Here is a 60,948-nt window from a genome sequence, read left to right as displayed (position 1 = left end):
TTTGAAAGGATAAAAGTGTTATTCGTGGCATCTCATTCAATAGTTGCATGTGGTCAATGCAATGACCTGCGGTATTGCATATGACTTAACATGCAAACCTCACACAGTTGATTTTTAAGATGCAATGCATTAGCGACAGATCTTTTCTCCAGTAGTGACATACATCAGAGTAAAAAAGGGTTATCGAAAAAATAAACAAAGGACTGGATTATAGATTGTTGACTGGGAGAAAAGAAATTTAAGAGAACTAAATGATTGGAGAAGTCCATTTCATGTCAACTCAACCAGTTGGTTTGATTTTGCTTTTTGGTGAAAGAAATACATAAAGAAGAAAGCCAAAATATTAAACACCATGAATGAATATTTACTGTGAAATCCATTATTTTGTAGAGGGGGTCAAAATGACAAATTACAGGAGGGGGAAATAACTATAGAAAAGTGGCAGCATTTTTATTTTTGGTATATTAGTAAAATCTATTGACTTTAGCAATCTGTTACATTATGTGTCAATAATGACAGTTCAAAAATGGGAAAAAGCACTGTTTCCCCTTCAAGTTTGCATATCTGGGACTCAAGAAGTATTAAAGATATCCTTATATTATTTTAGATTTTGGTTCTTACCAAAAATGTTTTGGTATCTTCATTTTTAAGACCCTATATCCCACAATTTAAGGCCCACAATCCCAAATATATGGGATATATAAAATTTTAGCTGGGAAAGTTTCTGAAATTTGGTTGTTTTGACACAAAATGCCCATATTTTGAAGTGAATGACTCCATTTAGATTTTATTGGAATATGGTCCTTTATTCCAATTACATATGCATGTAAACAAGGAAGCCGATATTATGGTTTCTATGGAAAACTTATCTGGCACATGCTAGTATTAACTGGAATTCAGAGTTATGTAAAACACAACGTTATCCTGCACACACATCTGAACTTGAGACAAGATACAGATGGTTATGAAAATTCAAGAAACTGAAGAACTATTTTTGCTGGAATATTTACTATATTTTATTACAGTGGATATTCAAAATCTGAAAAATAAAACTAGCAATCTAATTTGTATACTGACTTAAACTGAATGTTGCATCAGTTTTCATAATCATTTATAATTGGAATATTCTTGTCACGTCCTTTGCAGAAACGTTTGATCAGAATATGAACCCTAATTAGAAAAGGAGCAAATGTGGTCAATCACAAAAGCAAACAAACAAACTTGGCAAATGTTCCTGAAATAATGACAGCAAAACACAAATGTAAAAATGCCTTACTTTATTTTGTATTTTTTTGTTTTTTTGTTTGAGAATAACAGGCACATACAATATGGGTAGCTAAAGCTGAATATCATTAGACAAAAACCGTTGAGAAGTCCCCGTGGATTTCAGAAGGCCTAATATTTCACAATATGGAGAAACAAACTGCAACCAGATGTACGGTTCAAAACTTTTCAAAATAAATTAAGATAATCTATATGAAAATGGCTGTTGACAGAAAACCAGGAAATTCAGGTCCATTCACTCCTGAGTGTGAAAAACAGGTCAAGACTGATCCAATGCTCACAAGGGAACGTAAAACGGTTATCCCTGGTTCAAGCATTAATGGCCAAACACAAAAGTATCAAAGCGGTAGGGGGACAACACGACAGATGGACATAGTTCATTTCTTTGCTTTCCGTTGTCCTTTAAAGCCTAAACAGATATAATTCAGAACAGGAAATAAAATATGCAGATTAAACAGACATTTAATAAGGCTCTATATATATATACACTGGTGCTCAGATGTACAAAAATCTGCTTGTTTCAGACACTCAACGCTTCACAAGGCGTTGTGAAATGTGGGAGCACTAATGTAGATCACCTCTGATCCAAAAACACTCCTGAAGGAAGGAGGGACTCGTTTTGTTTTATGAAAATATCAGTATTCTTCCAACATTTAAACCCTAATGTGAACAGCTTCTGATTAAAAAAAGAAAAGAAAAAAAAAATCATGTGAACTTATTTTATTTTTTAATAAAGAGCACTAAACTGAGACACCGGTTATAAATTGAACTTGCATTTAAAAAACAAAAACATGGCTCACATAAAAGAAAATTGGACAATTTTTTAGCAATAAGAAAACACTGTGCTGACCTTATGTAATGTTAGAGCTGAGAGCTAAACTGTGATAACACACTAGCCTGAATAACATCTGTGTTTTGTCCCACTACAGCCACCGTTACTGAGTGCGCTGGGTCGCTGAAGGCCTGCGTCGCCAGTTGAGACTAACCGTTACTTTGTCTTCTTCTCTGTGGCCAATGTGTCATGAAGCTTTGAGACATATTTTTCAAATTGGTCCATCACCAGCGTCCCGTTCTCGTCGAAGAACACCCCGACCGACTTTGTAAACTCCGTCTCCCTGAACAGCTTGGTTTTCCCGTCAGTGAAGGACACTCTTAACGTATACTGGTCATCAAACCTAATGGACACAAGCCATTTAGTAAACTTTTTTTCCTGAGGAATGGCATTGCTAATAGGGTGGAGCTTCAACACAAATTTCACGAATAGATTTCAAATTCACTTTTTAAAATCGGATAGCAGTCCGATCAGAGAAGTGGGCAGGTGTAAACAAGCCCTAAAACAGTGCTTCTCAAACCTGTCCTGGTTAACCAGACCACTGCACATTTTGTATGTCTGCCTCATCTAGCAAACCTGATTCTACTCTTAAGCAAGACTTGAATTTGGTGATAAACGCAAGACTGTCTTGAAAAAGTGCAGTGGAAGGGGGTTCCCAGGACATGTTTGAGAAGCACTGGACTAAAAGATTGCTTTTTGGAATTTAACAATCTATATTGGTTTATCAAAATGAAGAGAAAAATTCAGATAATCAAGAAATCTACCATTCAAGTTACCCAGCACTAGTTGCTGGGGTGTTCTGTATAGCACCGATGTTTAACAGTTGAGACCCCGCTATGCTTAAATGAAATCCAAGAATGAACTGGTGTGACATAATTGACCAAAATCAGGCCAAAACTAATTTGTTTGGATCAAACAAACTTAGTTTTGGCCTGATTTTGTTCGAAATTACGTCACACCAGTTCATTATTGGATTTCGCTCAAATCTTGGAAAAGTTCGCTCCGGCAGGCAAACGCCTTCAAACTATCATTGGTCCATGACGATGACATAATAGTTGGGCGTGTCTCTGAGGCTCCGCCTTCTTTGACATGGAAATCTTCTCCGGTTTATTTCTTCTGTTTAGTCCAAGGTCAGACGAGTAAAAACATGAGCTTGTAATTCTAAATGAAAATAATTATTAAAATATAAATATAATTAACTAATTATTTTTCATGTTTAATTCTGTAAATCTGTGCTATAAATAAACGCGACTTGACTGCTGAATTGCAGAAACATCTATATCGCTATGATCAGATGCTTTCTCACCTCTGTCATTTTTGTTGCGTGTATATTTTGGGAAAGAACACAGAACATCAGGGGTGTATATATCGTGTCACAATATATCGCAATACAAAAATGCAACATGCAATATGTATCGTGAATTGTTCACCCAAAATAAAAATTACTATGTGAGAAAAAAAATTAAGTTTTCAGAGTTTTAGTGTCAGTACTACATTAAAATATTATATATAATGTTGAATATAATGTATAATAATGCAGTAGGGGAATATCTGTGTCAAAAAGTGGCCTACATTATTTTAAATGTATCTAGTCAGTGACAGAGAAACATATTCGTCTAAAATAACATTTCAACTTCAGAATCATGAATATTGTTATTCTGGTGTCTCTATTGTCCTGTGCTTTGGGTTTCCAGCACCAAGTCCAAAAATATTCATTTATACACACAATGTAATATTAAATTGATCAGTTCAATAAACTGTACATTTTTTGTTAATCTTTAATCATATGTCTTGGAGTATCGCAATAATATCGTATCGTCAGTTCAGTATTGTGATATGTATCGAATCGTGACATGAGGGTATCGTTACACCCCTACAGAACATATTTAAATATTCATCTAAAAGCCTCTCTCAGCAGCGTGGGCCGCGTCTCTATATCGCTGGTCATGCATTTCAAACTTCTTTTAAAGAACGTATATCAGGGTCTTTATGGTAAGGGTTTGTTTGACCACCACAAATAAATATAAGAAAAAAAGTTCTCACCTTTTTAGGCTAGAGGACAGCTGCCAATTGTGATCTGGGTCCATTCCAGCTGGGTCCTTCTGCAAGGCCACAAGGAAGATGTTCCTCTCTTTGTAGGAAGTGTACAGGGTCAAAACCCCCATCATTATGAAGTATGTGTTGATCTGTTAAGGACAAGAACTGAAGCAGTGCCCAATTTACATTCATTTACATTGAGCAAACTCGAAACACAATAGAGACGCAACGATTTGTGCTGGAGGTTTGACAATGAAGGATATGAAACAACACAACACGCCAGCACGGGCTTGGACTCTGGGAACGGGTGGAGGTAATCCCAAATTAAAGCTACAATGGCGAAAAGGCAGGAGATCGTGCAAATGAACAGACGTCCATCCACTAAGTTGAAGTTCTCAATGTAGCCATATTTTTCAATCAGAACCTGTGGGGGGGGGGAGAAAGAAAAGTAGATGATTTAAAAACTCATCTAAATGGACATAACCAGTATAAAAACAAAGTAAATCACTCAAGAAACCACATAATCAGTCAAATGTTTGGAACAATTAAGATTTTTTTAATGAAAGAAGTCTATTCTGCTCACCAAGGCTGCATTTATTTGATTTGAAATACAGTAAAAATTATTAATATTGTGAAATATTACTATTTAAAATAATGTATAATTTATAACAAAGTTAATATTGTTAAATGCAATTTATTCAGTGTCATATGATCCTTCATAAATCATTCTGATATGATTTGCTGCTCAGTTATTATTGATACTATTATCAATTTAAAAAGTTTTGCTGCTTAACATATTTTTTTGTAGAAAACGTTATAGATATTTTCAGGATTTTTTGATGAATAGAAAGTTCTAAAGAACAACATTTATTTATTTTTTTGTAACATTAATGGTCACTTTCGATCAAATTAATGTGTCTTAGCTGAATAAAAGTATTAATTAGATAATAATAATAATAATAATAATAATAATTGTTTCTTGAGCACCAAATCAGCATATTAGAAAGATTTCACAATATTATTATTATTTTTTGATCAAATAAATACAGGCTTGATGAGCATAATAAACTTCTTTCAAAAACATAAAAAAAGTAATGTTCCCAAGCTTTTGACCAGTATATGTGCAATATGTAAAATGAAATGAATTATATATAACAGACCTTCTTAGCTGCATCATCTAGAGAGTTCTTCACAGCTGCACCATCCCATTTGTCGATCTTCACTGGCTTTTCATCAATCCTCCACTGAAACACATGCAATATGATTTTAGCAAGCCACATTGTCAAGCCAAATAGATTATTTAATATTTTCATATGTGCAAGATAGGTATGCAAACTTACTGTACACATTTTAAGCTAAATGAATATGTCTGTGCTGCTACTGAATTGACAGCTTAAAGAAATGTTTTTATAAGATTATATTGTATAAAGTTAGTAGTTTGAATTGAATGTGATGAAATGCAATTACAAAATGCATCTATTAGACTACATCGTTCAATTGCATTGCATTCACTGGCCGGACTCTGTAACATATGGTTGCTACTAGTGTAGCATGAATCTTTTAATAAATCCCTCAAAAAACCTCAAGTTATTGATCTAAATCAGCCCACAGCTACTGAACTATCATCTGGCATAACTGAACAGAAAGTCATCACTTTCAGCCACGTCAGAAACTTTGTGTATTTGTGAAAATTAAATCCGCATCACTACTTTCAGCAACAAATGACAGAGTAAATAATCAAAAACATCTTTAAATAATATATAAAAAAAAAAAAGGCCTACAGGTATTTGGGGGATTTCTGATTTTATTTAACTTGCATAATAGTGGATATACTATAGATTTCCTGAATAACCATAGTATGTTAGTATTTAGGCAGTTTTGCCTTTTATATTATATGGAGATTTTTATCGTAAAGCTTGTGCATTTGTAACGTTATCCAATTCGCTTTATTTAAAATATTGTAAACCAGCTTCTGACAAAGCGTCTGAAAAGCACCAATTTGAAATACTACGTTTCAGATCACAACTAACAAGAAAATCACAGTAAAACTGTTTCGTCCGTTTTGACCGAAATTGAAACCAAATGAAAGCATACTAACGTTAAAGTGACACGCTGAAGGCGAAGGAAATGATGAGCACAACACAATATTGTGTGCAACATAGTGCAATGCTGTGTCATCTTCTGTATCTAGACATTTAAATGGCATTCTACAGTTTTCAATACACATGATAAAAATAAAATAAAAAATTGCACTCGTCGTGTGCATTCATTTATACAAGTTTACGTTTTATACTCGTTACACGCAAACGAGCGCCATGGTCGCATCAACATCCACGTCCGAATAACGAATGCAAAAGATGAAATATGTAAAAAATACTAAACTACGTAGTGCCCTCAAGACTCATAAAATCTCATAAAAGGCGATATACAATAAAGGTTTCTTACTTTTTCCAGTAGACCATTCTTTCCGTTCCTCGCCGCCATCTTTTCTTCCTGTTCATTTGTTCTGACCTGGGTGAGTGTGATTGGCTAAAATCACTTAAAAATCGTCCAATCGAAATGGGTCTGAAACAGGGAAACAGCTGCTGTGACGTCTGACGTCAAAGGAGGCGGGGCCACAGTGGCTAGATGCGGTGACGTTCATCCCCATGCACCGAAAACCGTACAAATAAAAATGTGAATTCTCATGTTTGAAAATAAAAAACTGTGCCCTTTTTTGAAAGGGAGATCACAACACACAAGGTGATCAGGTAAACTAAACTAACTGATTTTCCCGCCCTAACATGACAGCCGCAAATCCTGACGTCAGTCACAGACTCTCTAAGCGCCGCCCACTTTGGAACTTCATGATGATCTATTTCTGTACGTGTACTTGCACACGTTTGCAGTCATGATAGGCAGGCAGCAACCTTTCAAATAAATATCTCAGTAAATAAGCCTCCTTTTTATTTCTGCTTTTCTTCTTGAACCCCAGAGCATGTGTCCCACACGATTCAGGGTTTCCACAAAGATGATGTATATCTGTATGATCTACCCCAGGGTTCCTCAAACTCGGTCCTGGAGGGCCGCTGTCCTGCACAGTTTAGCTCCAACACTGATCAAACACACCTGAGCAAGCTAATCAATGTCTTCAGGATCACTAGAAACTCACAGCTAGGTGTGTTTGATCAGGGTTGGAGCTAAACTGTGCAGGGCAGCGGCCCTCCAGGACCGAGTTTGAGGAACCCTGACACCCCATTCAGGACCTTTATTAGCAGATAGCTTTTTGCAGAGGTATGTTTACCATGTTATGAAATAAGGGCGAATACCTCTAGCTCATATTTAGCTTTTATCTCCTTTTATTAATTGGATAAGATAAAAATATATATATATATATATATATATATATATATATATATATATATGGGAGGACTGGCAAATGTATCAATTGATTTTTTTGTTGTTGATAAGAATAGACTACATTCTGTCATTAGGAAACAATGCATATATGCTTAAAGGTGCGGTAAGCGATTTCTCAAAATTGTTGTTGATATTTGAAATCACCAAAAACAAACACACCCCATCTTGATAGCTCCGCCCCCAAATTAACAAACAAGTCATGCAACACAGGCACTAAAGAGTGTATACTCCCCTTACTGATGATTGGCTACAAGTGTGTTTTGCCGCTCAGTCGATCCACTTTCAACAGCATTTCTCAGAAATCGCTTAATACACCTTTAAAAAGATTAAGATTAAATACTTTTAAAAAAAGGAAAAAACTTGCTTGCAAATTCTGAATGAATGCTACATTATTTAATTCCTGCTCCTAGTGTTTTGTTGACAGAAACCGGAAAATCATGTATAAAGGCAATGTTTAAAAAGATGACATTGTTACAAAGTACTGTTCAAATAAATATAATGTGTTCTTTAGATCTCCACAGAATTCATACATATGCCACATTCTCTTTCAAATCCAGCAACACCTTTCGACAATGGAAGACAATCCGAATCCTTCGGAAGCCAGTCAGAGACAATCCCTAATAACATCTTTGCATCAGTATCAATATCAATATAGGCAAGTCATATTTTCAAAATAGTACAGTAATGCATAAAAATCTAATTATCTTCTTCAATAGTACAGCTGGCAACCTACAGTATTGTATAGAACTTAAATAAAGGAAAACAAAAAGGAAAGACTGCGTGATTGCAGAAATCAGGCATGTTGGCACATTACAAAGAAGTGTACAGGATAGAAATAATCTGTAATAAAAATGAGTTCAGGGTAAAAAGTAGGCAACAGTAAATGTATGTGCATATAGATGTGGTCCAACTGAATGTGTCTTTTTACAGCAAAAGTAACATGATTAAAGCTTTCTTGGCAGACACAAGTCACAGAATAGATCTCTCTAAGTAAACAAAGCCTAATAGATAAAGTTGTGAAATGAAAGTAGCCCTTAAGAGTGGTGTCTCGCCGTTAAGTGACTAAGTGACATCAAGCTAAAAGTGAAACATGTAGAAACTCCCCAAAAAAATACAATGACAGAAACCATTGTCTTACATACAAACCACATATTTGTTTTGCCAGTTGCCGAATCAAGTAAGCATGCATGATTTTTCGTTGTGGCGTTATATGCACAGCTTTTGCAGAAGTATCCAAATGCAGTTTCTTTATATCCTCTTAATCAGATTTATTATATTTTATTTAGATTACAGTTTGGATAGTGTCAAAACACTAAAAACAAACTAAAAAAGAAAAGAAAAAGAAGCTAGGATTAGTTTAAATAATAAAAGTCAAAATAAACCGATCAGATTTCTTTAGAAATCTTAATTGTCAACATTGTCACACAATGCCTTTTAGCATTTTAACATCCCAAACTATTGTATAGCTATTTGACTTAATGGTAAAAAAAAAGAAAAATATTTGCACAGTTAGGCCCGAAACATGCTCTACACAAACATATGAACGCAAGCGCTTTCTAAAGTCTTTCTTTTTGATTTCAAATGATGAAATGTGTAACAAACAAGTGTTGCATTCTCAGCACTGCCACAAGGGGTGCTATAGCAGGCATTAGCATAAACCGTAATCTCTGATCAGTTTTCTCTGGTGAACCACTTACCACCTACTTTGAGGTTTATTTTCCTTTGAGGTTTATTTTCCTCATTTAGAAAATATAACAATGCAAACTCCTTAACTAGACATATTTTCATGTAAGGAGAGACCAACTTCCGCAGCTCTACCATTAGAGAGAGCATTAAGTTGTTGAATTGCTGTTGGAGTTTTAAGACAGTCAATCACTGTCTGTGGATACCATATAAATAAAATTGTCCATGACTTCTGTAAATAAGCTCTTTTTTATTTATTTTACTTTATTGTAAACTCCAAAAATAGTTTGTGTAATGGAGTGTTACGCTTTTTTTTAGTATCCTTAGATGTTTGTCTTAAAGTGGTTCATAGCTAGTTGGGCTGCACGATTATGACAAAAATCATAATTGTCGATTATTCGCTTGAAATTGTAATTGCGATTATAAATTACGATTGTCACAATTTATATTGAATGATGTTTTAAATAGCTTTATGCCATTGTTTGAAGCCACTGCATGCCATATTGTTATATCAAAATAAGCTGAAAACTATATATATATATATATATATATGTGTATATATTTCAAGAAACCAAACCAAAGTAAATATATGCATGGTATAATAATGTTATATAAAAACTAAAATTAAAACAATGGGGGGGACCTTAAGATAAGCTGTAGAAAGAAAAACAACACAGAATAATGTAAGTGAACTTTTTTTTTGTAATTGCGCCTTTAAACGATTACATAATCGTGGCATCCGTAATTGTAATCGCGATTACAAATTCGATTAATTGTGCAGCCCTATTAGCTAGCTAACTAAAAATAATGCATCCTGATTAATGGCACAAACATTTGAAGGCAACTCTATGGCTGCCTTGACTACTAAGGTTTGTTTCCTTCCCAGTACCGAAGAATGCAGTAAACAGGTTACGCACAAACAAGACTGTGCTCTTGCAAACCGTTGACCAAGCATTTGCGTCTATGCGTTTGTGTAGAGTAGTTTTCTGACCTAAGGCTACAATTTTACTCTTTCCCACCCAAATCATTCACAAAAAATATATATATATTCGTACGAGATGTTTGATAGATTGATACATCAAGAGAAAACTTCCCAGGCAACTGGAAACAAGAAATTCCAAAAGAAAAAGGGTTATGCTACACCTTTGTACAAAACACCTTCTGTTTTAACAAATGTCCTATGATAACTTTAAAACATGCAAACAAACTTCTTGAGGAGCTATTGTGATTGTGATGAGCACAACGAGATTGTAAGGAGTACTACTGTCTCTGGCTTGAAGTACTGAAAAGCTTTTTAAAAGAGTTCTTATACATAGTTCTGTATGCATTTTCCGTCCCCCAAACAACATATACCTAGTTTCCTCTTTTTGAGTAGTAGAAGCCAGTTAAACAGTAACAGAGCTGGAAACAAAACACTGCAGCTTTGAATCCCCATGAATGGGAAAGATGCCGAGAGCCCAATCTTGTCCTGCAACCATTGCCCTTGAGCAAAGGCACTTAACCCCGGGTTGCTCTAGGTGGACTCGGATGACACACTTTGGATGAAACACATCTGTTAAATGGCAAGTCGAAAAAGTAAATACTCATCCAGATGTTAGCAAGCCTCTATAGTGCCTAAGCAAAGAAAACGTTTGCGACTGTTATGAATAACTACGATAAAACACTACTATAACCGTAAGTCCCTTTAACAGCTATAGTTCAAGTGTTCATTTCTTTTGGAGATTCTTCCTGATCTGCGTGTATTGTGTCCTACCATCCCATCTTTCATAGCCCAGGACCTGAGTTCGTATTTGTTACGACTTGTTTTGTGCCTGTCCACTTTTTGGCATTCTCTGTCAAACTGTCTTTGTAGCTTCAGTGCCAGTTCTCGGTCCACCTTTTCCTGATTCATTCGCCGGACAATAGGATCATCAAGCCTGTCGCAGGCATTGCAGCTATCGGTCCGGGATATTTTTGCCTGGAGGTTCTCTTCCAAGTGTTTGGTTTTGTGGCTTCTCTTTTTGCCCCTTCTTGAGGTAGGTCTGTTAAGTGCACAGCTCCTGTTGCTAGGCTCGTTTATAAAGTTCTCAGGGTCTACAGTTCCCTGATTACAATGTCCAGCGTGTTTATCCAACATCGGTGCACACGTTTCTGTGGGTTCACAGAGTGCTTCACATCTGCTACGCCTTTTTGGGGATGAAGTATCTGCAATAGTTTGAGTTGTCGACCTGACACGAGTGCTAACTGGTTGTGTATCTTCCTCTTTGTTACACTGATCAAATATAAGCCGTCGTTTATTACAGACTACAAGTTTATCCTTCTGATCCTTAGACCCTTTGGCACTTGACTCACAAATGCACTGATGATCCTTCAAGCCGTCCGTGGCGACGGCACAGCTGCAGAGTCGGCTGTCCCGTTCTCCTACGGGACTCAGTTTATGGCTAAGATCCTCTGCGATCGGACTTGTGACTGTACCTTTTGAGGTCACCTTGATGCTCTGACGATCAACTTCAATCTGCTTCCACTTCTGCAAGATGGTGGGGCTGGCCTCGTAGCTTGTGGACTTCTGCAGAGTGCGTGTCAAGTTCCTAGGGGTCGACTTCACGATCGTAGGCTCCAAAAGTCGCCCGTCGGGCAACCTTTTGGGAGGTGTGCACGGCGAGCAGACGATAGGCTTGAAATGGTTGAGTTCTTCCGATATGCTATCATTGCTCTCGGGGCTAATGGACCTCTCTGGTTTCGTTTGAAGCACAACAGAAACGGAAGAGGTGTGGATGCCCCGCCAGTGGTGTCTCTTATCTAGGCTCAGTACCGGCGCTGAAAAAGACAGACTGTTCTCCGAGGAGAGAAGGATTCCAGCGTTGTAACTATGAGTGATGCTTGCCTAGAGCGGGGAAAGTGGGAGAGTAGTATCACTGACAATAAAAATGACTGATTCACTGGAAAATGTGCCTTTTGTCAAGACTACCACTGCTATTTCCTTCTCTAGGGGTGTCCAACTGTGCTTCTGAAGGGCCAAGGTCTGGCAGAGATTAGCTCCTACCTGCCCTAAAACACTCTTCTGGAAGCTTCTAGTCATTTAGAAGACATTGATTAGCTGGTTCAGGTGTGTTTAATTAGAATTGAAGCTAAACTTCAGGAGCAGAATTGGACACCCCTGTCCTACTATATAGGTGCTGTGGCCTAGTGGGCAGAGATTGGGTGATTATATGCTGCGTTCACGCCATGTTGTAAATACCGTAATTATGAGATGACAACCCGGGATGTTCTACTTGGAGATGTTCACATTAGAGGTCTTCTCGGACCCTAAAATCTGTACCCAACTCGAATCACTTTTTACATAAACACGACATGCATAAATGATTATTATTATTTTTTTAAGGCGAGACACTACAGGTGAATAGGGTAAAAATTTAAAATAATAGATATCACCATGAAACTTCCTCAGTTGATTACTTTCACAAGTATATAAAAAAATGTATTACACGTTTTAGAAATTTGTATGTTTAATTATGCAAATTAGGCATTATCTCATTAAATATGCACGATTTTGCATATATTTTCGGTAGATAGATCTGAACATATGATAAAGCCAGGTGAAAAATTATTTTTTCATTTTGTTTACACACAAGATGAAAATAAAAACTCAGAGGGATTTCAGGATATATACTTTCATTACCTATAAAATCAAAATATACTGTCCATAGCCATAAAACATAGATTTTCACCATATTTTTTTGATTAAAATGTCACATAAATCAGGCCAGGAATGATTTATTAACAAATCCCTCTGAAAATATCTTCAGAATACAGCTAAGTGTATAACTGGAAAGTTTGGTGTACATAGGTGCTACATAGGCTGAGATGTTTCTACTGGAGAATGACAAAAAACTCATTTTGAGAAAACGGCAGTTAAAGATTTAAATAGCTCTAAATGAGAAATCGTTGTAGCTTTAAATCCCCCTTTGGACATTCACGATTGGTTACTGATAGAAAGGAAATGCCCATATTTGGGTTACATAGTGTTGTGCAGGAGACTCAGAGCTTCACGGTGATACCGGTCATGACAGACTTCAGTAAACAGACGGAGCTCGGCGCGTCGCGTTGTAATGCTAACTTCCTGGTAAATTCGGGAGAAACTTACAGCCGCAAGTAAACAAAATGTAATAAAATAAACATCTTAATGTATATTTTCAACGTTTTCTTTATAGCAGCATGAAAGAACACATATTGAAGGAGTAAACTAGCCCAAAATCTCAAAATTGACCACTGCATGAAAATCGATGTTTTTGCCTGCCGTGTCTCGCCTTAAGCAAAAACCCGACCCGAGACAGACCCGAGTCCGACCCTACCCAAAGGCATTTATTTTTTAACCCAACTGGACCCGAACGCAAACAGTGTCCTGCTGACTGATTTGGCCACTGCTCCATTACTTACATTACTATTATTTCTTAAATTATTTAATATTATTGCCTGCCCGATGGATACAAGTTATCCCTTGAGTTCGGCTTTCAATTGTGACCAGTGAATTTGGATTTGCTAGTGTTGTCTGCAACGTTAATTACCTCATCTACGGTGCACACAAAAAAGAAAATCCCTGCATGAACACGCAGCATAATGAAGCGAATGGCTTTTCCTGATGGATCTCATAGCTATAGGATGGATTTCTGAGAGCGAGGTTACAAACATTTAACTTTTCTAGTGCGTTTCTCAAAAATGCACTTGACATGAATGCGATGAAGTGCTGAAATGTCAATCACTCATCACTGTAACCTCATTACGTCCTATTACTTATGAAGTAATGCTATTTATCTGACCATAAGATTATTAAAGTTTATTTTAATTCATGCTAATGACACTCGTTGAAAGAGTAGGCAAAAATGTGGAGCAATGATTCGCAGAAGCAACTGTGCGTATAGTCCATTGCACACAGAAGCGTGGATTCAGAGAGAAATTAGAAAGTGAGATAACGTTGTCATAGAATTGACAATTTGTTAAATGTTCAACATAGTTTAAAAGAATTTGAGTCTTCTCACGTCCATTGGGAAAAAGCACATTTATTTTAAATTACCCAAGACCACTAATACCGAACCCGACCCATGTCCAAGGCACTCTGTGAAGTTCTGGACCCGAACCACCTTGGATCTCGGGTCGGACCTCAGGTTTTCGGGTCCAAGTGGACCCACGAAGACATCTATTTCACGTCCTCGGAATCAGAATTATGCATTTCTACAGCAACACTATCAACGACGAAATGAATCTGGAGCGGTGACGTGGTACAAGTCAGAACAAGCTCTCAGAAAATTCTGAGTTTAACAAGATGTAATTACAAGTTCTACGAGGACGTGAACTCTTTTTACAAGTCGAAATCTTGTAATTCCAACATGGCGTGAACACACCAATACACTAAAAAAAAAGCTGTGGATTTGAGATATAGGAATGCACAAGATTCATTTGAAGGTGTGGAAAAAAAGTCAGTTGTTAAACCAAATGGCAATATATTGGATTTCTAAAAGCACAAATGGACCTACATGAAAATCTCAAGTAAGTGCATTGCAGAAGATGTTTTCTGGTTTCAGCCCAGTAAGACTGGTTCGATCCCCAAAGAAAAAAAGCACTTAAGCCAAAAGCATACTTCCTGTGTCCACGTTCCACTGTGGAAAATGAAGTATACCTGAGCCTTTAAACTTAGGTTTCTCTAGGACAGAGTTCTTCAAATCCACTGTGCTTTTTTTTTCCAAACATGCCTGCTTTTAATTTTCTAGTAACCCTGAAGACCTTGATTAACTTGTTCATGTGCGTTTAATTAGGGTTTATCTAAACTGCTTTGGATAAATGTGTCTTCTTACTAAAATAAAATATTTTTTCAGCACTCTGAAGTGAAGTTGAGAGCCAAATATATTTATTGGAACAGCACTGGTGTTGTATCTAGCAATAAATTAGACTGATGATTACACATTCAGGCAATAACTGAACTATTATACCTTGTCAGGAACAGCATGATGTGTGTGAACTCTGCTTTTTCCTCTGCCGTCCTCAGAATCCGTACAGCTCCTGCTCCTCTGAACGGCACTGCTATGAAGACAACTGTAATGCAGCACAATGATGGTATGGATGTTTAAATGTTAAGTTTAAACCACATAATTTGCTTGACACTTTTGGCCACTACATAATTTGTATAACTCTATGTTTTATTTTTATAATTTTGGTGACTTTTAAAAAAAATTGGAAAATGGTCATAATCAGGGCTTGACATTAACACCCGCCAACCCGCCAAATGCGGGTGGATTTTGCTCGTGGCGGGTAACACAGTCACTCCAACTAGCCACTTTGGCGGGTTGAATAATTGTAGTCTTTTCAAAAGGCATCTGAAATAAGTGTGACACTACGACACTACAACTCCCATAGGGCTGTCAACGAATATTCTAAATTCGAATATATATTCGAATAGTTTTAAAAAACAGAATTTCGAAGGTGAAAATTAATATTCGAATGTGGAAAAACGCCCGCGGTAGCAGAGGCGCGGCTGTCTGCTTTGCGAGTGGGTGCGCTGCCTGAGGGGTCAGGGACAGGTCATTTTATTAAACGTTAAACAGAAACATTACTAAAGTGTAGGCTACTGTACTGACTGAATAGATATTGCATGAATAAGGTAGGTTAGATACAGCAGTTTCATGCACTGCAGGCTTCCACTGGTTTGATTATTTACCGTTTCATGTCAAGGAAAAGTTCCATGTTTACCACTGCACAGCACGCTCGGAGCATTCAATGTCGGTTATATATACTGTAAAACTTCAATTAATGTTAATAATATTTGTTTCAATCAGTGAATGAAGCCTGCTATATAAGAGTCGCGACCTTAAATGGCTTGCATAAAACTCTTGATCAGCACTCAACATTCGCTTATTGTTGTTGTTCATTTAAACTGTTATGCACAGAGCGCGTGACGCCTCATTCGCGCCGCAAGACCTCCAGACGCGCGTAAACGCGTCTTTACACTCGCGCCAGATGCTCTATTCGCGTTTGGTGTTGAGGGTGAGGGCTAGAGAGAGAAAGAGTGCCTGCGAGTGAGCGAGCGAGAGTGAGTGAGGTCTGCGGTCTTGGCCATTAGTTGATTTCCTTGTTTTCGTGTAGGTAATACGTTGTCAAATATGTTTAAACTTAAATAAACTACCTATACAAGTAGTTATGTCTCTTTGTATTAATTTGTCCTGTTATTGACGTAATGCTCATTGACAAAATGCGCAACCAGATGTTCGAATAGTTCGAATATAAGCTATGAGTTTTTTTTTAGAAGGAATATTCGAAGGTCATTTTTGAGCAATTTTGACAGCCCCAATGAGTATTGTCGCTAGTGACCGACAACAAAGAACCTGCTGGAGTTATGTCGTATGCCGGTGGAGCAATGTGGCGACATAATACATAATACATGGTTTTATTTTAAAAAAGGAGCTTTAAACACAACCTTATCAGAGCTAATGATAATGACCTGTATTGTTATATATTTATGTAGTCTTGATTTGGGTGTATACAGTGGTTTTACATTTAAAAGGGTTGTAAATCTAGTTCAAGTACATTTTAGCACGCCATAGTCAACTTTTATCAGGTAATTTCACAACAACAAAAATGTGGCTAGTAAAAATGCTGTGTGGCTAGTAACTTTGGAAAACCACTAGCCACATTGGCTAGTGAGCAAAAAAGTTAATGTCAAGCCTTGGTCATAATAAGGAATAATTTTTGTATGTTAGTGTTTTGCATGTCCCCCGTTCTAGATACAATTACACAATTTATAATTCTACCACTAATAATACATACTAAGCACATTTCAAATATAAAGTAAATATGTAAAGTGCAATACCCTCTATTGAAAGCAGGGGAGCATCTTGTTTTTCGTACAAATGCTGAAACGTGTCTGGTCCTCTTTCCCACTGGCTCTTCATTCTCAGAGTCTGACACTCCACAGAACTGAAACACAGTAACTAAAGAGTGAGACGGATGATCAAATATAATTGAGCAGTAGCAAAATAGTTAATAATAGAAATATGCCAAATTGTGAAGTATATGAATTAACTGCATGTGTGCATGTTTGTTTTAAGTAGGAAACAACGAAGACGAGTTTTGAACATACAGGATATTGACAATGTTTGAGCATCCCACACTCTTCTTTTCTATGGATTTTTTTCTTTCTCTCTTCAGTTTCTTCACTGCATCCACCCTGAAAAATAACCCTGTGATTTATATACAGTGAGGAAAATAAGTATTTGAACACCCTGCTATTTTGCAAGTTCTCCCACTTGGAAATCATGGAGGGGTCTGAAATTGTCATCGTAGGTGCATGTCCACTGTGAGAGACAGAATCTAAAAAAAAAAATCCAGAAATCACAATATATGATTTTTTAACTATTTATTTGTATGATACAGCTGCAAATAAGTATTTGAACACCTGTCTATCAGCTAGAATTCTGACCCTCAAAGACCTGTTAGTCTGCCTTTAAAATGTCCACCTCCACTCCATTTATTATACTAAATTAGATGCACCTGTTTGAGGTCGTTAGCTGCATAAAAACACCTGTCCACCCCATACAATCAGTAAGAATCCAACTACTAACATGGCCAAGACCAAAGAGCTGTCCAAAGACACTAGAGACAAAATTGTACACCTCCACAAGGCTGGAAAGGGCTACAGGGAAATTGCCAAGCAGCTTGGTGAAAAAAGGTCCACTGTTGGAGCAATCATTAGAAAATGGAAGAAGCTAAACATGACTGTCAATCTCCCTCGGACTGGGGCTCCATGTAAGATCTCACCTCGTGGGGTCTCAATGATCCTAAGAAAGGTGAGAAATCAGCCCAAAACCTCACGGGAGGAGCTGGTCAATGACCTGAAAAGAGCTGGGACCACCGTTTCCAAGGTTACTGTTGGTAATACACTAAGACGTCATGGTTTGAAATCATGCATGGCACGGAAGGTTCCCCTGCTTAAACCAGCACATGTCAAGGCCCGTCTTAAAGGGTTAGTTCACCCAAAAATGAAAATTCTGTCAGTAATTACTCACCCTCATGTTGTTCCAACCATGTAAGTCTTTCGTTCATCTTCGGAACACAAATTAAGATATTTTTGATGAAATCTGACAGAATTCTGACTCTTCCATAGGCTTCCAGTGTGACCGAAACTCACCGGCCCAGAATAGTTATTAAAAACATCGTTAAAATATTCCAAGTGACTTCAGTGGCTCAATCTTAAGTATATCAAGCGACGAGAATACTTTTTGTGCGCAAAAACAAACAAAAATACCGACTTTATTCCACTATTCAATTCCTTCTCTCTGGGCCTCGTAGTGTTTTTGCGTAGCGCGTCTGTGTTGCACGTCATCACGCATCACTCACATGACCTTCTTCGGCCAATTGTGAGCCTACGTGGTGACGTTCAACACAGACACGCTGCGCAAAAACACTACGAGGCCCAGAGAGAAGGAATTGAATAGTGGAATAAAGTCGGTATTTTTGTTTGTTTTTGCGCACAAAAAGTATTCTCGTCGCTTGATATACTTAAGATTGAGCCACTGAAGTCACTTGGAATATTTTAACGATGTTTTTAATAACTATTCTGGGCCGGTGAGTTTCGGTCACACTGGAAGCCTATGGAAGAGTCAGAATTCTGTCAGATTTCATCAAAAATATCTTAATTTGTGTTCCGAAGATGAACGAAAGACTTACATGGTTGGAACAACATGAGGGTGAGTAATTACTGACAGAATTTTCATTTTTGGGTGAACTAACCCTTTAAGTTTGCCAATGACCATTTGGATGATCCAGGGGAGTCATGGGAGAAAGTCATGTGGTCAGATGAGACCAAAATAGAACTTTTTGGTCATAATTCCACTAAACGTGTTTGGAGGAAGAAGAATGATGAGTACCATCCCAAGAACACCATCCCTACTGTGAAGCATGGGGGTGGTAGCATCATGCTTTGGGGGTGTTTTTCTGCACATGGGACAGGGCGATTGCACTGTATTAAGGAGAGGATGACCGGGGCCATGTATTGCGAGATTTTGGGGAACAACCTCCTTCCCTCAGTTAGAGCATTGAAGATGGGTCGAGGCTGGGTCTTCCAACATGACAATGACCCGAAGCACACAGCCAGGATAACCAAGGAGTGGCTCTGTAAGAAGCATATCAAGGTTCTGGCGTGGCCTAGCCAGTCTCCAGACCTAAACCCAATAGAGAATCTTTGGAGGGAGCTCAAACTCTGTGTTTCTCAGCGACAGCCCAGAAACCTGACTGATCTAGAGAAGATCTGTGTGGAGGAGTGGGCCAAAATCCCTCCTGCAGTGTGTGCAAACCTGGTGAAAAACTACAGGAAACATTTGACCTCTGTAATTGCAAACAAAGGCTACTGTACCAAATATTAACATTGATTTTCTCAGGTGTTCAAATACTTATAATCTAAAAAACAAAATCCAGAAATCACAATGTATGATTTTTTAACTATTTATTTGTATGATACAGCTGCAAATGTCTCTCACAGTGGACATGCACCTACGATGACAATTTCAGACCCCTCCATAATTGTTTAAGTCGGAGAACTTGCAAAATAGCAGGGTGTTCAAATACTTATTTTCCTCACTGTATATATATATATATATATATATATATGCAACTTTATTTTATGCTATAAGGAGAACAAGCAAAACAGGCTTATAAGAAATCAGAAGTGCTTTGCACTTTACCAAATGCCAAATAAGTACAGGCCATCATTTAAATCCCTTATGAGAGATGTTTGTGAACTTTTAAACTTTGTTGGAACAATAGTAATTTAATCAAATGTTAATAATGGGGTATTTATAAGGAACTACAAGTTAATAAAAAAAAAATAGCATGGTATATGTCCAAGAACATTGTAATACTATAATTTTTGACAATAATGTCAATGAGAAATGAAGAAAATGGCAAAGAAGAGTGCAAACAATTGACTCCATAGTGTCATGCCTCTGTAACTTACCTTCATCTTTTGTTTCTCGTACTCTTGACGCATTTCTCCAGGCTTATGAACTGGCACAGGAGCACGAAAGATTTCTAAGAGATGAAAACATAACATATAAGAAATCACAATAAAGAAGACAATATGGCCAAATGGCTTCCCTTTTTCCTAACACAAATTCAAACACACTAATGACACCAAACCATGACAAACACATTGCTGCTCTCTGTCTCAGTTCAGTCACTAGCTCCGCCCACTGGACACACACATGCCTGGACAAGTTACCACTCAGACTTACATTCAATCAACTTTACAAACAGCCAGGTCAGGAATAGGATACCACACTAGAATGTCCTAAGTCATAGCGACAAATTCAATTTGAATAAACATTTATTATTATTATTATTATTATTATTATTATAAAACTAATTCTTAAATTAGTTTAAATACTTTATAAAGTCTAAATTATACAATCACGTAGTTAAGTTGTGATGGTCATAAACTTGTTTTCTGTGTATTATTCGAGGTCTGAAAACATGCCATATTTTTTTGTTAATTTGACCAGTTGTCATTTTATGCAAATACATGCTCTAAATAACAATATTTTTAATTGGAATAAAAAAAATAAAAATAAAAAAAAAACAATAAAAGTTGTCAGTAGTTTGTAAAATAAGTCAAAAAACTATAATTTTACTCAAACAGATACATATAAATAATAAATTCAGAGAAACGGCTAATTATGCATTATGCTGTCTTATTCTTTTCCTAGAGCTGTCTGTATAAAAAAATATATATATTTTACGTGTTTGATCAAATTTGCCACTAAAATCATCTTTAGTTGTGTTTTTTCAAGTTAAAAACGCAACGCGACTGTGAATTTGTAGACACACACACAGACCGAACGTTAAAAACAGCGCAGACAGTCCTGTGTGAAGTGTGTGTGTGTGTGTGTGTGTGTGTGTGAACGCCCCCCAACAAACACTGCTGTTTTTCTTCCAGATTACAGTTCCCTGTTTAAAAATCATTTATGTTTCATATCATTCGCGTTGGATAATAGAAACACTCGATAATAAAAATATAACTTGTTATCATTGAGTAATTAGGTGAAACGGTCATCTGAGCTGATATCACTGAAGGTGTAAAACTGTCTGCCATGTCATTCGGCGATTTCTCCAAGCGTAAACAATGATTCCAAACTCATGATTATGTAATATTCTTCGAGTCACACTGACTGACCCCCGTCCGCGATCTCCCCGTCCCTCTGCTCCATCCTCCGCTTGCATCTCTCCGGGTGACTGAGGCGGACCAGCTCCCACAGCTCGGCGTTGACCAGGCTCTTCTCCCGGGACTGTGTGCGGGCCCAGCTGGACACCCGCAGCCGGCACAGCGGACAGCACAGGCTGATCAGCTTCACCGTCCGCTGGAAGCAGTGCAGGCACACCGAGTGTCCGCAGGGCATCGTCACCGGCTCCAGGAGTATCTCCGAGCACACCGGACACCGGGCCTCCTCCAGAGACAGCGGAGCGGCGTGAGCGCCAGGCCTGGTTTTGCCTCTCTGTCCCAGTCCAGTGGATTTGGCGGACCCCACCGCCGCCATCTTCGTTGGTATGAGCCTGAGTCTGGGTTTGAAAACAAGCCCCGCCCTTTCGTGACGTCACGTGCAGCGGTTGAACCTTTTTTTTTTTTTTACAGTCTATCTGGAAAAAAATTATATTTTTTTATTATTATTTTATACACTAGTCACAAAGTATCGGGGCACTTAACTTAATCTTTAAAAAAATATTAAATTATATAGTGTATATATAGTAAATACTGTATATACCGGTCAAAAGTTTGGAACTCACTATTTTAATGTGTTTGAAAGAAGTCTCGTCAAGCCTGCATTTATTTGATCAAAAATACAGGAAAAACGGTAATATTGTGAAATAGTAGTACAATTAAAAAAAAATCTGTTTTAATCTGTTTTGTTTTAATATGATGCAAAGCTGAATTTTCAGCATCATTACTCCAGTCTTCAGTGTCACATGATCCTTCAGAAATCATTCTAATGACAATTTATCATCAATGTTGGAAACAGTTGTGTTGCTTAATATTTGTTATAAGCTGTGATACATTTTCCAGGATTCTTTGATGAATAAAAAGTTTTAAAAGAACAGCATTTATTTCAAATAGAAATATTTTGTATCAATATACACTACCATTCAAAAGTTTGGGGTCAGTATTTTTTTTCCTTTATTTTTTTTAAGACATATAATACTTTTATTCAACAAGGATGAGTTAAAATTATATATATATATATATATATATATATATATATATATATATATATATATATATATATATATATATATATATATATATATAAACTGATAGTAAAGATTTATATTGTTAGAAGAGATTTTTATTCTGAATAAATGCTGTTCTCTTTAACCTTTTATTCATCAATAAATTCTGAAAAAAAGTATCACGGATTCCAAAAAAGCATTAAGCAGCACAACTGTTTTCAACATTGATAATAATCAGAAATGTTTCTTGAGGATCAAATCATATCAGAATGATTTCATGTGACTGAAGACTGGAATGATCTGGAAATCAACTTTTCCTCACAGAAATAAATGACATTTTGAAGTATATTAAAATAGAAAACCATTATTTTAATTTGTAATAATATTTTACAATTCTAGTATTATTTATTTATTTTATTTTTTCCTGTATTTTTTATTTATTTTTTTACACTGCTTTTTCTTGATGTAAAGTTTAGTTCAGTCGGTAGCGCACCAAATCAGTAGATGGCAGTAACGCATCACGCTTCCGCCTTCTCCGCCCTCTGGAGCTGAAGTAGAGTAAGTCCGTACTGCCAGCACTGCAGCGCGTACAGTAAGATTGACTGTCCTTTAACACAACTTGTGTTCTTACTGTACACGTTCATAAAGCATAGATGGAAATCTCTGCTTTATGAGCGTACAACATATGTGTGTCACAACAACATACAAGTTATGTTGGAACGTGCTGTTATCATCTTTGTATTCGGTGCATCCTCTTTTAAAACTGGTGTGGAATGAGGACATTACAGTTAGTGATGGATTTCTCCGAAAATCTATCAGATTAATTGCAGATTAATTATCAGTTAATTGATTCGTCGGGTCATAAAAAAGGATATATGTGATCATGGACCACAAAATCAGTCACATGGGTCAGTTTGTTGAAATTGAGATTTATGCACCATCTTAAAGCTGAATAAATAAGTAAGCTTTCCATTGATGTATGGTTTGTTAGGATAGGACAATATTTGGCTGAGATACAACTATTGAAAATCTGGAATCTGAGGAATCTGAGAATCTGAGAAAATTGAAAGATGTCAATTTATGATCACGATTGTGCTGCATTCACTCAAAAAAATTAATGTTTTATATATTTACCGTAGGAAATTTACTAAATATCTTTATGGAATGTGATATTTACTTAATATCCTAATGATTTTTGGCATAAAAGAAAATTTAACAATTTTGACCCATGCAATTTATTGTTGTCTATTGCCACAAATATACCCGTGCGACATGTGACTGGTTTTGTGATCCAGGGTCACATATGGATAGTTGATAAATAGCAGAAATTAAATGTAAAAAAAAAAAAAAAAAAAAAAAAAATATATATATATATATATATATATATATATATGTGTGTGTGTGTGTGTGTGTGTGTGTGTGTTTGCTTTATGAACAAATTAAGTTATGAACAAAATGTGGAACTAACTGTGACCTTGTTTTCCATCTGTGTAGTTGATGCTTCAAAAGCTCATCTGAAAACACAATGTCAGTCGGTAAGGCTGCTGTGAAGGTGCTGCATTTAGGGAGGATTTCCTACGGTAGTGCCTTGAAGATACAGCAGCTGCACATAAAGCAACATCTGGATTCGTCTAGCATCAGCCCAAACACTTTATTACTGTGTGAACATGAGCCTGTGTACACCATCGGCATCAGACAGGCTCCTTACCCTCCTGAGGAGGAGCGAAGACTCAAAGAGCTGGGCGCAGACTTCTTCCGCACCAACCGAGGAGGTCTAATAACTTTCCATGGACCTGGTCAGTTAGTGTGTTATCCCGTCCTCAACCTGGGCTGCTTTAAGAAGAGTGTGAGATGGTACGTGTGTGAACTGGAAAGGACTGTGATCAAGATGTGCAGTAAATTTGGGATCAACGCCTCCACTTCTCCAGATACAGGTGTCTGGGTGGGCAACAACAAAATCTGTGCAATTGGTAGGTAACTTATTCCACAGTGGGTCGGCAGCATAGGGAGGACTAACAGCATATTAGGCTGGTGCTAAAAATTTTGTTTTGGCTCATCTGTGTGTGTATATATATATATATATATATATATATATATATATATATATACTACAATACAAAAGTTTTTGAAAGAAGTTTAACTGAGGCTGCATTGAGTTGATTAAAAATACAGTAAATAGTAATGGATTGGAATAATATTACAATATAAATAAACGTTGAAATATTTTTAAATACATTTTTTTTTTTTATCCTTCAGAAATCACTCTAATACGCTTATTTGGATCTCACAAAAACATTTCTTATTATTATCAGTGTTGAAAGTTGTGCTGCTTAATATTTGTGTTTTTTTTTATTTTTAGAATGTTTAAAAGAACTGCATTTTTTAAAAATAGATTGTTTGGAACAATGTAAAAACCTTTACAGTCTCTTTTGATCAATTTAATGTATCTTTGCAAAGTATGGAAGCTTGAAAGATAATTGCAACTTTTTATCTCACAGTTGCAGGTTTAGGGCCTATATCTCACTATTCTAACTTTATAACACACAATTGTGAGTTTATATTTTGCAATTGTGACTTTATATCACCCAATTCTGACTTTATACTCGCAATTGCAATTTTGAGATAAAAAGTCAGAATTGTGGGGTCAAAATTCGCATTTACCTTTTTTATTTTTTATTCTGTGCTTTAAGCTTCCATAGCAACGTTTTAATTTATTTAAAAATAAAAATAAAATCTTAATTGACCCCAAACGTTTCACCAGTAGTGTATAGAATGTTCCCAAAAGCATTTTCATTGTCACAATTTGTTTACATTTGATTGGTCACCTACAAAAAAAAAAAAATGTGCATTTTATTTTATCATATAATTTCTTTGTATAAAATGTTTCAACAGTATATGTCCAGCTTTAAATGGAGAAAAAAAAAATCAGGGCCCCACTGTACATTTTATACAAATAAAGTTCAGAAGATTGTCTTGTTTTGCAGGTATCCATTGTGGAAGATACATCACCTCTCATGGTTTGGCTCTTAACTGCAACACAGACATGAGTTGGTTTGACAACATTGTGCCATGTGGGATTGTGGGAAAAGGTGTGACCTCACTGAGCCGAGAGCTGGGACGGGATATCTCGACTGAAGAGGCCATGCCAAAACTGCTGGAAGCCTTTACTGAACAATTTAACTGCACTTTAGTAGTGGATTACTTTAGTAATGGTAGCTTCAGTTGAAACACTTCTTAATTGTAATCATTAGTCTTTTTTAATCAACAAATGTTTAAATCTGTCTGCTTGTAATGTTGTTAAAAAGAATTGCATTTTTTGCATTGTCAATTTACTTTCCCATAAAAATATTTTGGTGGTACCATGGTACATTGATGGTTTCAGATGGTAATACTGAATGCTTGCTATATTAATGTGCCATGCTATTACTACATGGTACCCCAAGGTGCTTCAAAGAGTATCAATGTGCACTTATTGTCAAAAAAATGTTGTTCATGGTCGACCAAACCAGATTTTCTTCATTGTTTTTTTTATTTAGGAAACAGTGCTTGACCCAGTAGAGTGACCGATATGAACAATAAAGACCAGGAGTTGCAGTTCACATTTCCAAAGGCAGAAGTGAGCAATAGATCAATGAGTTTTAGGATCCTACCTTGATCTAACTTAAAATACAGAAACACCAATATTAGGCCTATGCAAAATCAATTAAGGTCATCTCTGCAAATACTAAGATTTTGATTGGTCACGAGTAGATAATTTAGAAATTTTCCAGGATCGTGTTCCACAAAGTAAATGTTGTTATTTAAATAAAATAATTGATTACCTTTCGATACACTATATTCTTGATTTATAAGCAAAACATGTTGTCAGCATGTCAATTTAGGAGGGCTGGATAGCCACAACTTTAAAACCACCTGTCTAATATCATGTAGGTCCCAAAACAGCTCTGATCGAACGAGGCATGGACTCCACAAGACCTCTGAACGTGTCCTGTGGTTTCAGGCACCAAGACATGTTGCGAGATGACAATTGCAAGGCCTCCAGGATCAGATTTGTTGGTTCAGCACATCCCTCAGATGCTCAGTCAGATTGAGATCTGGGGAATTTGGAGGCCAAAGCAAAAGCTAACATTTTTTAACCTAAAGTCATTTTCCTCAAACCAATCCTGAATTTTTTTTTTTTTTTTTTTTTGCAGTGCTGAATGGCATCAGGAAACACCATTGACATGTAGGGGTGTCCGTGGTCTGCAACAATCTTCATGTAAGCTGTGGCATAAACAATGTATGTCAAAGTAACATCCACATGAATGCCAGTACTCAAGGTTTTCCAGCAGAAACATTATCCAGAGAATAAAACTGCCTCCGCTGGCCTGCCTTCTTCCCTCAGTGCATCCTGCTGCTGCCATCTCCTCCCCAGGTAAATGATCCACATACACTCGGCCATCCAGTAGATCTAAAAGAAAACGCGATTCACCTGACCAGGCAACCTTCTTTCATTTCTCCATGGTCTAGTTCTGATGCTCGCACACTCATTATAGGCGCTTTCGGCGGTGGACAGGGGTCACCATGGACACTCTGACCAGTCTACGGCTATGATGAACGTGATTTAACCAAGTGCAACATCTTTGATCCTGGAACAGTATTCCAATCAACCAATCAGATTTAAGGGACAAGTTTACAGTTTATGTCAAGTTTAAGCTTACAACCAGGGTGAGGTGCTTCTACATCAGTGTTATTCACCTACTGTATCATTTCCCTCTGATTTTAAGGATAAGTTATGGGGTTAGGTTTAGGGGCAGGGATATTGTTAGGACTACATTTTCGGTCAGAACTGCTGTTCCAGGATCAAACAAATATGTTGACCCAGGAACAGGTCTTACTTGGCAAAATCGCGGTGACTCTGCGGCTACACAGACAGTTTTTAGTCTCTTTTGTCAACTTTCAACCACATCTGTCATGATTTGTTTGAGGGGAGCTTTTTTCTATGGGCTTTTTTCAGATTTTTCGATCTAATGGACGAAATAAGCTCACACAATATACATATGAATGGGACTAGACGCGACGGAGGCCAGCATCTTTCGTTTATGCTCTGATAGCCTCAAGACCACGTTGAATGAAGTTGAGTGCATGTTAGAAATCAGGAATGGTGAGAGAACATTGTGCTTAGTACATTTTTGTCTTCAAACCAAACTTGGGTCTTCAGCCAAACAAAGTTTAAATCCTGTCTGGCTAGAGCACTTCCCATAATGTTTACGCGTCAGTCAGTAACATGTTATAGGTTCTTCATGGAACTATAAATGCCTAAAGAATTTTTTTAAACCTCATATGAGATTTATGACTCCCATGAAGGCCTGAAGATGTCACCAGAGGGCATCCTCATAAAAAAGTGCCTTAATGAGAATGTCTGAAGTCAGGTGAAACAGCTTCACATGATTCTTTCAGTCCGTCAACTTCCAAATTCACAAGTTCCATTTTTTTTCTCTGTCCAACTTTTACTTTGTGTGAAAACAGTGGCAAATTTTACGAGCTGTAATTATGTTTTTGGAGCAGCTCTCTGTAAAGACTCCATTTTTGTAAACATGATTTATATTCTGTCAGGCTTGTGGAAATGGCAGGCCTGTGGTGGACCAGCAGTGATTTATAGATGTTTTTTTTTTCTCTCCCCCTCTGATCATTGCAGTGGCACTGAGTGGACGGCTATCAAAAGGACGGCGCTAGATTCAATTACACGTCCTCTACAGAGGGTGTGTGTCCTTGGGGCCAAAATCTCATGATTAAATGTTTTAACTGCTGAAATGTCACCTTTTGAAGCAGAGAATGATTATAATACAAGATGGTAATAATATATATATATTTATATAATAATACAGGATGGCATCTGTCTCTGCTTTTGATCGCTTCCAAAAAAAAGTACTGTTCATATTGTTCAGGTTTCATATCTATAATTTCATGACAAGAAACAGCCTTTTAGGTTTTGGCCTAGGGATTGTTGCATGAAGTAATAAAGGAACAGTTCACCCCAAAATGAAAATTATGTCATCATTTATTCACCTTCATGAGCAAAACCAGTTTGCTGACATTATTTTTTTTTTCTGTGGCACTTGAAAGGAGAGTTTTTGAAGAATCTCTTCAGCTCTTTTCCAGTCAATAACAGTTGTGAACCTTCAACAATGACAAAAAAGCATGCTAAAAGTATAGTCCATACTTGTGTTTTATTCCAAAACATATTTGATGTCTAGCTTGCTTCATATAGGCTATGCCATATTTAATTTAATAGCCATGGTGGAATTTCCCAATTAATAATGAGCTTGAGTATCGGTCTATTCCTCATGCAAAGCTTTAGTATGGATTCATAAGAGTTGTAATGCAGCACATATAGACTACTTTTGTATTTTTTGTAGAGCAAAGAGCTGTGTGAAGATTCCCTAAAAATATAACATTTTTGAGTGAGCTGTTCTTTTAAATGAAAGGTATTTACAAACTTCAACCAATAGATGGCAGTGCTCCGATGCGTATCTGGTTTTGAAAAGGATAGATTAGCAAATGACAGTTCTGTAGGATTTGTAGTGTTGTAATGAGGAACCAAAAGCCTGTACCATATATATGGATGCTTTGCTTTGGAATTAACCTTTTGTGACTGGATTCACTGATTTTCATGTTTATCTATCAAGTGACGAAATCATACTGGAAAAAGGTAACAGTGACTATATCTGTTTGAAGTATGAACATTTTGTGCATTTGTATGCCAAGACATGGAAAGGAAAGAATGATGCCATAGGAAAAAGCTGTTTTCATTAACTTCTCTAACCCCTTCCTGTCTGGTAGATTTTCTGTGTTCTGTTTTATTGATTGTGGCCACTTGATCATTACCTAGCCAGTACAGTTATGTGGGCTAATTGAAGTATGTGGAATCAGACCAAGCAATAAATTGATTGTCACCCCAGGAATGTGCATAAAAAGAAACCCTCTATTGATTCACTCCGTCACAGCAATAAAGACTGGGGGGGAACTGGGGGGGATGACGTTATCATCACCAAACAAGCTGACCAGCTGGAATTTGTTTTTATTGGACAAAAGGATGAGAGTTTGACATTAAAAACAGAACACAGCCTGATACAAAAGAAGTTTGTAAGAGGAGAGCTGCACTTAAAGGCAACCCTAATACAGCCTGTCCTCTGGATTTTGAATGGCCCTCTATAGGATTCCAACACAGCAGTCAGCTTTAATGCAGTAACAAACACGAACACTGCTATCCTTTGCAATGTGCGATGGTAACGCCGTCCCCTCTGCTCAAATGCTTTCATTAACGGCTAGTTATATCGAGACAAGCACTGTGATTGGATCAGGAAGCACCAGCACTAGGATGTCCTTTTCCTCCTGGAGAGAGTGCTAAAGAAAGCTTAAGCGAGAGGCAGTCAAAGACCACGTTCTGTCATTTAGCTCTCTAGGTCAGACCATCTGGATGACAATTTTCAACGACTTGCTGTAATGAAAGAAAAACTTCATAATATATTTTATTATTTTTCCCTTTTTGAAGATTTCTTTTAAGTGCAAGCTCATCATATTGCACATCTTTCGAAATATTTCAAAGCCCTTTCATACTTTTACTAAAGCTGCAGTTCCATTCAAAGTCAAATGTTCTCTACGTGATTCCACTGCCTGACACTCAAGATGGCGTTTAAGGAAACACAACGGAAAATGTTAGCATTCAATTATCAACGAAGAAAGAGTATTGCTGTGTTGCTTGCTGAGTATTGTATGTTTCATAATTACCATAAAAAAAACACCTTCTTCTCAGGGCTTACTCAGGGAGTATGTTTTTCATTTATTTTCAGATTATCCTTTCATTAAGACATTAACAATAATCAATTGGAATTATTAAAAAGAAATATAATTATATTTTACGGCTGAAGCTGCTGCCATTTTGAGTGTCTCAGAAAAGTCTCTACAAGGACATGAATGATTTTTACAAGTCGGAATCTCGTAATTACAGTAATTCCGACATGGTGTGAATGCATAGGAACCTCACCAATGCATTTTACTTGTTATAAAGCGAGTGTTTATCATCTGCACACCCATGTCTTGGAAAAATTATTGCTAAATTGGACGTTTTTCCAAGTAGGAAGTTGGGAAATACAACAGTCTGGCCCAGTGTTGCCACCTTGTGAACCAACTAATTAGTGCATTAGTGCGAAGTTCTTGGAACCTTTCGATTTTTTGAATTAGTGCAATTAAAAAAATGCGCATTTATGCGCAATGCATACCCTAGTGCATACTAGCCCAAAGTATTCTCTGATTTTTACACGTACACTAGGATATATAGCGAGATGCAAATGTCGTAATCAACATACAGTAGTAGTACATGTGTACTTTTCTCACATGTGCCTTGATTTTTATTTTTTTTATTTTTCTTGGACTTAAAGGTATAGCGGAGGATCTTTCCGAATTTTAGATAAGACCCGCCCTCTCCACTTTTTAAAAAAGTTTGATTGATTCACCAGAATGATTGACAATTAGGAGGACCAATAGTATAGGTGATCCACCCGGAAGTAAAAAATCCTCTGCTATACCTTTAATAGTGGGTCCACAAGGTGGCAACACTAGATCGGCCTGTTATTTAAAGGTATAGCGGAGGATCTTTCCGAATTTTAGATAAGAACCGCCCTCTCCACTTTTTGAAAAAATGCACATGCGCAACACACTACATGCTCCCGAGAGGGAACGCCTATTAAACGTGTGCGAGGTTCTCCTCGTGCACGCTCTGTTTACAAGTTGCTGTCGGCATCACTCATACAAGATAACTTTCCAAAAGAAGATTTGCACTTTTTCACCAAATAGCATGCCAAACTTTACCTGTCGAGTAGAAACTTCGCGACTGAGGCATCAGTGGGAAGCCCAACCAGTGTTTTCAGCGCACGCCATCGTGTGAAACAATCTCCCAAAAACACTCTGATCTTGTTTCTCTCTTCTGAGGCCTTTCTCTTCTTCTCATACAGTTCGTACAAACTTTTTCTCTTGCGACCCTCAGACATTTTCAAAGGACCCGGTGAAACGGCGAGCTTCAATGAATGGCTTAAACCGTAACTCTAGCTCACCACCACACATAAACACCTGAAAGTGCGCATGCGCAGAAAGCGAAAACTAAGGGACGAGCACGTACGACGGCCTTACGTTACATATCACCAGAATGATTGACACTTAGGTGGACCAATAGTTTACACTACCCACCCGGAAAAAGAAAATCCTCCGCTATACCTTTAAAGGAACTGTATGTAAGAAATGTATTTCAATTAATCATAAAATGGCCCTGATATGTCACTAGACATTAAGAAATCATGTTCATTTCAAATACTTATATCACTGACAACAGTAGTCCGGCCAGGATATTGTCATTTAAAAGTGAAGTTGCAGCCCTCAACTGATGTTGATGTTGTCATGTTGTGTTTTGGCCTGATGCCACACCCTCCACCGATCTATCAATCACGAAGTCAGTAGTGTTTCGGCATCCGGGTTGCCAGCTCTGCTCTAGTTACCACAGCTGCAGCTACAAACGTGTCGGATAAAAAATGTCTAACATTACGAAACCTAAAAGACCTCGTTATGAATCCGAAATACGTATAAACATAATGAACAGAAAAAAAAAAAAAAGGACTGTAGGACTCGTCACTTGCCATTGGAAGCTCCTTGTAACAGCCTACGTTCCTGCTGGATCCTGCAGCCTAACTGGCAACCTCGAGTCAGGGGGGAGGGGGAGGGGGTACACCGCTCTACAGTAATTTGAAAGTGATTGCAGTACCAGTTTTGGCCACAATCTTACATACGGTTCCTTTAACAGTCCAAAATGAAAGATAATACAGATTTTAAAATACTTTTTTTACACGTCGGAATCTCTCAATTACTTTAATTCCAACATGGCATGAACAAATGGAAACCTTGACTCACTAATGCATTTTACTTGTTAAAAACAGAATGTTTATCATGTGTGACGTCACACACATGTCTTGGTAAGAATTTCCAAGTTTGAACTTAAAATGCCATTCTGTTGCATTTTTTGCAAGTTAGAAATCCTGATTTTCCTAGTTGAATGTTATGCAGCATAAGCTCTCTTGTACTGATCACTCACTGTAATAGTGGAAGTAGCTGTGAGCCATATAGCTGGTGTATGTGTGAAAACTCTCTTCAAATCAGCCATCATGAAGCAGGAGGATGTGAAAATGATGCCACGACCGGTGCTCCAGGCATATGCCGTAGTGTGGAAACACAGTGTAGTTATCCTTGCTCTAACTCTTGGCTCTTGAGCAGCAGGGGTTGATGCCTGGAGGGAAGAAGTTAGTGTCAAGAGAGTTTAATGAAGAAGCTGGAAAGTGGTGCTTGTCATCGATCTTTACACATTGAGAACAATGGGTACGCCAAAATAGACCCTAGCTAGCCCACTTACAGTCAGAACCCAGCCTCTGTAGCAGGCGAACACAGCATAAACATGCAAAGTGTGACATGTTCCTGGATCAACATCATCTGCTGAGAATTCCTAGTACTGTCCCATAACCAGAGATGTATAAAGTACTAGAGACCCAGACTTGAGTAAAAGTACAAGTGCTCTATCAAAAAAGTGACTTGAGTAGAAGTTGAAGTGCTCTTTAAGCAAAATACTTAAGTAGAAGTACTAAAGTATTCAACATTTTTTGTACTTAAGTATTGCAAGTAGTTTATTTAAAAAATTACTACTCAAGTACTGAAAGTAAAAGTACAAGTATTGTGTTATGAAGTTATTAAAGAAAAGAGTCAAAAGTTTGAACATCATATTGTTTATATTATTTCAAATGTTTAGGACACAATTAATTTGGCTGAGGCAGCAGTACAAGGACATGAATGTTCAAGAACACCTTAACACACTGAGCTTAACTCTTTGTAAACAAAAACAGATCAAATATGTCCCTTCCCCCTCTAAAGCATCCCTCTCTTCTCTTCCCTGCTTGTGCCTTTTTCTCTACAGCTTATTGTGTATTTACCAGCATGTAACTACGATCTCTGGGAGCTTTGTTTATGTCAGGGAGTTCCTGGAATGGCTCTTCTTCATGTGTTCCATATATGGTCTAATGTGCATAGGGCGCCCTCTGGCTGCCAGTATGGACTGAAAACACAGTAGGCTACATCAGAGTATCCAGCGCTCATAATGATTACATCGGCCCATTTTGGTTATAATAATTTAAATAAATATTATTCCTCTCTATAGAAATCTAACGTAAACCTATGAAATCTATCAATCTATCAAAATCTGCACATTTTTGAGCTAAAAGCCCTGAGGGACGTTGTTTGGTCAAGCGCTTTCATGACGACCGCACATGAGTTTTTTTTTTTTTTTTCTGAATGGGTGCGGCTAACGCTCATAATTCATATTAAAGGTATCGACTATTTTTTCCTGATATATAACTGACATAAATTAAGACATAACTGTCCCTATAAGTTTCTCAGAATAAAATAGTGCTCAAATACTGAAACTTGAGTCTTATATCATTTTAATGATGTATAGTTTGTCAAGGTAATAACATTACATATAATAGTAGCCTAACTTTAAACTATTTAAACAAGGAACGATTCAGTTCATCGGCGTCCTCATGACAGCTAACAGTTACGCACTTCAATCTATTTGAATTGTCTTTCACTCCGACAAATGAAAACATGGGCTGCGTCCGAAATCGAATACTTCCCTACTATATAGTATGCGAAAAACAGTACGCGAGCAGAGTAGTATGTCCGAAATCATAGAATTCGAAAAACAGTAGGCGAGAAGTACCCGGATGACCTACTACATCCGGCGAGATTCTGAAGTGCGCATACGATGGACACTTTACTATCCCATGATGCCACGGGAGAGGAGTTGTCGTCGTTATATTTGAAAATGGCGGAAAACGGAGACGCGGCTGTTTTCAAGTGTAAGTACTTTACAACACACTTTTTGTTTATTTGTGGTTAAATTGTATTTGTTTAACATCATATAAGTAAACGATTGACTTGTTAAAAGTTTAAATAATGTAAATCGAGGGTACAAGTTTGTGAATTGGCTGCAAAATGACAATTTTATCATTATTATTATTGCCGAACAGAACGAGCTAATGTCTGTCAGTTAACACTGTTTTATTTAAACAACGACGTTGTTTCTCAGTTAAATGAGAGGGTTACAAAACTTTTATTTTTTAATTTTACAACGATTTTATTTCTTCTTTACCAGTGTTGATATGTAATTTGTGTTGGCTACAAAGCAAGCTACTGTAATCAAGTGTACCTCAACTTGTCCAACATTAATATTAATTTAATAATATAGATTGACCATGGTTCATCACTAATGTTAAATTCTGTGTTGATTTTGCAGGGGCTGATGACCACACCTGTGTTCTTATGGCTAATGGAAGAGAGGAAAGAAAAGAAAGAGCGACGAGAGAGAGAGGAAAAATTCCTTCTGCTTTTAGAAATTGCTAAAAAAAAATTATAATAAAGAAAACAAATGTTACACACTCTCTTTCCATTTATTTGTTAGTAAGTTCATTTTGTAATGCTGTTTTAGCAAGTTTTATTACAAAACACTTAATTCCCAGGGATTTACAGTAGTTAGATTGTCAATTGTAAAGTGTTTAATATGTGGCATTGAGTAATTAATATTTTTAAAGGGTGTTGTGTGTGCACTTATTTTGTGACAGATTCCAGATGTTTTTTGAAACAAGCAAATTGCAGGTATATCTGAAAAATATGAGTGCCACACTGAAGAGAAATATCCACATACCCCAGACACCTTTAAAATGTATTTGCTTTATTTTTGTATATTATTTAACTTTTAAATGGATACAGAATACAAAAGTTTAAAACAAAATCACAAAACTTTGGCAAAACTTTTTTTTATTAAAGTGTCATCTTGAGGGAAGAAAATGAACTTCAGCAGCTTCAGTAAGGTAACCTTCACAGGTTTCTAAAGATCTAAAGGGACTTTCTTACTAACAGTCTCATTTGTTGGGCATCACTTTAAAATAATTTAAAATCTGTTTCTTTAAAAGCATGTGTACAAGATGAGAACTTTACACCTTGGGTAATTTTTGGATTTCCACTTGAATTTTTCCTACCTAAATTTAAAGTAAATAATTTGTAAAAAATTAAGCTCAAATATGTGATATGTAGCTAGAACACCAGCACCTCGATGTCCTTTTTTTCCACCCATGGTCGCAATCAGTGACTGGATGGACTACCGTGAGGGGTGGAGGTCAGCTCCATCTTTAAAATATAGATGAAGAATTGGCGTTGTAGGGCTCACAATCTGTAACGTGTTCATAGTTTATTTTAAAATACGATTTGAATCGACAAGACACTTGTTTTCTGTGTTGGATTATTTATATGTATATGTATTATATGTATATGATCCATTTCTTATATGTGTGTGTGTATATATATATATATTATATATATATATATATATACACACACACACATATATATATATATGAATACTTAAGATGTAAAAGCCTCTAAGTGCCATCTGGAATTTTCTTTTAGTTTGATTATTTTTATCAAGCTTGTATGTTTATGTTCAGTTATTTCACTTTAATGGCAATGAAAAGGACCTATTAATTGTCATTAAAGTGAAATTACTGAACCTATAATACAAGTTTGATAAAAATGCTCATTTTAGAAGAATCCTTTTCTTTTACGTCTTAAGTCTTCATACATGAATGAATGTGTGTGTGTATTGTATCTGACCTCAGTGTGTTACCCTATTGTTCACTGTGTGTGTGTGTGTGTGTGTGTGTATACACACACACACACACACACACTGTGATATTGCCATCCATGAATGAATCGACAGAGATAAACACACGCATATTATTGATTCATTCATGTTTATTCATTGATGGCACTATCACAAGCAAATAAATTACTTTTTCCTTACCAAAAATCAACCTCTGCCATTGTTCACAGGTTTGTGTGTGTGCGAGCAACTGACCGACGACTCTGAATTGTGAGCACGAACGACGTAAAAACGCAGACGAAAGCGGAAAGAAGAACTAAAAATGTTATGTTGGTGCAGTCAGTGGAACGGGCTCTTTAAATTTTCGCGCTGATGTGACCGCGCATGTTACGTGACAATACCAACATGGCGCATGTAGTACGTCCGGACTCCATTCATACTACCCGTATTCATACTATATAGAACGTACTTTTTTAACGGTCGCGAAGTACGTTCTAATTTAAATGTAGTACCTACTCACAAAGTATGCGATTTCGGACGCAGCCATGGACTAGTAGGGCCAGGAGTGGTCCCTCCTTCCTCACCCTCACCCTCACCCTCACCGCCACGATCACTCGAAGTTCTGGTTCTTCCATCTCGAAACAAATTAACAAAGCTCAAGTGTTCTCACTGGAGGCAGGCAGCAGAGCGAAAGGCAGAACGGGAGCACGCGCGGCGGTCTTCTTGATCGTATGATTCGCTGGGCTAGCTTCATCAAACCTGGTGACAGAGCCATCTACCGCTCTGGCAGTGATAATGTGGGTTTGGAATGATTCGTAACATTTTTATAATTGTAACGAGTAACGATGCAGCACATAAAAAAAGTATCGGAGTAAAAGTATTACACTCGCCGAAAATATGGACTTAAGTAAAAATGGAAGTAGGAGAAAAAAATAATACTCTAGAAAAGTACAGATACAGCCTTTTAGTACTTAAGTACAGTAGTGAAGTAGTTCTACTTCGTTACTATACATCTCTGCCCATAACATAAAGTACAATTAAACTGCACTAGCATCAAATGACTACTTTCAAACAGGTTTCCCAAACATTCTCCTCTCTACTTTTAGTTTTCCAACATCTACTGTAAACTCAAAGGAAAGGTTTTGAAAACCCCTAACTTCAGTCCTAAACCCAAAGTATAAGTTCAGTTTAGCATAGGCGTACACCCGCCATATACAATAGTCCATTTCATAGCGTGGTTGACTCATTCTCACTAGAAAGATTAATCTTTATCCAGTGTCTGCATTGTTTCTCTCCAGAAGTTATGCTCGCTGAATCCGAAATGGTGTTCCATTTAGTTTCAAACTTACTTTGTGGTCGTTAAAACAGAATGGTCTATAGTATAAATGTGTGAATGAAATTCAGACAAACTACATCAGCCATTTTGTCACAGTCATGTGACCTATGGACTTCACTGCCATTCACAAATCCTCTCCCGTGGTCTCTCCCGTGGTCTCATGGGATAGTAAAGCGTCCATTGTATGCACACTTCAGAATCTTGGCAAAGTTGGTCTATTGTTTTTCGAATACTGTGTATTCGGACAAACTACTCTGTTGCCGTAATTTTTTTTTTTTTTTTTTTTTTTTTTTTGCATATGCAGCAGGAAATCATCCAAATTTGTTAATTAGTGCATACACAGTATGTAGGGCTAGAAATTCAGGATGCATGAGTACTATGGTGACAACATTTGCGCACACTGTTCAAATTCCCTAGTGTACACCTCAAAGTATACTCTGATTTTTATTTGTACACTAGGGTATATAACGCAATTCAAATGTCATCATCAGCATAGTACAGTTTTCTCACACATGCACATTGATTTGTTTTTTCTAATTAGTTGGTCACAAGGTGGCAACACTAGACTTGCCTGTTGTTTCACAGTTGAAAAAGAAACGGAAGTTATGAAACAGCAACAAGAAATTACTAGAGACCACAACAACAATAGATGCCTGCGTTGACAAGTGACAAGTACGAGGCGGTTAAGAAATACACGCAACTCAAGTTTAAAAGAGTCCAAAGACATTTTTATTGTTCATAACTTTTCAGAAATAGCGCAGGCAGTTTGCATACACTTTCAAATGACGTATACTTTAAAAAGGCTGTGCACTCAGCTTTATGCATATGCTAAGCATAGCGTCAAACCAAAGTATACTTTGGTATTAAGCCTTACCCTAAAACCTGAATGTTGTTCCAGGACCTACAAGGATGTTGATCCAGGAACACACTACTTGGTGAAATCACAGTCGCCTGAAGGGACTCCTCCTTTCAAAGAAATGACTTTGATTTGATGTGGTTTGTAGCAAATGAATGGTGAAAAATGAGGCTAGTCACAAACAAGGTTTGTGCCACTTACAGCATAGAGACAGAGGAATAAAAAGAGTGGTTGAACCGTTGAAGGAGGGATGTATTTTTCCAAACCACTGTGGTTATGCAGCAGTGTGTGCAACATGCTGTTAGAACAGGAGTGCTACTACTATTTTGGGCTGTTGAGCTGTCACTGGTTAGTTTGACAGGAAAGCTATAGCGGAGGGTGGATGAGGGAGTGAGGGCAAATGTGAAAGTGAGCAGCACTTTGAAAATGAGCTTTACGAGGTGTCATACATTGAAATGGACGAAGAGAATTTTCAATTGGATTAGAAAGCCTACATGTGGGAATGTGCTTGTACTCACATACTCGCTCCTGGAGGCCCATTAGCCACAGCCGAGGAGTTGTTATTGATCTGTGCACCTCCAGACTCCTTGTTGTCTGAATACAACATTATTGCAGTGAATTATTAGCACCGTACGCCATTAATTCTCTTATGTTTCACAATGAATCAAACATGCTGTCCTTATGGTCAATTACACCCTCATCTGCATTATGGTTTACTCAGGAAATAAATTGTACATAAAGAAATAAATAAAAGCCTAAAGCCATTGGGAACATGTTCTCTGAGCGATGGTACATTTAGGAAGGATAAACAAGCCTTTGATTAATATCTGAAATACAATCTGAGTTAAAGGTTAAGTGTCTAATTGTTAAATGTTAATACGTTAATATGTCACACAATTATGATGTTGAATCATTCTTGCTGAAGAAGGTAAAGACTGTGATTCTGAGCCAATGAGGCCTATGTTAAGACTGTCAGTCCAAATCCGATTATTGTGCATTTCTGATTGGAATCCGATCATATTTAGCAAGTCTGAACGACAAAAAATCACATGAAATGGAAATCTTTTTCAGGCTAGGTTCACAGTCCAAAGTCTGATTATTTGTGTATCTGATTGGAATGACTGGTTGACTGTCCACACTGTGTCCTGTGGCCACTCTTTCATTTTCTGGAATATCTGCATTGGTTTCTATGGCAATGACGTTGTGATGGTAGGTATACAACAACAACAACAACCGCAACATGGAAGGGTTTGCATTACAGATGTTGTCTTATTTACAACATGACAATGTGTAGCCGCAAACGTAGAAGGCTGATATGTGTGGCTTTATTCCATGCTGTCTTCTTCATCAGTTTTAAAACATGTCTCCATTATATTGCCATTTCCTGCTCGTCTGGCACTTTGCAACAACACAACTTTGAAATGAAGTGCATGAAATGAAGCCGTGCATACCAGCTGCCTCATAAGACGCAGCATTTGTCACCTTTGGCTTTTGGTTTGCTTAGTTGGGGACATTTAATATTCAACAATATTATTGACACCATTATATGAGAACTGAACTGAGCTGGATGATGACATCACAGTTTTCTCCAGAGCGGCTATATATATAAATGAACTAAATTAATAACTTTTACAACAAAAATGAACCATCACTGAACTTACTTAAGCTTGACTATTACGCTATTTTCTTCTAGAAACAAACTTTGTTGCATTATTTTACTGTTATCACTGTAAAGGAGCTTCCACACTGAGTCCGAAATTCTTACGCACGTTAAAAAAATAAATACAACCTCACGTTATGTCAAAAAAATATGTCTTGCACACTACCGCCGAAACTTTCGTCCATCATAAAAAAAATCATACATTTTTTGGGATCGGGTTAAATTTTCTGCATTTTTTCGCATCCGTAGCAAGCATTTTGAGAGGTGTTTTGACAGTTCAGAGCCACCGTATTGACAAATATGAAAAAACGCATACGAAAATTTCGGACTCAATGTGGACTCAATGTCGGACTCAAGGACCTTAAAGCTGCTTTGAAACTATATGTGACCCTGGATCACAAAACCAGTCTTATGTTGCACGGGTATATTTGTGGCAATAGCCAACAAAACATTGTATGGGTCAAAATTATAGATTTTTCTTTTATGCCCAAAATCATTAGGATATTAAGTAAAGATCATGTTCCATGAAGATATTTTGTAAATTTCCCACCTTAAATATATAAAACATTTATTTTTGTGAATGGATGCAGCACAATCGCCAATAGAAATTGACAACTTTAAAGGCGATTTTCTCAATATTTCGATTTTTCTGTACCCTCAGATTCCAGATTTTCAAATAGTCGTATCTCGGCCAAATATTGTCCTATCCTAACAAACCATACATCAATGGAAAGATTATATATTTAGCTTTCAGATGATGTATAAATCTCAATTTTTTAAAAAATACCCATAAGACTGGTTTTGTGGTCCAGGGTCACATATGTATTGTAAAAAGCGCTATATAAATAAAGGTGACGACGCAGTAGTCCAAAGCGTCCTACACATTGTCATGTTGTGAAAGAACATCTGCATTGCAAACTCCTCCATGTTGCTGTTGTTGTTTTTGGCGTATACCTACCAACTCAACATCATTGCCATAGAAACCAATTCCAAATATTCCGGAAAATGAAAAAGCGCCACGGGACACACAAATCGGATGTGAATAGTTGTGATACACAGTGTGGATAGTCAACAATTTAGATCAGATTCCAATCAGATACACAAATAATAGAATTTGGACTGACAGTGTGAACGTAGGCCTACACCTCAATGGCAGAAGGTTGGCTGGTGCAAGGCTATTCTGAAGTAGGTGATTTAAATTCAGCCGTCTTTGCTTGTGGGTCGTCAATTCTGGACACATCAAAGGACACAGTTGTAAATATCATGTGACTAATCACACTGGAGCTGCTCCATTGACCTTGAAATTTGTGGCAAATTTTAGGTTGATTCAAAGGAAATGGAATATCTGAACTGGACTGAGAGCTATTTTGGATTTTAAAGCGGTGCATTGGCCTGTATTGCACGTGGACACACACATTCACAGAAAACTCCAAGGTTTAAATCCAAATTTATCCAAATGAGTTCCAAAGATTTTCTCCTAAAACCAGCACAGAAAACACAAAGATTCTGCAGATTACAATGATTACATCCCTGAGATTGCAGGTCATAAGTTTTAGTGCCAATTGTTTAAGGTATTTTATTCCACAGCATGGTTTCAGAGCAAGGTTTTTTTTTTTTTTTTTTTTTTTTTTTTTTTTTGCTGTAGCTTGTCATTAATTCTCATCTTGATGTTAATTTCACTGCCTGAAACCTTATTTGCTTTTACCTGGGGATTTTGCTTGATTTTATTTGGCACACCAAATGAGTGCATTACGCATAATACTATGGTGATCATAACAGCGTCAGCTATATTAATATTAAATGATCACAGAATGCATTAACTGAGCATAAAATCTTTTTTAATAAGCATTTAATCATTTTTGTTTTCATTTATTTTCCTTGCCTTTCCTTTTCTGGAAAAAAAATAATCATATTAAAATGTCAATGCTGCTCTTTTTCAGAAAATGAAATTGAATGGTGATCACTTTGTCAAGTCCAGTTAGCAATTTTACTTAGTTGATTTAAAAAAATGAGAACAAGAACTGTTCAACTAAACTAACATGTTTATAGCGGTCAATGATGTGGTGCTAATTGTTTTTGTCATGTCTATTAATTTATTCAAAAGTACATTAGAATGCAAGTCATCCATACAGTGACTTTAATAAACCCCTTCTATGATGAATTAAATTTTCTTTTAGATTTTTAGGTGGCGTAAAAAAAATTAAGTTTGATACTGTCCTGATACAATAATAAAGAAAACTATTCTTGTGTTGGAAGACTACTGTCATGTTTATGTTCAGTTTGTTTGTTTTCAGTCATTGCCTTCTTCCACCTGCCTGAGTTCGTCATTTGTTTCTATGGTAACTGATTTGATTTCTTATTCTGTTCAGCTGTTCCCTTTGTTAATCCCCTGTATTTAAGAGGCTGTTTACACGACACCATTTTCAACTAAAAACGTAAAACTTTTTATGCGTTTTGGCCGTTCGTTTACATGACAACGGTGTTTAGGGTGCCTGAAAACGTGCCAAAGTGGTCTCTATGTAAACAACAAAAACACGAATATCTGGAGACGACGACGCCATGCACATGCGTGTTACTTGTTCAGTCTAGTGTTTCATCGCCATCTAATGGCCTGGCAGCAGAATACAGGGTTTTTTATTCATTTTCCAGGATTCCGTGTTAATGGAGATCGTTTTTCACGTTGACCCGATTGGTTACAAGGTACTTTGTGACGTCAGAAACACCAGCGATTTCAAACCGCGTTTTTGAGACTGTTTTTGGTTCTTTGTAAATTAGCCTCGCCTCCACTCACTCACACCAGCTCAGAGATCCACTTGTTGACGATCACACGTTGATCTGATTGGTTACAAGGTAGTTTGTGACGTCAGTGATTTCAATTATTGTCTTTGGTTCACTGCAGTTTTAAGGAGACAATACTCAGCAATGGTGTCGACTTATAAATTTGCACATGGTTTGTCTTAAGCATATTTAAAACACCACTTAGACATAAACAACATTAAAAGCTGGATTTTAACCACACTGGGACTTTAATCTTTTATACTGCCAAAACAGAGATTACATTCAATGAGTTACAACATAAAACCAAAAAGTATTTAAAGATTTATTTTAATCCTTCATTGTCTTTCAAGGACAGTGCGCAATAAGACTTTCCACAACATTCCCCATTTATCTGCAGTCTGTAGAGGCGTCCCTCTGGTCTGATACACCCACTCAAAGGAAGTGCTATTTCTGCTGGGTTTTATTTCACATGTTCAGGTGAACGCAGTGCCACAGCAGAACCCTTTCCCGCCATGGAGTTGTGTTATTCAGTGTGTCAGTACAAAAGCAACCAACCATGGGATTGGGGGTTCTGGTCAGGCTAGATCCTGTAATTGGACTGGTGCATATAGGCCCATCACTGATGGTCAGGGTCGAACGGCCTGTCAATCAAAGTGGTTGGCCTGTGCTGTTAGTATTCAAGCACAGTGCTTGTGGGTAAGTGGAAAGGAGAAAAGGGGGCAGGACTTGGACTGCAATGGCAAGGATGGAAGACACATCAGCATGCAGTGTGAAATGTAGGTTTAAATGAGGCAAAGTGGAGGATGACGAGTTCTGATGAGAAATAACTCTCCCGAGCTGCTGCTTTTGTCAGATGAAACGAAATGCAATGTTCTCTAACCTACACAACATTTTCAGCCTTCATAAACAACACTACAATCACCCATATTGATTAGACGTACCAATGCTGGAAAGTGTCACGCGGAGAGAGACTCATATAAAACCCCTAACCCTGTCAAATTAAAACGAGATATGACTCTCCAGCGAGGGTGCAAAAGTGCAGCAGAATGAACGGGTTTCTGCAGAGAGCATCTTGCCCCTCTTTTTTGTCTGTGAATCAGGAAGAGCTTAATCTTTCTTCAGGGCGATCGATTACCAATCCTGTCCTAAATAGACATTAACTGGGTGGGAGAAAGCTTGGTCTGCCGCTTTTGCCCTTTGAGAATTCAGGGTGCACAAGAGCTCACGAAGAATAATTTCTCCCATTAAGAGTTTCCCGGGGCTCTCATGGTCACAAAAGCAGACTTTTGACTATCAGCATGATGTCTGGTCCACTTCGCATCAGAACCACTCAATTAGACAGGAAGAGTCACCTGAATTAGTAGATTCCGGCCAAGAGGGGCACCTCAACCGATGAGGGCTGGGCAGCGGCTCTAGTTTCCATGTTGGGTTTGTCATGTTTTCTAGGGACTTTCCATAGAAAAGTTGATTTTTATACTGTAAAAATTGTATGTTATATCCCATAAACCTACCACTAACCACATGTATTTTAACAATGTGATCTCATGAGTATTTGTATGTATTTTTTTTTCTACCACACTTAGATTTACATACTTTTGCCAAGACAAAAACATGCAGTATTGACAGCATTATGTTTTTTTCTTTTTTAAGTGTTAAAAAAGTTTTTTTTTTTTAAAGGTAAAGGATTTGTAAACATTCCTCTGGGTGTGTAAACTGGTCTCTAAATGAGTTGACGTAGTGTAACAGCGCAGCACTTCTGGGTTGTACGTCAGCACGTAGGCTCACTATTGGCCGACGCTGGTCGTGTGTGATGTACAAACTAGAAGTGCTGTGCTGTTACACTACGTGAACTCACGTCAGAGGCCCACACAGAAGAAAATGAATAGTTGAATAAAGTTGTTATTTTTGTTTGTTTTTGCGCACAAAAAGTATTCTCATCACTTGATAAACTTGAGCCACTGTAGTCACTTGGACTATTTTAAACATTGTCTTTACTAACTTTCTGGGCCGGCAAGTTTCAATCCCATAGAAGCCTATGGAGAAGTGAGCCAGCACTCAGATTTCATCAAAAATATCTTAATTTGTGTTTCGAAGATGAACGAAAGTCTTACGGATTTGGAACAACATGAGGGTGAGTAATTACTGACAGAATTTTCATTTTTGGGTGAACTAACCCTTTAAGGAAAACTTAATACTAATGCAATTAATGTCCAATTAAGTTTGGTTTAAAGCACTTAATTAATTTTCCGATTTTCCGTGACCTAATCTAAAGTGAGAACTGTTTATGGTTAAAAAGTTGTTAACAAAGCATAAAATCATTATCTAACACTTTACATATGAGTTAATTAAACAATAATAATTGTGTTAATTACAGTGACAATGAATGAACTAATTTATGTATTATAAATTTAGACTATTAATGTATTAACACTGTTGAGACTACAGTTTATAACACAATGGTAAAAATGCCTCTGTCCCAACTTTTTTGGATTCTGTTGCAGCCATCAAAATCAAAATTTGTTTAAATTTACAAAATACATTTATGTTGGTCCGTGAAAACATTGCAAATCTTTTCTTTGTACTTTTGTCAGTTAAAAAAAGTTTCAAAAGAATTAACAAATCACGGATTGTGTTTTTTATTTCACTTTACAAAATGTCCCAACTTTTCTGGAAATGGGGCTTGTACATGTTTTAATTGCAAACATTTCACTGTAACTCAAAGAAACAACCAAATGGATAACAATGAACTAAATTAAACACAGGTCTGGGGAAATAAAAAAAACATGGTAACAGAGAAAAACAGGAAATTAATACAGAAACAACAGGACAAAATAATATCAAAATAAGAGTTAATGGGAAGAGAGCACATGTGACAGCTTGTTACTAAATTAGGCAACCATGAATGCTAGTTAGTCGATTCAGCAATTCACGTTAACCAGATTTCAAAGACAATAGAATTGTGAAATTACATATAGGCACGGTTTCACGGTTTCTTAGATATTTAGGCCTTAGGTCAATTAGGAGATTTAATTTTTTTTTACATAATTTTTTGCATTAAATAGAAATTTAAACTACAATATAGTGAACATGCAATTAACTGTCCGAAAATATTAAGAACTCTTTAAAAGAAGTTTAAAGTGTACTTTTTTTTCCACAAAACTGATCAGCCAAATTATAATGTGCATAATTGTTGTTGTTAAATGCTTTTCGTCCATTGGTCATGTTTTATGTCACCTACGGCATTGAGTGATTCAGGACTGACCCTCATAAAAAAGCAGAAAAAACAGTTGATGTTCAACTGCTGTTTCATATTTTGATATTATCGAATGATTTATGTGATTTTATCAAATAAGTTGGAGTGAGACAAACGTACTCGGTTACTAACGTAACCTCGGTTCTCTCTAGAAGAGGGAACGAGTACTGCGTTTTATCAAAACGCTACGGGAAAAGTCTCTTTTCACGAAACACTGAAGCAAAAAATTATCCTTTAATTTTCATATATGTAAAACGCGTTGCGGCAGCAGCAGTCAGCTATGGCGAGACGGCTTGCTCGCTCATTGGCTGCTCTGCGGCAACTGCTTAAGCCTATCGAGCGAGGCCTGAGATGACGTCAGGCCAATGAGGGCGCTTCGCGCCCTCCTCGCCACTTCCCGCCGAAACGGGCGTGGCTTACCTCTATAAAAGGAGCTCGAGAAGGCTGATTCACTTGATTTTGATCGCCGAAGCGAACCAGAGTGAACCGTACGCACGGCAGAGAACGCAGTACTCGTTCCCTCTTCTAGAGAGAACCGAGGTTACGTTAGTAACCGAGTACGTTCTCTTACGAGAGTTCTCTCGTACTGCGTTTTATCAAAACGCTACGGGAACCCCTTGCAAAACGCCGTGCGTGCTGGGATAAAAACACTGATCACCGGAAGCTATTTCAGGCACACAGTGCATAATCACCAGATTGACTCACACAGAGTCAGGGAATAAGGGTGGGAGCCTTAATTCCCTATACTGTAGCGTCGTAGAATAGACATGTCCACAGACGCAAGTATAACATCACATAGACAGGGTAGGGAACCTGAACTAATGTGGGAAATGTGGGTCTTACACAGTTCTGCCCAAGATAGTCGGTAGCGCATTGCGCATGGGTTTCAGTGGTCTGACTAGACGGCTGAACAGATTACACCGACAAAAGCTTAGCCTGTAAGGCGGGAACCTCTAGGTTATAAAACCTGATAAATGTAGACGGAGAGGCCCAGCCTGCCGCCGTACATATATCCTGTAGGGAAATCCCGCTGGACCAAGCCCACGAAGAAGCAACGCTTCTCGTAGAGTGCGCTCTAACTCCCTACGGGCATGGAATGCCCTTGGCAGTATAAGCCAGCGCTATGGCGTCAACTATCCATCTGGATAGACTTTGTTTCGAAACAGCCATTCCTTTGGAACGTCCACTGAACGAGACAAAGAGCTGCTCTGTCTGTCTGAAGACAGCAGAGCGGGACATATAAGCTCTTAAAACCCTAACAGGGCAAAGAAAACTCGAGTCCCCTTCCTCACTCGATGCCGGCAGGGCAGCCAGGGAAATAACCTGAGCCCGAAAAGGCGTGTTGAGGGCTTTCGGCACATAGCCGTGCTTAGGTTTGAGTATGACTTTAGAGTCATTAGGACCAAACTCCAAGCACACCGGGCTCACAGAGAGCGCGTGCGGATCGCCTATGCGCTTCACTGAAGCGAGAGCCATCAAAAACACTGTTTTGAAAGACAAATGTTTGAGGCTAATAGACTGGATAGGCTCGAAAGGGGCACCTTTCATGGCCGCCAGGACCGTAGAAAGGTCCCACATAGGGACTGAAGGAGGTCTGGGTGGATTCAGTCTCCTAGCTCCCCTGAGGAAGCGGATGACTAAATCATTCCTTCCCAGTGACTGACCCAGCGTTGAACCGGAGAACGCTGAAATAGCCACCACATACACTTTGAGCGTGGAAGGGGATCTGCCCTTATCCAACAGCTCTTGTAGGAAGGAGAGAACCTCCGTTACCTCACATTCGAGGGGTGAAAGGCTCCGAGCTGTACACCAGCCGGAGAAAACCGACCACTTTGAAGCATAGAGTCGCCTGGTCGACGGCGCTCTAGCCTCCGTGATGGTATTCATGACTCCCTCTGCGAGACCAACGGGTATCCGTTGAGCGCCCACACATGAAGGGACCATAGTTCCAGGTGTGGGTGCCAGATCGAGCCCCTGGCCTGCGAGAGGAGATCTCTCCTCAACGGCACTGGCCATGGAGCGATGTCTGCTAACTGCATCAGAACTGGGAACCATGCCTGGTTCTTCCAGAACGGTGCTACAAGCAGCACTGGGCATTTCGTTTTCCTGACCCGTTCCAACACCTGAGGCAGGAGGAAGATGGGGGGAAAAGCGTATAGCAGGCAGCGCGGCCACTTTTGGGACAGCGCGCTGTCAGTCTTTGAAAAGAATGCGGGGCAGTGAGCGTTTTCGCGGGACGCGAATAGGTCCACCTCCGCTTTGCCGAATCTCTCCCACAACAGCCGGACTGTTTGTGGGTGTAGAGACCATTCGCCCGTAGGAACGTTGTTCCTGGACAGTCTGTCCGGGCCCACATTCAGCAGCCCGGGCACATGTACTGCTCTCAGCGAGCGCAGGTTGTGCTGAGCCCATAGCAGGAGGCGTTTCGCCAGCCTGTACAGGGGTATGGAATTCAGACCGCCCTGGCGATTTATGTAGGACACCACTGCCATGTTGTCCGAACGGACTATGACGTGTTGGTCCTTGATGTGGGGACAAAAACGCGTCAGCGCGTTGTGCACTGCCAGCATTTCTAGGCAGTTTATGTGTTGGAGCTTTTCCCGTTCCGACCATAGGCCGAAGGACGGTCTGCCCTCGAGCAGCGCTCCCCATCCCGAGGTGGATGCGTCCGTAGACACCATCCTCACCCTCGAGGAAGTCCCCAGGCTTACACCTGATTGGTACCAGTCGTTCGCCATCCAAGGCACCAGGGCTGTGACACAGTCCTGATCGACCTTGAGGCGTAAATGACCGGACACCCACGCTCTGCGCGGAACCCGCGCTTTCAACCAGAACTGCAGCGGGCGCATGCGGAGCAAGCCCAGCCGGAGAACTGACGATGCTGAGGCCATGAGACCCAGCATCCTTTGAAATTTTCTGAGCGGGGTGAAAGCGCCGCGGCGGAAAGACATCGCCGCGCGCTGAATGTTCAGCACGCGCTGTGGCGACAGCCGCGCTGTCGTAGACTGAGTCCAGAACTATACCCAGAAACGGAATCGTTTGGCTGGGGTTCAGTGAACTCTTCGCCCAAATGACCGTGATTACCAAGATTCTCGAGGTGATCGAGTAAAATGGCTCTGTGCTCTATGAGCTGAGATCGTGATTGGGCTAGGATCAACCAGTCGTCCAAATAGTTCAGCACTCGCATGCCTCTGAGTCTGAGAGGAGCGAGCGCTGCGTCCATGCATTTCGTAAATGTACGAGGTGCCAGGGACAAGCCGAAAGGCAGGACTGTATACTGGTATGTCTGACCCTCGAAGGCGAATCTCAAGAATCGCCTGTGATGTGACGCTATCTGTATTTGAAAATACGCGTCCTTCAGATCTATCGACATGAACCAGTCTTCTCGGCGAACATGCGCGAGAATTTTGCTGGTTGCGAGCATTTTGAAACGGCGTTTCACTAATACTCTGTTCAGTCGTCTGAGATCCAGAATGGGTCTGATACCGCCGTCCTTTTTGGGGACTAGAAAGTATCTGCTGTATATCCCCTGTTCGCTTTGAACTCGGGGAACAAGCTCTATCGCCCCTTTGCTTATCAGTTTTGATATTTCGGCGGCGAAGTAGGTGTGCTACATTCAGCGGAACCGAAGTTTCGACGCGCGCTGTGAAGCGCGGAGGGCGTCGACAAAACTGTAGCGAGAAGCCTCTCTTTATAATGCCTAAGACCCAGTCCGAAACCCCTGGAAGCGCTGCCCATGCATCTGCATGGTTGGCTAAGGGCCGGATACAGAGCGCGCTCTGTTCGCCGTGCGACAGAGGTGCTATGGGGCTCACAAACATAGGCGTTATGCCTGCGGCATTTGAGGCGGGGGGCGCGCTTAATACAGCGGGCGGAGCGCTCGCCCTTGACCTTACAACAGTGTTTGGCTGAGTGAGGGGGGGCTGCGCGAGTCCCATGGGACTCATGTGTGCGAGTAGATGTGGGCTGTGAGCGGGCACATTTACTGCTTGGGGCGCGCTGCTTGTGTAAGCAGCGCGCGCGCTCACAGGTCTCGTTTTTACAGAGAGCCTGTGATCTGATAGACATAGTGTTCGTGGGCACTGAGTAGTGGGCACTTTTACTATGTGGGGAGCGCAATCAACCTGAGTCGATTTTATTTGCGCGAGCCCTAAGTGCAGGGCTGTGCTTGTGTGTAGGGATGGGCACTGAGAAGTGGGCATCGACACTACATTTATAGCACCATCGGCCGTGGCCGGGACACCAGAAGTACCGTGAGTAAGTGTGGGCGCGGGAGAGCGGGCACAGTTACTGCAATGAGTGCACTGTCTGTCTGAGCAGAGTGAATGCACACAGGTTTCGTCTTTACAGAAACCACAAGGCATGCAGAACATAGTGTTTGTGGGCACTAGGCAGTGGGCACGTTCACTATGTTGTGTGCGTGATCGACCCGAGTCGAATATATGAGCGCGGGCCCTGTGTGAAGGGCTGTGCTAGTGTGTAGGGATGGGCACTAGCAGTGGGCATCTTCTCTACACATATAGCATCATCGGCCGTGCTCGTGGGCAGCAAAAACACGTCTGTAGTTGCCTCTCGGGGAACAAACAGAGTGATTTGCATTCGGCGGCATAAATATTTTCTGCCGGCCGGCCTGGGATTCGAACCTCCGATCCCCCGCGCGCAAGTCTAAGAATCTACCACTGGACCACAGTGAAGATACATTGACAAAGTCAGCGCGAGTATTATCCGCACTGGCGTTTGCTTGTCAGGCATGTACCACGTGCTTGTGGGCAGCAAAAAACACGTCTGCAGTTGCCACTCGGGGAACAAACAGAGTGATTTGCATTCGGCGGCATAAATATTTTCTGCCGGCCGGCCTGGGGTTTGAACCTCCGATCGCCCGCGCGCAAGTCTAAGAATCTACCACTGGACCACAGTGAAGATACATAGACAAAGTCAGCGCGAGTATTATCCACACTGGCGTTTGCTTGCAGGCATATATACCACGTGCTCGTGGCCAGCAAAAAACACGTCTGCAGTTGCCTCTCGGGGAACAAACAGAGTGATTTGCATTCGGCGGCATAAATATTTTCTGCCGGCCAGCCTGGGGTTCGAACCTCCGATCGGCCGCGCGCAAGTCTAAGAATCTACCACTGGACCACAGTGAAGATACATAGACAAAGTCAGCGCGAGTATTATCCACACTGGCGTTTGCTTGCAGGCCTGTACCACGTGCTCGTGGGCAGCAAAAAACACGTCTGCAGTTGCCTCTCGGGGAACAGACAGAGTGATTTGCATTTTCAGAACGCCTGCAAAATGCCAGAATGTGAGAAGAGTGGAAATCGCCCAGATTCAGCGGGGCTGAAAACACTCCATTCTCTTTCGCCAGTGACGCGCGGGAACCGTAGAAACGGTGTTCGGTTGCAGGCAAGCGGGTACTACGCGCTCGCTGGCTGCAAAATGCATCTCTGCAGTCGCCTTCAGGGGACTTACAGAGCAAAGCATTGGCGGCATAAATATATATGCCGCCAGACCGGGATCCGAACCCCTGTCTCCCGCGAGGAGAACCTATAATTCCACCACTGAGCCACAGGGGGATACAGGCTTTGAAAGCGGCGTCAACAAGCAATAATATTTCCAGTCGCCGAACAGGGAACTGAGAAATGTGAGAGAAAAGAGGTCAGACCGACCAACGGTGGGACTAAGAACACTCTTTTCTCCTTCGCCGGTGAATGACGCGTGCAGAGGCAGGGTAGCTTTTCTTGTAACGTAAAGAAAAACTAATCCCGCCGTCCGCTTCCAGGAAGGGCAGCCTCGGAAAGGATGCCTGGCGAGTCCTCAGAGTCACCGTAGGCAATTGGCTCGGAGCGAGCGCGAGCGCTGCATGAGAAGGCGTCTTGAAAAAGACGCAGCTCTTTTAGGGGTGAGTGTTGCAGCGAACACACACACACACACACAGAAAACAGAGCAATATAGCAATAAAGGATATAGGCGTCGGAAAGCGCAGCAGGTACGGCTGTAGAAGGCGGCGTTGGCCAGCGGCTTCGAGGGCTCGTCCCGCTGAAGTGCTTGCTTCGAACGACGCTTGCTTCCGTGATCCAGCGATGCGTGCGCTTCGCTGAAGAGATTAAAATCAAGTGAATCAGCCTTCTCGAGCTCCTTTTATAGAGGTAAGCCACGCCCGTTTCGGCGGGAAGTGGCGAGGAGGGCGCGAAGCGCCCTCATTGGCCTGACGTCATCTCAGGCCTCGCTCGATAGGCTTAAGCAGTTGCCGCAGAGCAGCCAATGAGCGAGCAAGCCGTCTCGCCATAGCTGACTGCTGCTGTCGCAACGCGTTTTACATATATGAAAATTAAAGGATAATTTTTTGCTTCAGTGTTTCGTGAAAAGAGACTTTTCCCGTAGCGTTTTGATAAAACGCAGTACGAGAGAACTCTCGTAAGAGAACCAGTTAATACCACAAAATCACATAAATAAATCCATTGCTGTTTTGTTGCTGATTTGTTGAAGTCAAATGTGCTGTTTTCCCACCTAAATGATGTCACTTCCTGGACGTTTGTTTCAAAAGTATTTCTCCTTCCCCTATCTTTTTTGTAAACAACACATTTTTCTTGAGAAATCAGTAAAAAACCTCTTGGAAACTCAAGAAAATTGTCAGCCAGTAAGATTTATACCTTGCCATTTTGATAAACCTCATAGGTGTCAGGATTATGTTCTGTTCAGTGTGTTTGTTTCTGTCATTCTAAGTTGACCTAGTTTCCCAGTCTGTGTCAGTTTCATTCTGTTTACCTGGTGTTTGTTAATTATCTCATTAGTTCCCTTGTTTTGTTCAGTTCTGTCTCATCAGTGTTTTAGGTGGTTGTATTAATCTGTTTCCTGAGTTTGCGTTGCCGTTGCCTGCCACTGAGCCCCGGACTCCACCTCGGTCCTCCGACCCAATGGCTTCGCCTTGGCTCAATGCTCCCTAAGCTCCACCGTGGCCCATCATCCCCCTGTCTCCGCCTTGGTCACACATCACCCTGGTTCCACCACTGGATTCCTGTCTCCCGTGTTGTAACTCATCTGCCCTCCATCACTTCAGCGCCACCATGCTCTGGCTCCACCGTTGTCCTCAGTCGCACTTGCTCCACTGCGGTCTTCCGGATCCCCACCTTCCCCTTGGTCCCATGAGCCGACAGCTCCACCTTGGCCCTCCAGTCCTGCAGAGTCACCATGGCACAATATATCCCTGGCTCCGTCTGGATCTCCACCGAGGTCGGCTCCGTCGCAGGAGATCACATCCCTGGTTCCATCTCCCAAGCCTCCACCATGGCTCCTCCCTCCTGCGACTCCACCTTGGAACATCATGCTGGCTGTGGCCTGGGTCATCACCTGGCCCCATCTGCTCCTGGCTCCTACCTCCATCCACTCCCCCATGGACTGTTGTGTTTCCCCTGACTGTGTTTGTTCCTGTCCTGTCCTCTTCCACGTCCTCCTCCAGAGCCCCCACCCTCCCTCCTCAGATGGATTATGTTCTGTTCAGTGTGTTTGTTTCTTTCATTATAAGTTGACCTAGTTTCCCAGTCTGTGTCAGTTTCATTATGTTCACTTGGTGTTCGATTATTATCTCATAAGTTCCGTTGTTGAGTCTTATAAATATATATATATATATATATATATATATATATATATATATATATATATTCCCTGTTTTGTTCAGTCCTTTGTCCTTTCTCATTTCTCATCAGAGTTTTACGTGGTTGTATTATTCTGTTTCCTGAGTTTTCCTTGCCTTTTGCATTTATTGGATTAAAGAGTGTTTTTGCTGATCTCCTTTGTCTTCATGCCATACAGCCACCCGTGCTGTGACAGTAGGAATTTTGTACTGCAGTATACATCAGACAGTCATAACAGACTGTGGGCTCACCGTGCAGCTGTTAAGAGGCTGATAAGAGTTATCGCTGTGAATTAAAGAGGTGACCTCTGTTCTTTTTTTACCCTCTATCTTTAATCTATCTCTGATGCTTAGTTCCCACTTTTATGTGATTGCGTTTAGTTGGATCTATTATTAGTCATACGCCTTTAGCAAGCTTTAGCACTTGTTCTTGTTCAAGATTTGATTAAATGGGCAATACTGGAGAAAGGGCAGTGAAAGTAAATACATTCAGACTGAGTGGACTTGAAATGGGTTGCTGTCATTGTTTGAAGAGCATGACACAGTGACGCACAACTCCAGCCTCCCTCCTTCAGGCAGCAGTTTTTCATTTCTCATCTCCCAGGCCAAACAGACTCGACTGGGCTTTGTGTCTGAGCATCTTTCCAAGCGTTCTTTTTTATAAATAATCCAGGCAAATGGATCTTCCCTCCGCTTTGTACTCTATGACACCACTCAAGGCCCTTTTAAGGCTCATTTTGATGCTTTAGAAATGGCATGTTCCACCTCCCCCTAATCTTCAGCTAGAGGGCATTTCCACGGTTTAATGATATTGTGCATTGACACTTTCTTATTACCTACACGAAACAGAATTTGCAACCCATTTTACTTCAGTAATTAGATGCATTACTGACCAAAACAGTAATTTCAAAGAGATATAACATCCCTATATGTATTGACAGAATGACTGCTAGATGCATGCAAATATGTACTGTATATATGTATTTATACACTGTGAATCTTTTTTCAGAGTATGTATGTCTGTCTGTATGTGTATCCAAACAGTCTAGCATCCCCTTACGTTAGTTGTTATGGATACCAGTGAAAAAAGCTCATGCCCGTGCTGAAGCACACTGCCTCGTGTCGGTAGCAGTAAAGTGATGCATTTCCCTCATCAGTCTAATTAAACTAAGTGGCAGTCCTCTGAATACGGCTGTCTAGTGAGATTGTAATGAAGGTCTTTGCTTTCTGGTGGGGATTGATAGAGTGGATTCCAGTAAAGGATGCGTATAAGCCAGTCAAGCGAGCAACACAGGACACACTGCACCTGGGAGACATTTGACATGGTGACCTCTATATGGTGTCTGCTATACACTGACACCCAAACTGTGTCTGCTCAAGTAATTAAGGGAAGAAACAACACAATAGATTTTCCTCATGGCAATAAAATAAAGAACTACCATGATTTCTCCAGGGATGCAATCGAGGCAGTGCAGTACATGTCAGAAAGAGGGAGATGATACATTGTATACATTCGGTTAGTTTTGGTTTGGTTTCACATTGCAATTGTGCGAGCACACTAAAGAACTTTACATAACGTTCTTGCGTCCTGTCGTCATCATCTATGTGGGCTGCATCTTGACATTAATTGGTTTGTAAACGGACATGCGTCTGACGTCAGCGTGTTGTCAATTCGGCGGATAACTTTGACAAGAGTGAATGAACAGACGCATATCGTTGCCACTATACTTTTATGATTATGGCATTACTCCCTGCAGCACCAACTATACTCGAGGCTAGTTCAAATTCGCCAAATGAACGTCCTCGTTGTGCGAACATTTTATTGTCGCCGGCAGGACGCAGGACAAATGTGTGTGTGTGTGTGTGTGAATCAGCTGAAAGAAATGCTGTGGGCAAGACTGACAGATCTGCACATAAATATTCCTCTTCAGTTATTTAGGCTACGTGAGAACCACCGGAACTTCCTGTAAATGGTCTGAAAGTCCGAGCCATACAGAAAATGCTATCACACTAGAAACGAACCAAACCTTTGTTCAGTTTGATCCGGACCGAGACTACCTCTTTTCGTGTGACCAAATTTCGTCTGTTTGGTCCGGACCGTAGTCCGGGGGAGGTTTCACACTTGTAATTTTGATTCGCATCAAACTGAAAACTCAGAAAATCCGGACCAAACAAGGTAGGTGTGAAAGGGCCCTAAATAATGTGTAAAGGCCAATTCACACTGCATCGACAGACGCTGACCAAACGGCAACAGACACACTGTTGGTCTGTTAGCCCTGTCTGCGTCAGCTGCCATTGGTCTGTGCTTGTTTTCGCTAATTGAAGATGTTTAATCAACATTTGTCGGGTCATGCAATGTCTGAGAAGTGAGGCACTGTAATTTGATGATCGTCCGCATTGGTTGGCATCTATCGGTGCAGTGTGTCTTTTGCCTTTCTTGAGCTCATTGCATACTCAATGAAAAGCTATGTGAGATGAGGCAGTGCCTCCATAGTTCTATGATTGGCTGATTACCCTGTCAATGGAAAAATTACCACCTATCATAATTGCTGTCACAGTCATCTGGACTCATTCACCTTTAGTTTCGTTTTCATGGACTTTCAGTTTGTTTTCGTTTTTCACACGTGTTCCTTTGTTTGATTTTTCCTGCCACTCATCAGTAACCATGGACATTCATTCATCACAGCTGGTCATCATTGAGTTCGTCACCACCATGTATTTAGTTCCTTTCTGTTTCTGGCGGTTTATGTTTGTGTGTTGTGTGTGTTTACCCCATGTTTCACACACATACTGTTAAACCTTCTGTCTTTTCCTGTGTTTGCAATATTATTAAAGTCACTTCGGATCCCGTCTACCTTTGCTGCGTTGACCAACATAAATCTGCTTGGTTTGAAAGTGACTTCTTTATACAATGCAGATTGTTTCAAAGGAGCTTTACAGTGATAAACAGGAAAATAATGATGCAATCAGAGTTCAATTCTGCTGTAAAGAAGCTCTCAATAATAAAATAGTGTCATTATCTGAAGTCAGTTCAGTGTTGATTCAGTTTGGTTCAATGATTGTGTAAAATTCATGAATTATGAAATGAGTTCAATTCAGCTAAGAGGGTATGTATACAGAATAGTCTCATTATTCACTTTGAAGAAGAATCAACTATAAAGCAGCTCTGCAGAAGACAGTACTGTCATCATTCAGCTCAATCCAGTTCAAGTTTTGTTCTCGTCCAATAGTGTTAGTGCAGTCAAATCAATAATATTACTTTCTTGACTCGACTCCCCAACCATTTGACTTGCAATTGTAATAAATCACAACACCTCATAAGCAAAGTTTCTTATTTTTAAAGACTTTCTTCAGGCCGGTGGTTATCAGGCTTGGATGTTGACTCTTGTGTCTGTGTTTAATCCATTTCATTTTCATGGTTGGTTAAGATTGTATGAGCCTTTCTCGGATAATGGCCAACAACTCATCCACATCCCTGTTTGTGCCCTTATCCTCACCTTTGCTTGTCATTAACAGATAAAGCAAACGGCAGAATGTCGAGTCAGCACATAGGAGTGATGAAGATGTAATCCCTACTTAATATAACACATCTCCCTCAATTTCAAGGCAATGTTCTTTTGATTGAGGCACATCGCATGCAGACAGATGAGATGAAAAACATTAGACAAATGAAATGGCATTACTGATGAGGCAAGATGTGGGAAGAGCTAATGCAATTTCTCCATTTATTACTCTGCAGAGAACTGCCATGGGAAATCATAACACCTTCCGCTTGCCATGCTTGTGGTGAGCTCTAGCATTGTGCCTTAGTGTTCAGCATGATAAAAGGTACAGTATGCCTAAGTTTTGTACAAGTTATAGTTAATGCAAAGTGCACTATCAAAATAAAGTGTAGCCAAAAAATGGTGTTACCTGAATATAAAATATAAAATTCTATACTTTAACAAAAAAATACTATTGTACCACAGTGTATTTCTTATACCAAAAGTTGACATGTAGATTTGACATGTAAATCAAGTTAAAACGCTACTGCTTCCGGGCTCTCCTACAGCAGGATTTTTGTTGGCAGGTTTGAAGAGCTTGAACAAAAAAAAAAAAAAAAAAGAGTCTGTCAAGCCTTGTACTGCTTCTCTATCAGACTCCTGTCAACTGTGAATATCATGTTTTCCTTGAACAAGCTCAGGAATGAAATCACAAAATGGTTTTAAGCTTCATAATAATACAGACAGTTTAAGAAATTATAGCTATTCATTGAAAATTGTTGTTGAATTAATTGCATGATGTGCAATCAATCAAAGAATTGCAATCAATTTTATGATTATATTTATCATTTATGATAATTGAAATATTACATTATTGTGACTGGCGAGTAAATAATTGAGTAGACAAAAAAGTGGATTTAGAAGTCAGTCTAAAATCAAGCCTCCAGTCCACGGCTATCCACTTAGGGGCCATTAACACAGGATGACTTCTCACAATATGTCTGCACTATTTTTAATTGGTCTATGCATGTATATTTGGCTGTTGCAATGTTTTTTTTTTTTTTTGAGCATTTTATTTGTTTTTTTCCCTCCATATACAGTACTTTGAAAAATATGTCTTGAAACCTCTGCGTTCTCTGTTTATTATTAAAAGTGTTTATTCCTGACCACTCCTTGAATTTCTCTCACTCAGTCTAATGAGCAATGCTTTTGAGAAGACTTTTTGACAGTTTGCTTTTGACAGTTTGACCTCGGCCCTCCGCAGAGGTTAAGAACATCACAATTTCTAAAATATAATGAAGCATGTATTTATTTTTCCACAGAGAAAACCATTCTAGTCAGCTGTGAGGGTAGTATTGACTGGGGCAGGTCAAATAGCTCATCAAGTCTCAAACTGGTTTTATATCAGATGAATCAATACTTTGACAAAGCATCAGATAACCTGACGCAAGACCTTCTTATATGATGTAGTTTCTTGCTTAAGTTAAAGCCCCCATGTAGTCAATCGTTTTATCCCTTAAAACTAATCTTTGAGCACCAAAATGGTGATTTTTTCCTTGAAAAAAAGTCATGCCTTAAAATAGCTTGAATGTAACTCTACACCCTTACCTCATTTAGTATACGCTGTTCTATGAATATGTAAATGAGCCCCGCCTCCACTCACTCACACCAGCTCAGAGATCCACTTGTTGACGATCACACGTTGATCTTATTGGTTACAAGGTAGTTTGTGACGTCAGCGAAAACTCAAAACTGTATTAATTTGTTAAAGGAGATTTTTTTTTGAATGTGGATGACACCCGGCAGATATTTTTGGTGCAGCGCCTAAACAAAATCTCATAGGAACTTCATTTTTTGTGAAATCAACTTCAAATTTGGAACACAACTTGGTTAGATATATGGCTTTGATTTTATAGTAAAATATATTTGGTAAAGTATATCTTTTATATAAAATAAAATAAAAAATATTTAGAGCAGTAAATTTGATTTAGTAAACTTCCATAACTTTTTCATACTTTCATTTAAGTGCTTTCATTTCAGCAATAATCGGCTGAGTGTCTTCTTTAAAACAAACAAAATAAGTCTATATTCCAAAGTATTTTTGAATTACAACCATTTAAATTTGGAAAGTGCATTTTTCACATCCATTCTCCAAAAGGGGGATGACAGTTCAAAGAACAACAAAAAAAAACATTCACTGATCTTGACTGAATACATTTTGTAGCTTTAACAAGGATTGATCTATATTTAATTTATAGCCTACAGTGAAGATTATAAATGTTATTTTACATTTGATTGTTCGATTTCTGTACCTGCATTACTGTTGAAACGAGAATTGTAAAAAAAATTGGACCAAACTATATACGTTGTTGCATAATGAGAATGACCTCCATCTCTACATGCTGCCAACACAACTTCAGTCTGACATCTTAGGGTCATTCTCACTTTTTCTCTAACTTTTCATCCCTTTATTTCAACTTGGAAGTAATAATGGGAAACAAAAGTAAAAGTAGCAAGTGCGCAGAGGTTAAAGATCACTTCTTTCTTCAGCTAGAAGTTAACATTAAAGGAATCATTCACATGGAATGAAAATTCCAACCCAGGCTCATTGGAAAAAATGTGCCTGTAGCGACATTTCTACAATCAAGATTTTGCATTAATTCTTGCACACATTTCACAACACCTTCAAAGTGAAATGTGTAGTGAGTTTTGTGCTAAAAAAAAAAGCTGATTTAGTTTTATCCGAAACAGATGAATGTGAATCTGGCCACGTTTTATAAGCTGGTTGTTGCACTTTCCCTTGTGTGCTAAATTGTATTGAATGTGCACCTGTAGTGTAATTAAAATCTTAAAAGTATATTTACAAAAATAATGGTACTTGCAGATAATATAATATGAAGTAAATAAAAGGCCACTCGAATTAGAGAGAGTACATTTTTATGACTGTTTCTTTACACACTTAAGTATTGGCTACTTTTAAAAAGTGCAATTTGTAATGTCAAATTAAATGTTTCATTTAACATTTTAAATCATTATGTTTTAATAATCTTTTGTAAAGCTTTAAAATAGCACACTTGTTTTGATGTGTTGACTAAGATGCTGATTAAAGCATATGTAAAGTACTTGATTATAATTTTGACTGTAGTGTGTTATTTGATATTACAGTTGGAGGTGATATTTAAATGTACTAACTTGCAACTTCATCATTACAAATATGTAATTACAAATATAGTTGAAATGCAAATTTCAATAGAAATACACCCAAAATTCGGACACTTCAAAAACGTTCATAGTGAGATTGTAAAATAAATACATATGAATCAAGCACCTATATTCTGTATGTTTGCTGATAGCCCTGAATTTATCAGTGTATGCACACTACTTCCTTACATTTGCTTGATGGAGAACAAGTGGCTCTGTGGAACGTGCAGATGTAGGCCTGCCTGCCTGTCAGAAGTCCTGATGAATTATGTAGAGGATCATGCTGGCCAAGGTCTGGCTGAGAGATAGATGGCCTCAGTGGGCTTGAGAGTCGAGATCCAGCACAAGCACTAAACATTCAAGTCCCCATCAAGATGTTCCACCGATCCGGGGAGGCTTCGTAATCCCCCGAGACAGTCCAGAAGCCAAGCAGAGGCACGTGGAGAGAGAGATGGAAGAAGATAAAAGAGAAAACGTGTCAGGAGACCACACAGACAGACTCAGGGGAGAATGAAAGAGTCATATCTTACAAAGCAGTCCTCT

The 60,948-nt window shown here is 39.0% G+C and overlaps 3 protein-coding genes across 8 annotated transcripts; 1 reads left to right on the top strand and 2 right to left on the bottom strand.

Annotated features, from left to right (window-relative positions):
• Positions 1-1,260: 1,260 nt before the first annotated feature.
• Positions 1,261-7,211, bottom strand: spcs2 (signal peptidase complex subunit 2). Of its 2 annotated transcripts, none has more exons than XM_081369802.1 (5): positions 6,599-7,211; positions 5,314-5,397; positions 4,417-4,577; positions 4,160-4,294; positions 1,261-2,459 (listed from the first exon to the last, which is right to left on the bottom strand). In XM_081369802.1, exons 1-5 carry the CDS (start codon positions 6,635-6,637, stop codon positions 2,273-2,275), a joined length of 606 nt encoding a protein of 201 aa, XP_081225928.1. In that variant the 5' UTR covers positions 6,638-7,211; the 3' UTR covers positions 1,261-2,272. The 2 variants fall into 2 exon arrangements, with proteins under 2 accessions (XP_081225928.1, XP_081225929.1); XM_081369803.1 differs by having other exon boundaries at positions 4,160-4,302; positions 4,425-4,577; positions 6,599-6,657.
• Positions 7,212-7,318: 107 nt separating this feature from the next.
• lipt2 (lipoyl(octanoyl) transferase 2) lies at positions 7,319-28,332 on the top strand. 5 transcript variants are annotated; one of them, XR_014030434.1, is made up of 6 exons: positions 23,024-23,069; positions 23,972-24,447; positions 25,462-25,689; positions 26,014-26,093; positions 26,408-26,891; positions 28,155-28,332. XR_014030434.1 is itself a non-coding variant. In XM_081370157.1 (4 exons), the coding sequence occupies exons 3-4, from the start codon at positions 24,003-24,005 to the stop codon at positions 25,701-25,703; spliced, it is 687 nt and encodes a 228-aa protein (XP_081226283.1). In that variant the 5' UTR covers positions 7,319-7,426; positions 15,255-15,322; positions 23,972-24,002; the 3' UTR covers positions 25,704-25,841. The 5 variants fall into 5 exon arrangements, 4 of the variants coding, with proteins under 4 accessions (XP_081226283.1, XP_081226282.1, XP_081226284.1 ...); XM_081370157.1 differs by lacking the exons at positions 23,024-23,069; positions 26,014-26,093; positions 26,408-26,891; positions 28,155-28,332 and adding exons at positions 7,319-7,426; positions 15,255-15,322 and having other exon boundaries at positions 25,462-25,841; XM_081370159.1 differs by lacking the exons at positions 26,408-26,891; positions 28,155-28,332 and having other exon boundaries at positions 26,014-26,158.
• Positions 7,831-21,824, bottom strand: rnf169 (ring finger protein 169). Its single transcript, XM_081370155.1, has 6 exons — positions 21,429-21,824; positions 20,214-20,287; positions 17,343-17,429; positions 17,073-17,179; positions 15,199-15,301; positions 7,831-12,098 (listed from the first exon to the last, which is right to left on the bottom strand). The coding sequence occupies exons 1-6, from the start codon at positions 21,787-21,789 to the stop codon at positions 10,920-10,922; spliced, it is 1,911 nt and encodes a 636-aa protein (XP_081226281.1). The 5' UTR covers positions 21,790-21,824; the 3' UTR covers positions 7,831-10,919.
• Positions 28,333-60,948: the final 32,616 nt, after the last annotated feature.

This window comes from Scardinius erythrophthalmus, assembly GCF_964197995.2.
Source record: "Scardinius erythrophthalmus genome assembly, chromosome: 7".
Lineage (NCBI taxonomy): Eukaryota > Metazoa > Chordata > Actinopteri > Cypriniformes > Leuciscidae > Scardinius > Scardinius erythrophthalmus.
This window is presented reverse-complemented; position numbering and strand designations above follow the sequence as displayed.

Excerpts from the sequence above, each read along its gene's own strand:
- spcs2 (XM_081369802.1), bottom strand. The coding sequence starts at position 6,637 with ATGGCGGCGAGGAACGGAAAGAATGGTCTACTGGAAAAA. Across the intron at positions 4,295-4,416 it reads CTGGCGTGTTGTGTTGTTTC|ATACTTCATAATGATGGGGG; the intron begins ATATCCTTCATT and ends ACAGATCAACAC. Across the intron at positions 2,460-4,159 it reads CTGTCCTCTAGCCTAAAAAG|GTTTGATGACCAGTATACGT; the intron begins GTGAGAACTTTT and ends TGTGTCCATTAG.
- rnf169 (XM_081370155.1), bottom strand. The coding sequence starts at position 21,789 with ATGGCGGCGGTGGGGTCCGCCAAATCCACTGGACTGGGACAGAGAGGC. Across the intron at positions 20,288-21,428 it reads CGGGGAGATCGCGGACGGGG|AAATCTTTCGTGCTCCTGTG; the intron begins GTCAGTCAGTGT and ends TTCATCTCTTAG. Across the intron at positions 15,302-17,072 it reads TCCCCTGCTTTCAATAGAGG|TTGTCTTCATAGCAGTGCCG; the intron begins GTATTGCACTTT and ends GCTGCATTACAG.
- lipt2 (XM_081370159.1), top strand. The coding sequence starts at position 24,003 with ATGTCAGTCGGTAAGGCTGCTGTGAAGGTGCTGCATTTAGGGAGGATT. Across the intron at positions 24,448-25,461 it reads CAACAAAATCTGTGCAATTG|GTATCCATTGTGGAAGATAC; the intron begins GTAGGTAACTTA and ends CTTGTTTTGCAG.